General features: G+C 31.6%; 6 protein-coding genes across 9 annotated transcripts; 5 read left to right on the plus strand and 1 right to left on the minus strand.

Moving 5' to 3' along the window:
• Positions 1–5566: 5566 nt before the first annotated feature.
• On the minus strand, positions 5567–7909 carry LOC120189514 (transcription factor MYB15-like). Its single transcript, XM_039192785.1, has 3 exons — positions 7683–7909; positions 7431–7560; positions 5567–6221 (listed from the first exon to the last, which is right to left on the minus strand). Exons 1-3 carry the CDS (start codon positions 7813–7815, stop codon positions 5720–5722), a joined length of 765 nt encoding a protein of 254 aa, XP_039048716.1. The 5' UTR covers positions 7816–7909; the 3' UTR covers positions 5567–5719.
• Positions 7910–16307: 8398 nt separating this feature from the next.
• Positions 16308–18118, plus strand: LOC120189582 (legumin B-like). Its single transcript, XM_039192826.1, has 4 exons — positions 16308–16623; positions 16706–16953; positions 17061–17645; positions 17738–18118. Exons 1-4 carry the CDS (start codon positions 16308–16310, stop codon positions 18116–18118), a joined length of 1530 nt encoding a protein of 509 aa, XP_039048757.1.
• A 1758-nt stretch (positions 18119–19876) lies between these two features.
• Positions 19877–23846, plus strand: LOC120189535 (vesicle transport protein USE1-like). Its single transcript, XM_039192798.1, has 8 exons — positions 19877–20036; positions 21601–21693; positions 21893–21960; positions 22174–22246; positions 22506–22618; positions 22715–22819; positions 23004–23103; positions 23609–23846. The coding sequence occupies exons 2-8, from the start codon at positions 21610–21612 to the stop codon at positions 23783–23785; spliced, it is 720 nt and encodes a 239-aa protein (XP_039048729.1). The 5' UTR covers positions 19877–20036; positions 21601–21609; the 3' UTR covers positions 23786–23846.
• Positions 23847–32270: 8424 nt separating this feature from the next.
• Positions 32271–33203, plus strand: LOC120189536 (protein LIGHT-DEPENDENT SHORT HYPOCOTYLS 4-like). The gene has a single exon (XM_039192799.1). It carries the CDS (start codon positions 32410–32412, stop codon positions 33010–33012), a length of 603 nt encoding a protein of 200 aa, XP_039048730.1. The 5' UTR covers positions 32271–32409; the 3' UTR covers positions 33013–33203.
• Positions 33204–37978: 4775 nt separating this feature from the next.
• Positions 37979–42342, plus strand: LOC120189534 (probable methyltransferase PMT3). Of its 2 annotated transcripts, XM_039192795.1 has the most exons (8): positions 37979–38217; positions 39038–39511; positions 39632–39796; positions 39887–40069; positions 40289–40883; positions 41134–41246; positions 41368–41588; positions 41835–42153. In XM_039192795.1, the coding sequence occupies exons 2-8, from the start codon at positions 39248–39250 to the stop codon at positions 42151–42153; spliced, it is 1860 nt and encodes a 619-aa protein (XP_039048726.1). In that variant the 5' UTR covers positions 37979–38217; positions 39038–39247. The 2 variants fall into 2 exon arrangements, with proteins under 2 accessions (XP_039048726.1, XP_039048727.1); XM_039192796.1 differs by lacking the exon at positions 37979–38217 and having other exon boundaries at positions 39248–39511; positions 41835–42342.
• An 8943-nt stretch (positions 42343–51285) lies between these two features.
• LOC120189438 (serine/threonine-protein kinase tricornered-like) lies at positions 51286–56311 on the plus strand. 3 transcript variants are annotated; one of them, XM_039192723.1, is made up of 14 exons: positions 51286–51476; positions 52280–52667; positions 52970–53144; positions 53528–53611; positions 53697–53938; positions 54034–54253; positions 54479–54558; positions 54643–54727; positions 54881–55012; positions 55102–55215; positions 55300–55347; positions 55521–55605; positions 55817–55873; positions 55967–56311. In XM_039192723.1, exons 2-14 carry the CDS (start codon positions 52447–52449, stop codon positions 56065–56067), a joined length of 1644 nt encoding a protein of 547 aa, XP_039048654.1. In that variant the 5' UTR covers positions 51286–51476; positions 52280–52446; the 3' UTR covers positions 56068–56311. The 3 variants fall into 3 exon arrangements, with proteins under 3 accessions (XP_039048654.1, XP_039048655.1, XP_039048656.1); XM_039192724.1 differs by having other exon boundaries at positions 52407–52667; XM_039192725.1 differs by lacking the exon at positions 55521–55605 and having other exon boundaries at positions 55967–56058.
• The last annotated feature ends 15778 nt before the right edge of the window (positions 56312–72089 follow it).

Raw genomic sequence — 72089 nt, forward strand, 5'->3', positions numbered from 1 at the left:
AAGGAGGGATTGATCTTTTTCATTCCAGTAACAAAGTAAACGATATTTTTTTAATAAAAAAAAAGTTGCAGAAATCAGTTTAAACATGCAATTTTGAGCTAACAATTCAACAACTAACTATTTATATATCTGATAAACATACATAAACCACCATAGGCATGCCAAAAATATATTGAATTGCATAGTTTCTTTGAAAAATTATAAGTGCTTATGTTGAAACATGTTTTCTAATTTTTAGAGAATTTCCTTGCTCTTGTTACTAATGAAATAAAATTGTTAGCAAAACTGGACAAGATTTAAATGCAAGTATTCTTTGAAAATTAAGTGTTTTTCAATTTTAATTTTCGATTAGAAAAGTCTGACAAAAATATAGACTTCAAAATGCTTTTTACTAACGTTCTTAAAAAAATCTACTTTTAGTTATTGACTAAAATTCTCATACAAAATAAAAATGGGTGAACTACACATTTAATACCTCAACTATCGTTTTTATTCTATTTTGGTTACTCATGTATTTTTTTAAATCATATTTAACTTTACGTTTTGGTTTCATTTTGGTCACTCTCTGTTAAAAAATTAATAGAACTAATAAAGTGACATTTTTAAAAAAATCAATGATGAGATAGCATTACCTTATGATGACACGTCAATATCACCATTATTTTTTTAATGATAGATGATCAAAATGAAACCAAAACGTAGCGTTATGTATTATTTTTAAACAAAAAATAGTTAGTTGACTAAAACGGAATAAAAGTAATAGTTGGGGTAATGAATGTATAATTTACCCAATAAAACTATATAGCATTAAATATTTTTAAATAAAAGATATTATATACATAAATAATTTGCTGTTCGTTCCCTAAATAAACACCAAAAAGGTGTTGTGCGTATAAAAAGCCTCGGAGAAGTTAAAACATCAAATTTTAGAATTAATTTACCAAACAATAATCTTTTTAATTAGGCATAATATTAAAATTATCTCAAACATTTATTAAAATGGTTATTTTGTCTCCTATTCTATTTTTTGAAGTATTTTGATATTCAACGTTTTATTTTAGGGTAAAAATGCTCATAACTTTTCATTTTAGGTTAAAAATATTCATATTTTTTAACGTTAATTGTGTGTTAACTAATGATTTTTATCCATATAAACAAATTATCTCAAAATAAAACGTTAGAGTTCAAATGATTAAAAAAATATGATTTTAGTGAATTTTAGGGTTATTTTTAACGTCATGACTTTTAATTATTAAATGGAATTGCATGGATGTCACTATACATGAGATGACAATGATGTTTTTTTTGCTATCAATTGGCGTAGAGATGATAAAATATATCATGTCAACAATAATTACAAAGCAATTTTGGTTGGAGCTGATTAGGGGCAAGTGGGCAGACCACCTTTCACCATAGAAATCTGAGAGGGGAATAGTATGTACATGAGCTTTTGCTGCTCGTTTGTTGAGTGATTTTTGGTGTAAGAAAAGGGTTGTATTGTGACATTTGTGGTGCAAAATCTAGACAATGCGAGGTACAAAGAAAGCACCAAAATTAAATAAATAAATTTTGGGTTTAAGGGTAGGTGTGATGATTTCAGATACCATTCACCGAGCAGTTGAAAGAAAGGAAGAAATATAATTGATTGTGCTTTCGTCTAGTTTTATGTTAAACAAAATTTAGATTTTATAAAATAGTTAAACAAATATTAAATTGTTTACTTTTTTTATTTAAGTATTTTCATCTAATAAGAACTTTGGTTTCAAGTTTAAACAAAAAAAAACCCATTGATTTAAGTTGAATAGCTAATATAACATGGTGTTTAATTTTTTTCCATTCCACAGGATATATGCATGTTATCATTTGTTAAAAAAATTCTAAATAAATATAATCTTATAATTAATCTAAACTATTTAAAAAATTAATTAACCTATCTTAATTTTCCTTTTTCGTTTTACACACTAGTTTCACAAGAAAACACCAAAGAAATCCGGTTTTCCATATTCCTCGGAAGGAACCAAAAAATCCTCAAATTTTACAGAAAAAAATCAAAACTAGAAATGCAAAGAAAGAAAGGGTTTTTAGCTTACAGAGAAGAAGCATAGAAGTGAATAAAAGTGGGGCAGGCCCGCTTGAGAAATTGAAGCTGGAAACGAATAGGACCCGAAGAACCCTTTAATCCACGACAGAGTTTCGCCGGAGAAGACGAAGAGGAGGTGGAGGGAGTTGACAAAGCTGATGGAATTTTGAAATTGGTCCTGGCTTTCGACCCCTTCGCCGCTGCATAATTAGCAGGGGCGGATGCACTAACCCGGGGCCAAATGCATCCCTATTATTTAAGAAAAAAAGTGAAATTTAATATAATATATTAAAGAAAAATGAAAGATTTTTTTGCACCACCATTATTTTTAATAAAAAAAATTAAAATTTTAGACACCATTTATAAATTTTTAGATCAGCCACTGATCATGAGCACAGAGCACATGCATCTTCTTCCGCCGACCAGCGTGTCTAGCCAGTGCCTGCACTGCCCAACACGGTCGTGTATCTCCGCTGACCACCTCCCTCACGATCTCATTATCACTCCCCTGTAACTTTTTTGCACTGAAACCGTACTACACTGCGAGAAATAATGAAGACAAAACTAAGACCTCATTTCTTTTCCCAGAACGTTCCATAGTTGATTAATTTGCTTACATATGATGCCTCCTTCTTGATAACAGATTCCCCGCGGCCAAGTCTTATGATAATATATCAATTAAAGACAAGAAGTCAGCTCCATAAGTAATCTTTAGACTTTAGCAATGCTATTTTAAAATAACATTCAATATTTAAGTCCAGCCTTCTATGGCAAAGTCTGTGAGCAATTGTAAGTATTTACAAACATATTTCATAAAGATTTTGCTGTTTTTTTTTTCCGCAGCGAAGATTTTTTTATTTATTAATCAAATGCCAAAGTCCTACTTATAAGCCTCGTTAAAAACCTTACCAGCCAAATTAGGAAGAAAAAAGTACTAAATAAATAGAAGATCCATATAGAATCAATTACATGAAACAAGCATAACCAGAAAATATCACCATCCAAAATGACATCCCACTGTTCGAGTAGCACAACCCCCCAATTTAAACTAGAGTTGTATGCGAGATTCAGGCAGCAAAGAACCAACCACAGAACTTGGTTGCTGCAACCCTTTTAAAACTCATGAATTAACTAGGCAGCCAAACATTTCGATTCGATAAAATCATCATTGTCTGCACCCCCATTTAATATATTCCCAGACACATCTCATTAATTGCATCATTCTCTAGCAACGGTTCTTTGCTTTTTTTCATACTCAGCGGAATTTCCCGCCTATCAACATCCGATGAAGATTCATATGAGCTTTCATTTTTTAGCAAGCTTCTGCCTTGTTAATTTGCTTATTTGTTCCTTCGATCTGATTGCACAAATAGTTCCCGTTTATTTCCTTAATTCTGATCATAAAGCAATCATTCCTCACTTCCTTTTCTAGCGTTTGATCTATATTTTCTATTTGATTCGTAAATACAAGGAGAGACACCTCACAATCCACAAATTGAGTTGCATTTTCTCCCAATGCGATTAACTCCCCCCAATGTTCAGCAAATTTTTTTTTAAAGTAGTATGGTTCCAACATTGTAATGGAATCCCAATGGCTTGAATCCAGGTTATTCTCTCTGTTGGATGAAAAGACTCTGACCATGGCTCAATTTCTGAAAAACTTTGAGATATGCCCAATTTTGCTCTTTCACAACCTCTAGCAAATCCAGATCTTTGGTTTCGATCAAGAATCTCCTTCCTCCCATGCTTTTGATACGAATATCCCCAAACCCCAAGCATGTCGTCGTTCTTCCTCCACGTGACCCTTAATCCTTATTGGATTTACCTAACGTTGATTGTTGGTGTCCCTCTGTTTTGTAACAGATATTGTTTTTAATCGAGTCCCACGGAGGGCATTTCATAATTCGGAGGTCTCCTATCAACCTGGTGTTGGGGATAGCCTACTATCTTACCTCCCCTTACCCCCATTACATATGGGAACAAGGGACAACATTTTTTTAAGTTGTAATATTTCTGACAGGTTCTTTCTTCTTACTGGAGTCCACCTGCACATTTGGTTGAAATTTTCTCCAATACGAGGATCGGCCATTGAACCTGGCATATGAAACCGCTAGTCTAAATCCCTATAATCTGAATCGGTTTAATCTCTCCATCGCTCTGTCTGCATCCCTTCTATTCGAAAATCTTACAAAGCCAAAATGATTGCCATATTTGTTTAGTTTGTATGCTATAAACGAATCCACAATGTCACCTTGTCTGCCAAAAGCTTGTCGAAAACCACTCCAATTAATGAAGATATGGTGGCAGATTGCTTACAAATAGAGTGATTATTCCTCTTCCGTTGAGCCGCCATCCCCACCTTTCTTTGTTGTTAATTTCAACTACCTGACTTAATTGTTCATATGATAACTGCAGACTATTCTGCTGGAAATTTGGCGAAATTATTTGGCATTTACTTTGTACTGGAAAGTTGGCGATTCCATTGCCTGGTTGCCGGAGACTATTGCGTAATGATGTTTGGTGCTAACTTTAGTCACGGATAATATTTTGTTGTTATATCGCTATAAGAAACTTAAATTTTATATCTAATTCATGGATAACCTGCTTTTGGTTATGGGTTTATAAGCAAATAGCCGAGGACTATATGCTCGATGCAGTCAAAGTTTAATATGTCAAAGTGCAAGTTGCTTCTGTAACCATTGCCACCCCCTTCGCTCCTCCATCAGATTCAACTAAAATAGATTTGATAACTTCACCAATCCTTTTTCCAGTTTTTTCAACAAAAATCTGTTAGTAAAAAGAATGTTTTATAATAAATGCATTAGTATGTTAGAAAGCTTGGAAATAATCAAGTAAAAAGACTGCTTTAAAATAAATGCACTAGTATGCTGCTCGATTCTTGATGCGGAACTTTGGGGAGTGTTTGAAGGGCTGCAAATGGTTTGGGGTTTGGGTGTAAGAAGCGTGATTGTTGAGATGGACAGCAAGGATTCATTGGCTATTTGCTTACAGGGACCGTCGATGCACGGCTCATCTCATCTCATCTGGGTCCACACATTAGGAAGCTCTACGAAAGGGAATGGAGAATTAAGTTCCAGTACATACCTCGTGAGGGTAATACATTGGCAGATGATATAACTAGGCTAGCATGGAGGCTACCATTTGGGTGGCAAGGATTCAAACAGCCACCAGCAGAACTGCGTGAAGGAATTGAGGCTGAGGGACGTGAGGTGCTGTCTATGTAGTTTACTTAAGTTATTAGTTCTTTTCATTAAAAAAAAATACATATATAGAGTCGGATCAAGATCAGATTTGAGTTAAGAGTTTATCAGGTCGGAATTGGGACAAACAACTAACTCGTCCCTCCCCATTATCATCCATATCAAACTACAAAAGAACTTTTAAAAATAATTACATAAATATTAAACCTCCATTGTAAAACAAAATTATGTATTACAATCATTCAATACATCCCTATACACTAACTCTTTCCAAGTCAATCTTTTCACTTTCCTCCTCTTATTTTCATGTCTGGTCCTCTACCACCAAAAGTCTTCCCACTTTGAATGAAATGAAAGAATAATCTTCCTCAAAAGACTTTGCTTTTTGACTTGGCTAGTCAATGAAGTGATTTTTTCTTTAGAATTGGACAATGAAATCTCCATCACCTCCAGCATTAATGAACACGTCGTACCAAAACTCCATTGAATCATCATCAAGACTTTGACGAGCATCCACGATATGATCGATCGGAAACGAAGGAATTTGAGGCTGGTATTCGTCGGAGACCGCTTCGAAGTTTAACGGCGGAATGCTCAAACTATCCGACCAGAAACTTTCGTCGATATCCGGGAAACATTCCGATGAATCCACCATGTTTGCAGCCTTGATGTTGTCAAATTCCCTATGATCACTGGTGTCTGTAATGGAGGAAGCTTCACTTGATGATGATGGGATTTCATCACTCGATTGGCATACGATTGACGGCTCTGATTGGATCTTGGGTTTGATCTTGGGGTTCTTTTTGATGTTGTCTGGTTTGGTCTGGTATTGCTTTAGTCTCCTCTTCAAGTGAGTGTGCCATACATTTTTTATATCATTGTCTGTCCTTCCTGATAATTTCGCTGCTATGGCTGACCACCTGAAAGTTTGGAAAACCAAAATTATATAATTCATTTTTATATTATTTTATCAACACATTGAATGTTATGTATATAAAATACCATTGAATAATATAGGTCAAAGTCTACAAATGGTCCAATTGTTGAGTATCGACTATTAAAACTTACAAAATGATCATGTGATTATAGAATATTATTTTGTTGAATTCTTCAACTATTAAAAGTTACAAAATAATCACTTAACTATTCATATGTCCAATATCGTTGTTTTCTCTTAAAAATTAATGGTCGTCTGAACTAGATGTTAGTTTGTTGACCGAGATATGATAAAATATGATCTTAGAATTGTTTGAGTTATATTTTTAGACGTTAACCTGTTGATGTCCAGCTAAGACGATCGTCAATTTTTTAAAGAAAAATGATGAATTTAAAGCATATGAATAATCGATGATCATTTAGTAACTTTCAATAATTAAGAGACTTAACAAAACAATATCTTATTGTTAGAAGATTATTTTATAACTTTTAATAGCCGAACTCTTAATAAAATAACATTTTATAGTTGACTATCATTTGTGTACTTTAATAATATATACAAACAATTAATAAAGAAAGGGATGTTTCACCCACTTGCAGTATATTTAGCACTCAAAACCAGCCCACAGAATGTGAAGAAAACAACTTGTCCCTCAAAATAGACCAAAAGGAAAAAAAGCTACAACAAGGACTTGCACCATTGTATTTCTCCCAAAATTTTAAAATACAAATAAACTATAGATTAATATTCATGGGTATATAAGTTTCTGCACAATTAATAAATTAAATGATGATACATCATCATAAACTTTTAAAAATATTTTTTTTTTCAAATTTATTCTTAATAATGTGTCATCATCTAATTCATTAATGATACATAAAATTAATTTAGTAAGTGAATCGAATATTTTCCCATAAAATAATCATACATCCAGACATAAGTAAGGTTTATTTCTTCCCCATTCCCTATCTTTAAACTTGTAAAAAATAATTCTAAGAATTTGACCCCTTTATTTGTCTGATTTGAAATTTAAAGTCCAAGTGATAGCAATTTAAATGATTTTCTGTTTAATCTGAGGGATTGAGTTAATGTAATTAGAAGAAAAAGGACTAAATTTCAAAAGCTTTAAAATCAGAGGGATTAGGGAAAATTAGACCCTAGAAAATAATAATGGTCATTTTTTAGTACATACCTATTCCCTAACATTTGATGCAGTCGGATGATGGTTTCCTCTTCTTCCAAAGTGAAGTTTCCCCTCTTAATATCAGGTCTTAAATAGTTTATCCAACGTAATCTGCAACTCTTCCCGCATCTTAAAAGACCTATAATACAAGTCCAACAACAACAAAAAATTATCAGATAAACCATGAAGAATGTGTTTTATCTTTTCAAAAAAGAAAAATTTTCCCAGGAAAACCAGTTGATGAACCATAGAAATATTTACCAGCTTGCTTTGGTAAGGCTCGCCAATTATCATGGCCATGCTTTTGGATATATGAGATCAAAATCTGGTCTTCTTCAGGAGTCCATGGACCCTTTTTCAACCCCATCTTGTCACAGCAAGGAGCTCTCACCATCTTTTTTGTTAGTTCAATGAACAAAAAAGATTTTACAATCTGTATAGTTTGAAGATCAATCCCTGCAACTTCAGATTTCTTCGGCCACTCTGGGTGGGATGTTTATATGCAGGAATTGATTGGAAAGGTAAGACTTTGGGAGCATCAATATTCAAACAACTAGAGCTGGGCAATTTCCAGGAAAAAGCATTTCTTTGACATGATGTATTTTCTCTCTCACACAGCAAAATTCCAAAAAGTGTGTGTATTATTATATTAGTAAAAGTTTGAACAATTGCTTGATAGATTTCTCAATTTGTCGTGTAATGGAAGAGCACAAGTGCATTAATCAGACAAATTTTTCAGGTATTTATCCAATTAAACATGGTTATTTCTTAATTAAATAAAGATTAGGCAAACATGAGGATATGACGTATTCTTTTTTAAAAAAAAAGGAAAATGAAGCAGCCAAAGTTAGAGTGGAGCTTTGAAAATGACATTCAATACTACACGTTAAGTATCCCAATTGTCAATTTTTTTTGTTTTGGTCACCAAATTATTTTTTTATTTTAAAATAATACATAACATTATGTTTTAGTTTCATTTTGGTCACATACCGTTAAAAAATTAAAAGAACTGATGATGTTATTTTATTTATTTTTTCAATGTTGATGTAACATTGCTTTATAGTGTCACATCAACATCATTATTAATTTTTTAATGGTATGTGGCCAAAATAAAAACAAAACATAATATTATGTATGATTTTAAAAAAAAAATTGACGACCAAAATGAAATAAAAGAGATAGTTAAGATACTAAATGCGTTGTTACCCTAATAATAATAATAATAATAATATAGCATTACTATGCACATGAACTGCTGGTTAATTAATTTATGAATCAAATTGGTCAAAATGAAACCATTTTAAACAGCAAAAACGACAAACCGTTTTTTTAAAACACACGTGGTTTGAATAGTGAGAATATATTGACTGGGTACGTAGTTCAGTTCTATGAAACATAAAAGTTTTAGATTTGAGAAAATTAAGAAAATAATTTCACATGAAAGATACTTTTACATTAAAAGAAAATGACATATTTGACAACTGAAATGTTTAAGATAACTTCAATGATCTTTTTATGAGTTCTTAGTTTAATAATAATAAGAATCCCATGAAAATCTCAATAGATTACGTTCGGACTATATCATGCGTGGGCTCCCTAGATAAATGATGTATCATAATCGTTAATTGGAAAATAGTTATCTAGATATATTAATTGTAATTATAACTATAACTTTCCTTTAAAAATTGAATAGAATTTTAGAAAACAAATTTTAAGATCTTACATTCAGCCTCTGTTATGAGTTATTTCTAGGCTTTATAGGCATCACATCATGTTCATGTATATATGCTTTCTTTTTCTTTTTCTTTTTTGGAACAATTTCTACGCGAAGGAGGAGATGAGAATTTTAGTACTAATAGGTATTGAACTGACAAGTCACAGGATAGGAAAAAGAAGAGGTGTTAACCGATAATTTTTAACTATTTATTCTAGAGATTATTAACATACGTATATGGTTCTAAATATGCTAAATGACCTTCTAACCATATACAAGCACTCTAAGCACATCTCATTCATCAAAGCATCATGATTCGATCAACAAATACTTGAAGAACACATGCAGTAGCATACAAAAGTACCATAAAAACATGTAGTATTACACGAATTCACCATAGAAATAGAGCCTCGTATCACTAAAACAAATGTAGTATAACAAATTGCACAAAATGGTAATATTCGCAGAATTCAGGAAATATTACACAAAATGGTTCATCACCCTAGTGAGGCACAGACACCTATTTCTGTAATACAATTTAATTAATCACGAAACGTGGCCTTATTCGATTGATAGTTGTTTATGTCCAAATCATTCAGATCCTTTCAAAAGTAAAAAATTATTATATGAGTTAGTAACAGAAGAATACGAATAAAAATCTAACAATTTAAGCTAAATTTTAGGTTCAATGGGCGAAAGTAAATGATCAATGTCAAAGTCAACAATAAATAGTTAACGATCAATATCAATGATCAGCAAACAATAAATTAGATATCGAGTCGGTTCATGCTTTATTTCATATACAAGTATAAGTAAACAAGGTTATGTAACACCTTTAACCTGTTCGAACCCAAACACAATTTAAGGATATCACGTTGTTTTTATATAACATTTCCTACTTGAAACTGGTGAAAATTTTGCTTTTTTCAAAACTTCCAAACTTAACAATTATTATTAAATTATTTAATTACATAAATTCATAATGAATTATTTATCCAATTTGCATTCAATTTCCTGTGGTGATTAGGCAGATCTACACTATTTCGTATCACAATTAACACTACCTACTCAAAATAATAATCCCATTAATCCTTATAATATAATTTATTACTGCTCATTCATAACCACCTAACCACTTACCATATTTTCTTCTTTCTTTATTACGATTTCTCATATTATATTACTCAACGATTTTAGCACAACTCTTATCATATACTTTTATATCATCATGTATATATATAACATATGTAATATTTATAATTAAATTTATTGAAACATCTACTTAATGGTTATTGTCTACCGTCACACAACCATCCACTGATAACAATTATTATCATACTTCCATATTAGGCACATACATTATTTTTTCACACATATATACACTTTCAGATTCAATCCATTTAATTTATATGTTTCAAATCACATAACAATATTATTTAACATGTACATTTTAGTACAAAATATCGTATAATTTATTTTTTCATCTATAAATCATTTAATGTTAAATCAATTTTTCTTTTACATAAAAAACTTTATTGTGATACAATAATTAAACTTGTATTGTCTTTTCTTCTACTACTGTTCCCTTTCTCTATACCGTATCTTTTCCTGTACCATTCCTTTATTGTACCATCTCTTTTACGATATTGTATCTTTTAGTTTCATTTTATAGCCCAATGTATTTTGATTGAGAATATTAGGTACATGAGTCTCGTCGAGTGTGTGCATTATATGCACTCAAAAGTGCCAAGTAGATATATATGTACAATATAAACATGTATCATATAATCACTCCACCTCATGTGCCTAAGACTCTTTATACATTAGACTTTATTCAAATCTTATATTATTTTTTCATATATTAATATTCATAGAAAAATCATCACATTCATATTAAATCCATATCATTCCTCATATTTAATCACTCTCACATTAATTCCAATCTAATACATTAACTTTAAATAATTACCATTTTATCACCAACATTCCCAAAACTTAAGAATTGAACTTCTAACTTATACAACTTCTCATATTAATCCAATTTCAATATTTCACCATTTAATTATAAATTTTCAACTTAGCACACTAACTATCTAACTTTTGCATATTAATCCTCAAATTCTCATGAAATGTAAAAAAAGGTTCTTAACAACTTTTACCAAATTACAATTTATTCTTCCAATCCCCTATAATAAACATTTCAATTTCATCCCCAAACTATGACCTTCATTTTAAATTGACCCCCAAACTTTTTAAAAATTCCAATTTCATTCCAAACTATACGCATATACTAATCACATCCCTTGCTAGTAAAATCGTTAGGCAAAGTTATATTATGATATACTTTAAGAAAAACTAATTCTAGGTTAAACTATGGTTGAAACTAATTACATATTTGGATGAGGGGATGAAACTGAAATATTCAAAAGTTTGGGGACCAATTTAAAAAGAGGGTCATAGTTTAGGGATAAAATTAGAATGTTCAAAAGTTTAAGGACTAGTTTAGAATGAGAGTCATAGTTTGAGTCTCAAATTAAATCTTCAAAAATTTAAGGACTAATCTAAAATGAGAATTATAAGTTATATAACTTCTGTATTGAAAAGTTCTACTCTACCTGAAAACACTAATTTATATATTATTTGTATTTAATAAAATGATATGCTCAAAATTATATTTGATAATAAATCATTTTTTATATTCATTTATTAATTTGTTTTTTAAGAAGTGAGGTTAGAGGTATCATATAATTACTCCATGACACATCGATTCGACGTGAGTTGAATAATGTTTAACTCGTGCTCGTTAAAAAATTTATTGATCGACTCGACTCATTGCTCATTAAACTTGAAAAATTTTTGCTTGACTCGTACTCGTTAAAGTAAACGCATTGTTCGTTAAGCTCACTATAATTTTTACCTTATTTTTAACTATATGTAAAATCTAATAAATTAATAATTTAATATATTTCTTATTATTTGTTAGAATATTAATAAAATATTAATAATTAATAATTTATCATACTTCTTATTATTTACTAGCATATTAATAATTATTAACTAGACTTTTTTTAATGAAATAATTTTAAAGGTAATTAATAAAAAAATTATAAAATAAATTAACCAATCGCTCACGATCTTATCGAGTCGAGTTGAAATTTATTCGAATCAACTCGTTAAGGACTTGAGTAGAACTCGAATTCGAACATATTAATAATTATTAACTATACTTTTTTTAATGAAATAATTTTTAAGGTAATTAATAAAAAATTATAAAATAAATTATCGAATTACTCACGGTCTTATCAAGTCGAGTTGAAATTTATTCGAATTAACTTGTTAAGATCTTGAGTCGAACTCGAATTCGAATCGAGTCAACTTGAGTTGAATTTGAATAATTCACGAGGCTCAACTCATTAAGCATCCCTACATCTATATATTGATGAAAAATAAAATAAATTATAAAAATCTAAAATAAAATATTTTTTGAATAAATTTATTCAGAATTTAATTAGTGTAAGTATAGATAACTTAATTTTAATATACAGACAGATATATTGATTGATAAAAAACTTGGGTTGTACATAATTTGTATTCCAACATTTCACGGGTGTACTAGCGTGCTATAGATCCAACTGGGTGATGATTTGTTGACTATCTATGATGGGAATTCAAGTTCACATTTGTAGACTAATATATGATTTCGAAAGCGGTCCAAGTCAACAAAAGAGGCACTCGGGTCAGGCAGGCAGATACGATTGGTGGCGTCATCCACAAATTCCAGTTATTCAAAATAAAAGTATAAACATTAAATACTAGTTTTGTTGTACAGTAGTTTAATTTAGCGTAAAGTCATTCGATTATAGGATATTATTTTATTGAATCATTTAATAATTAAAAGTTATAAAATAGTCTTTTAGTTATAAGGAGTTGTTTTGTACTTTTGTTAAGTTTATTGACTATTAAACGTTACAAATGATCACTCGACTATTGTTTAAGTTCAAAACTCGTCCTTTTAAATTAAAAATTTAACGGTTGTCTAAGCTGGACGTTAATATATTGACTTAGATATTATAGTCGTTTGAGATTATGAGAACATATTTTATCATAACGTTCAGCTCAGACTTCCTTAATTTTTTAACGAAAAATGATGAGTTTGAAACATAATGAATAGTTGAGCGACCATTTTGTAACTTTTAATAGTTGGGTACTAAACAAAGCAATTCTCTATAGTCAGGGGACTTTTTTGTAATTTTTAATAATCGGAGGACTCGACAAAATAATATCCTATAGTTATGGGATTATTTGTATACTTTACCCTTTAGTTTAAGATGATTTTAATTTAAAATGTTTTCATGTTTAACCTATAAATGTATATAAGTTTATACTATTTCGATTGGAAAAAAAAAATTATATTGCGAAATGTTTAGGACCTGTAATAAAAAATGTTACGTAGACGATGACGCGCTGGTGAAAATCAAACCCAGTTCTCCAAGAATGGTTGGGGCGTGCTTTTGCCACTGAGCCAAAGTCCATATTTGACTTTAGGGTTATAATTCATGTTATTTGTTTTATATTATAAATAATGCCAGAAAAAATGAAAATAAAATTGATAATGAAAGGACTTAAACCTAGGTATATTAGGAAATAAAAAAGCACCTAAGCCATTGAAGAAAATCTGACTATTGAATTATAATTGAATACACTTTACATATACATAAAAAAATATAGTTAATACAAGACTTAAAATAAAAATAAAATTAATATTTTAAAACTAAATTCAATATATTTTTTCTCCACTGCATACATGAATTTTCATGGCTCTATTTCTTGCTAAAACAGCGGATATAAGGGGACCAGCTAAGAAGGCATACAAGATGCTCAATCAAAATCCTATTTGTGTACCTCGTACTCAAGTTTGTTTCTAAGATTTTAGTGGTATGGGGTGAATATAAAAATTAGGTCCTTAATAACAAATATTACAAAAGAATGAATTAAAGAATAATTAAGTGAAAATGAAAAAAAAATAATTTAAAAATATCACTTTAGCATCACTGTTAGTTTTTTAACGGTAAATAACAAAAAAAACGTAATGTTAATTATGATTTTAGAAAAAATTAAATGACCAAAACAAAAATAAAATAGTGAGTGAATTACTAAATAAATAATTTATTATTTTTAAATATATATAAATTTATAATTTTTGTCCCTGAGCCTGGTGGAGTGCCCCTTTCGCCTGTGCTAGGGACGGGCCTGCTCGTACTACTCCTGCAATCCTATTTGTAAGACAGTGTGATGCCCTTCAAATTTGGGCTTCGTAAAATACAATGTTTAATTTATCTTATTCCAATCGTAACATTTGATAAGTTCATACGACAGAAAAAAGAATTCTACCAGAAATTAAATACAACCAATGAAAGAAAATAAAAACAATTCTCGAATTCTGTTGAGGTGGTAGTCGATGAATACCACGTTGCGGAGAGAATGAAATTATGTGTAAACCATTGAGGCCATCATCAACCATGCAAGCACACGTCAAGACATTTCCACATGCATGTAAACCAAAACACTCACCCCAACCCTTCGCCACGTCATTTGGTATGCTGACTTTGTGTTACTGCATGTTAATCCCTGCACATTAGTTTTATAACCTTGTATTTTGGTATTTATGTTTTTTTCATCCTTATCTCGTTTATACTTCATGTTATCTTATTTTTTTATTATATTTTTGTTTTCTTTATGTTTACTGTTAATAAGTAAAATTTATTTAGTTACTTCTAGAGACTATTAATTATATATATTTAATTTTTAAGACAATAACGTAAACGATCAGATATTAAAAAAGTATTGTGAGTGTTAATTCTTTTTTACACTTGATCGACTCCGAATCTATTTTGTTGGTAAGGAGACTGTAATTTGTTATTTTACTTCTATTGAAACAATGAAATTTGAAGTGATTCAATCCTACCCTAAATCTCTAATAAAGATTGATGTTGACTCTCTCAAATCACAAATTTAATATTCAATCAAAAACGGACCTTTCGAAGAGAATTAACTCTCTTAATTTTAAAGACATTTCGACAGCTCAATAAGCTTTAGTCTCCATTATGCTACCCTTTTCCGACACAAACTCACCTCCAATATAATTCGAATTAAAAATTATACTACCTCGATAAAGCCATCATCACAAAAGTATAGAGACGAATAATAAATCTCAATTTGAACCCTTCTTACCAAACTTACCAGGTTTATTATTATCTTTTGAGGTTTTAAATTTAAACATCACTTATGTAAAAGTACGAGTTTCAATGTTAAATAGTTGAGAGCCTTTAAATATATATTACATTTTATGCATCTTAGATTATTGAAAGAACATGGGGTGTTTCAGATTTAAATAAATCAAATCTTTTATATCCCCAGTAAGAAAAACAAATTAATTCTACGGCTTGACAAATACCAACCTGGTTGAAAAAGCTGTAGAGATATTATATGTTCAAAGATAACACTCAACTAAAGTTCAATAAAAATTATTTAAATCCAACTCCAAGGCCTTGTAACTAACTCAACCAAAGCCAGGTAAGCTCAACTAATCTAGTTGGCAATCCAACTAATCACATACGCTAATAGGTGCAAGGTAATATATGTTCAAATATAATTCCTCAGTGTTCTTGATGCTCCAACTCAATACCTCAAGGAATAACAACAATTCGCTTATAACCGAGGTCGTTTAGTTCGTGCAAAGGCCTAACATACTTGAGTCTATTTTAAAAGATAATTTTTTATATTAATATATCATATAAATCAAAATAATATGTATTATCACTGCATTAAAGTACTTGTTGGTTTTATCACTGCATTAAAACACTAGTTGGTTTGAGGTAAAATTGAATAGATTTACATATTTTCTTCTCCAGGTTCCGAAATCACGTCCAGATACACAACATTGAAATTTGTTGAGTTCATAGGGGTCCCATGAACACCACGTAGCATTAGCAAAAAAATAATAATAATAAACTGTTGCGGTAAAGACAAAATTACATGCAAAAAACACCAAACTCGGTTACATGAAACGATTAGCCACGTCTCAAACCCAAATCCACTTTTTACCACTATAAATACCACGTTGGAGTTGAACCCCATTCATCACTGAAACAACTATCTATTTCACTGCGCTAATGGCTTTACTCTCTTTTAGCATTTGCTTTCTTGTGTTCTTCCATGGCTGCTTTGCTCATATAGATATGGTCACTAACCACCAACAGCAGCAACAACGCCGCTTGAGTCGGCAATCTGAATGCCAACTCCAGAACTTGAATGCTCTTCAGCCTAAGCACCGGTTCAGGTCAGAGGCTGGTGAGACCGAGTTCTGGGACCAAAACGAGCAACAGTTCCAGTGTGCTGGTGTTGCCTTCCTCCGCCACAAAATCCAACGCCGAGGGCTTCTATTGCCTTCATTTACCAATGCTCCTATGCTTATGTATATCGTACAAGGTCTAATACCTATCCTATACTTTGCTTCTCTCTCTGCAACTGTGCTCATGTTGCTGACATTGTTGTTAATTTATGCTTACAGGGGAGGGTATTCAAGGCGCCGTCTTCCCAGGTTGTGCCGAGACATTCCAGTCACCGTCACAAGAACATAGACAACAAAGATCCTCCCCTGATCAGCACCAGAAGATCAGACGGTTCAAAGAAGGTGATGTTATTGCCTTGCCTGCTGGTATATCTAACTGGATTTACAACAACGGACAGTCTCAGCTTGTCTTGGTCGCACTTGTTGATGTTGCCAACAGTCACAACCAGCTCGACGTAAACTTCAGGGTGAGGATTGAGACAATGCTAGGGTGTTTACTATTTAATTTTAACTGAATCAATCATTAACTAATTATAAAAACTGTTCTCTTCTGTTTGATTTTTGGGTTGAATAGAAATTCTTCTTGGCTGGTAACCCACAAGAAGGACTGGTAAGAGGAGGCCAAAGGCAAGACCGAAGCCAATGGCAAAGCAAAAGCTACAGACGGCAGCACGAAGAGGAGCAGGAGGAGGAGGAGGAGGAACGCCGAGAGAGCGACGGAAACAATCTGCTGAGTGGCTTTGACAAGAATCTCCTGGCTGAAGTTTTTGAGATTGACACGAGGCTAGCAAGGAAGCTTCAGAATGAAAGGGACAACAGGGGAGCCATTGTAAGAGTGGAGCATGAAATCCAAACCCCAGAAACAGCCGAGGAAGAACAGAGGCAACAAGGAAGCGAAGAGGAGGAGGAGGCGAAGGAAGAAGAAGAGAGATCCGAAGAAGAAAGAGAAGAAAGAAGGCCAAGAAGGAGCAGAGGAGAAAGAGAGTCACGAAACGGTTTAGAAGAAACATTCTGCACAATGAGACTAAAACACAGGACCGATTCTTCATTTGCTGATATTTTCAACCCACGAGGTGGTCGCATCACCACCGTTAACGGCTTCAACCTTCCCATCCTCCAATGGCTCCAACTCAGCGCTGAGAGAGGAGTGCTTTACAATGTACTTTGCACACATTTAACTTACGATGAATTTGAGTGACCCCATAGAAGGCGAAGCACATGATAATGAGGTTTGTTTAATCATTTTTGCAGAATGCTCTCTATGCGCCTCACTGGAACATCAATGCCCACAGCATAGTTTACATCACCAGAGGCAATGGAAGGATCCAAATCGTTTCGGAAAATGGAGAGGCGATATTCGATGACCAGGTCCAGGAAGGTCAGGTGATAACCATTCCACAGAATCATGCAGTGCTGAAGAAAGCAGGCAGGCAAGGGTTTGAGTGGATAGCATTCAAGACAAACGCCAATGCCCAGATTAGCCAGCTTGCCGGTCGTGTCTCGGTCATGCGAGGGTTACCGGTGGACGTGTTGGCCAACTCGTTTGGTATATCTCGGGAGGAGGCCTCCAGGTTGAAGCAGAATAGGCAGGAGGTGTCGGTGTTTAGCCCAAGAAGAGGACCACAGCAGTGAAGGAACAAGCTAAGCTCACTGCAATTTCAACAAAAATAAAACCTGGAATCAACAAACTATGTACCAGAAAGAAGAGAAAAAAAAAGAATAAAAGAGAGGACTTAGCAGGAATGGGAGTGTAGTTTCTCTATCTTGCATGTATTTTATATATGTGCAGGAAAATGCAAATTTTGTAACCGAGCTAAGTTAAGTAATAATAAAAATAAGGTTTTAGTTTGTATATCAATAGTTGATCAATACTCAATTTACTTAATTCTAGGCATCAGAAACAAACCCAGTTTTGATACTATCAACCAAGATAAGTTCTATATACATTTTCGTCAAAAGACTATCATCACACTTTGACCCCAGAAATGCGAAAGTAATACCTAAAAAACATTAAGAATCCCCTGCAGGGAATACACATTGGTTATTCCCAAAGTACCTTGAAAATAACTTTCAAGGCCCATTAATTTTAAGAAAGTGATGTGTTCAAACTACAGATTTTGACATATTTATAAAAACACAAAAGTTCTATCACATGACCATCGATTCAAACACCTTTTCCCAACGAAGCATAGAGAAACCTCCACACGAGAAGTGCACCAGTCCGAAGATAGCTCTGTCCGATTTAATTTTTCCATATTAAAATACCTTTGAAGCATTAAGAATCTTCAGTAGGGAATGAGCACGAGCCTAGATGTAACTTCTTCTGATTTAGTTTTCTCAAATTAAGATATCTAAACGAAACATTAAGAACAATCTTTGAGGTATACAACTTCGTTTAATTTAAAATTTGTTCTCCTAATTATGATATAAGTCGAGATAATGGTGATTAAATAGTGGGCTTACACGTGTCTAAATGATAGACTCTCTATAACACGATTACCGTGGAGATATCTCCGCCCATTAGCCAGCATAAACGCTTTAAGAAGGAGAATATATTTCAACTAATAAAACATACAAACAACATATATAAATAATAAGCTGACTGCTCAAAAGAAAAGACGGGAAAAATAATCTTCCTGATACAAACAACATATATAAATAATAATATTCGTTAATTTATTTTATAATTTTTATTAATTACCTTCTTTTAAGCACAAACTCGACGACATAATGTAAACGAAGGGTCAATCTACAAAATACAACTCAAATGATTTTGGGATTAGATTTTATCATATCTCAGTTGAAAATTTAACGTCCAGGTTAGACAATCGTAATTTTTTAACAAAAAAAATGATGAGTTTGGAACATATGAATGGTCATGTGACCATTTTGAAACTTTTAATAGTTGAGTAACTAAATAGAATAATTCACTATAATCGAGAAACCATTTATGTATTTTATGACCTGATCAGAACGATACCCGACTTGAAGTCTATCCGAACCTAAATTAACCTGATATTTAATTGATTTGAATGCATACTATTTTAACATGAACTGATCTAAAATAAAATTAACTAGAGTAAATTTAGGAGTTTGAAGATTTAGGTCGGTTTCATTTTTGGATTTGATGGATAGGCCTAAACATAATTTAGTACTTACAATAACAATCATGCCTCTTTTTATAACAATTATATCACTCAATTATAACTAAAAAGTTGATGCTTGTCGCTCAATAACATACGGATCTATTTGTTGCAATCAATAAAGATAGTGATCTATTTATAATATTTTAAAATATAATGTTCCATTTATAATCTTTCTAATAACTGGGTGACTTGTATAATTTAACAAAAAAAAACTCCTTTTTGAATGATGTTATCAAGGAAAAATAAAATAGAATAAAAAATTTAGAGAAATCAGATCGAAAGAAGAAGGCCGCGTTACTCACCGGCGAGAGAGAGTGATCGAAAAGCCATAAGAAAAGTAGAGAACAAGGGGAGCTTCCGCTATCTCAATCCAAAACCAAGTCAAAATTCTTAACCTGCTGCAGGTATTTCTTGAACTTGGCTTTACTCCTCTTATGCTCTGATCAACCTGTCTTTGCTTACCTCGAAATCTTTGATAAAATTATGCAAAATGAAACCTCATTTTTGTGTGGTTTTTCTTGCTTATTTTCAATTCCCATTCCCATGTTTGTTTTTCTGTTTTCGGCACCAAACGCTTTTTGGGTTCTTTCTAATGTATGTGGGACGTAGTCTTTTTTGTTCTGGGAAGAACCCAGGATTGGGGAACGAACATTGCAGCTTTATTATGTTTCTATTTGGACCTATTGATTAATGTCTCAAACTCAAATATCTTTGTTTGGCGATCATTCTGTATTTGCACGACTAATTCCATTTCCTCAATGAACTTTGGGTAATGGGATTTGTGAAGGTTGATGTTTACCTGTTTGATTGCGACATTGTTTTTTGATGTTCATTCAATACATGTTGCTTAATTTGTTCTCTAATCGTTTCCTATACATATTTGAACATGATTCTGGTGATATAGCCCTCCAAGAGTGTTCCAAATATATGGCCAAACATTGAAATAAATAAAGATGACCTAGTAGTAGTTGGACAAATGCTGTATCTGATATACTTGCGCCCAAGTTTGAGTGGCACAACATTGAATTACTAAATTAAGTGTCATTATCAAACAAAAGTTTTATTTATAATAGGACAAACTCAAGTTAGATCCATTTAATCATTAGTGTACATCTGTGCCGTCTTTTGCTCAGCAAGTTTCAAACCCTGATGCAGTTAATGAATGGTCTTATAGTGTTCGGTCTTCGAATGCTTAGTGACCGGAGAGAACAATACAATGTCCATAGAAATTCTGTAAACCAGGCATTTCTGAATAGAGACTGCTAGCAAAAGTTAATTGAATTGTTTTCTGTAGTCCGATTTTAACTTCTTCCTTTTTGTCAATTTAATGTTATTTTCTTGTAAAATTTTACTTGCTCAAATAATTTCCCATTTCTGATGGTGAAGCCAGAGACGGGTATTGCCTCCCTTTGAGACCAACCAATAATGGATAGTAGCTATAAAATGCAGTGCTGGTTGTCAACCTAAAAATTGGAGGAACAATTACCATTTATGATGAACATTATTTCTTCATTTTGGTTGAACTACATCAATTGCACTTTGATATTGAGTTAACTGCAATTTACAATAAGCCGTTAGGGAATCAGTTGGTGCTTTTGATCTGAAAAATATGAGACTTACGCTATAATATATATAAGAGTGGGTGCATGAAAATAGAAAATAAACTTTGGTCTATTTTCCTGTATTTCTTGCCTCTTATTGGATTATAGTTTGTCATGGCCAAATCTGGTTCTTTGAACTAGGAAATATGTACAAACATGTCAAACTAAAATTTCAGATTAGAGACGATTTGGAAATGTGATCCATTGGTTAACTTGACTGTACGGGACTCATTGTTTCAAATCATCAGGTTAACAGGCTGGATATGTTGCTGATGTACACTGATGATTGATGAATAAATTGTTCATTGATTGTTTCTCTGATAATTAGTTTTTTATATCAATTATTTGAAATTTGGTTACAAAGCAGGGCATAGATATGGGAAAGAGTAAAACAGAAGTGAATTTTCAAAGGTTGCTTGCAGCTGCACCCCAACAAAAAAATCATTCTAAACTCGTACATGTATGTCTTCTCATGTTTCAACTCTATCGTTAATTATATAGCATTTGATGCCAATTTTGCTTCCATGTCTTTCATTGCTCTCTGACTGGTTTTCTTCCCCGGAGTTATTTTTTCAATATCCCTTCTATCTATATATATAGTTTTTTCCTTTTGAATCCAGGAATGATGTAAAGAATTCAACTCTTTTTTTCATTTGCAGTATGTTGCTACTTTGAGAGAACTTTTAGAACAGTTAGCTGAAGAGAGAACGCCAGAAGGTTTACCTAGGTTGATTCTTTCTTCTCTTTTATGCTTTACTTTGATTCAGTTGCTACTTGGATGTAACTTTTAATTTGTTACAGAACACAATGATATAAACAAAAAGATTTTTTTGGCTAATTGATTCCTCTTTACTTCTCTCACACAACAGATTTAATTGTTTTCTTTCCATGACAGCTTAAAGCTTGTTAACTTTTCAATTTTAATTTGTTTTCTTCCTAGACTTTCAAGTGCTGTGGTCAATGATTATTCGAAAAAGATCGAGGATATTGCTTCAGAATTAAGTACCCCACTGGTGTGTTTCTATGTTCTTTAAGGTTTATCTTATCATGATTTAAGAAATACCTGGATTTGTAAGAAGGAAATAAAAAAAATAATAGCATGGGGCTTTCAATTATATAGGCAGTAAAGCTTTTCCTTCCATGGTCATGTCAGTTTGTATAACTTATGCTTGTCTTCGTGTGCGTGGGTGTTTCATGTGCGTCCTCTGACTCGTGATTCTTATTCATAGAGGATGTAATTGTCAATCATTATTTTATATGGTTAATTTGTAGCCTGAAATTAAGGTATCCGAGGAGCCTGTCACTGGAAGTTCTTTTAAGCAGAGTCCTAAATCAGATACAGAAAGCCACATGCCTTCCTCTCCAGGATTAAGAAGGAGAGTTGTGTAAGTGAATCTTTAGTACTGAGGATAACTGTAGTTCATATTAGCTCTTGAATTTTATCATAAATATGGTTGTGATTGCTTTGATCCGTTGATCAGGCCTATCTCAAACATCAAAGAGAGAACTCATGACACCACCGAGGCTGATACATCCGCCCCTATCAAACTTGATGCTGCAGCAGAAGCGCACATACAGAAGCACAAGTATCATTTTTTATTGCTATTACATAATTGATACTTAAGAGTTAAAATTATGCTTTGTCCTTGACACAAGATCCCCTCTGCTGGAAACCTGAATGATGATAAGCTTGAAATTGAATACATCCCATGTTAATTTGGGTTTGTTTTGCTGTTTATGGCTGTTAATTTATATTCTCCTCCAAAACAGAAAGCTTCAAGAGGATTTAACCGATGAGATGGTTGGACTGGCACAGCAACTTAAAGAGCGTAGTCTCATTATGAGCAGGTCCTTGGAGAACACTGAAAAGGTGAAGTTCACTTGTATATTTTTAATTTTTATTCCATGATTTCCAATTGATTTTGTACTCTTGATAAGGCATACCATTTGTCAAATTTTATGATGAGCTTAGAGTCAAATTTCTCCTCAGAAGGTGTTATGAGGGTCCTCTTTACTGGATTCATGTCTGGATTTGGTCACATTGTATTGATTTCTAATGGGTGGGATTATCTTGATTCAGATTTATAACAAAATAGGTCTTTCTAAGGAATAACTAGCATGGTGACTAGGTATAAAAGGTATGGCTTGACATAGTGATGCGATGTTTTTCGTATTTAACTCCTCCATTGGAACTTTGTATCTAAGCATCTATAGACTATTTGATCAAGTCTCGAGTTCTAAACCCGAGGTTGTTTTTCTGATGCACTGCCTGGCATATATATGTATTTTACGAGTTAGAAAGATAGAATCATCTTGCTTTTAATGTTTGTTTACCACTGTGTCTTGTATTATAGACTAATTATGGTGTAGTGCAGATACTCGATTCCACCGAAACAGCTATTGAGCAGAGTCTTGCTACGACTGGACATACTAATGTCCGTGCAATGAAGATATATTCTGAAACCTCTAAGACTACATGTTTCCAATGGCTGCTGATGTTAGCCATGACATGTGTTTTCATCATGGTTGTACTTCTGATTCGTGTAACATAAAATAGTTCTTGAAAATGATAACCCACCACAGAAAAACCATGAGGTAAATGCTTTTCATGTTCTAACAAATGTGTTGCATGTAGGTTTTACTGGCTATATATATTTGTAGAATTGAGGATGAGTACTGGCGATTATAACGTTTTGTAGTCTGTTGATGATGATAATTAACATTCAATTCTTTTCCGATATCACTGTACTCGATAACGCCATCGGCAATCATAAGTGACCAGTAAATTAACTTTCATTTGTCTTTTCAGTGCATGTGGGAGTGAGTTCTGCATAAATGTGAATCGCCTTGAAAATGCAGTATCCCGTGTCACTCAGACTCAATTCGGGCTTATAATAATTTGCTAACCTCCTAATGAAACAATGCGGTAAAATACACACATGGTAATTGCTTATTTTGTTTTAGGGTGAAGTATAATCGTTTTAGGTTTTAAAGATATAATAGGCCGTTCACAGAAGATAATTTGTTTATTTTGTATTAGAAATACCAATATTATATATAAATATATGTAACAACCGATAAAAGTTGTCCTCAAATACTTGAAATACCTTAATCTGAAATTTAGAGTTACCAATTGATTGCCACCTAAGCCCAAATGTTATATTTGATCATTAGGATGTTTATATGGGTTAAACTATGGCATTTTCTATTGCCATTGTTATATTTAAGATTTAATCTTAATCTTTTATTTTGATGTAATTTGATGTTTTATTCTTATAATTAAACACCATTAATTCTTTCAGCCAAGATGATTTCCTAAATAGACTTCCCTTCATGATGAGTAAAGTACACAAGAGGTTGTTAAAAAAAGTACACAAGAGGTCATTAAATTATGCTCAGATAATTATTTTGATCACTAAACTTTTAAAATTTATAAAATAATCATTAAATTTATTGAATGATTACAAAATACTTATTAAATTTATCGATTTTTTAAACTTATTTTAACATCGCAATAATCATTTTGTAATTTTTAAAAATTTAGCGACTTAAATAATTATTTGAATATAGTTTAATGATCTTTGATAATATATATATATTATGCATACATTTATACTATCATCTCTTACATTATATATACATACGAGGTTCATACATAGCAAGATTTATATCAAAACAAATTTAAAGAAACGAAGACACGATGTATGTCTGAGGACTCATATTTTTTTTATATCTTTTTGTAGAGTATCAATATCCAAATAAAAGATATCGATACTATACCTTATCAAGCTTGCCAAAAAAGTTTTAGTAATTATATTTGGTATCTATACTTAAACATGGATATCGATATCTATATCAAATATCAGTACGAGAGTATTGATACTTGAATGATTTAATGAATTTTCTAAAAACATCAACCCTTGAAAGATATCAATATGTGGAGAGGGATTAAGGGTATCAATACTCAAGCTAATATCAATATGTATGAATGAGTATTAGTACTTATTTTTATTTTCCAAGCATCGAGCCTTCAATGGATATCAATATAATATAGATTAGTACATATACCCAACTCTGAGTTTAGATACTATAGTTACAAGTATCTATACTCATACATGTAATTGCCTAATTTGCTGTATAGTTTTTCCCTGACTTTATAAAATCACTTTTCTGCCCATGTAAAGATGAATTGGTTGCATATACCTTGTGTGTGTTGTAATATTTTTATGACTACGAATACTTGGAATGCCAATATGTTGTGTAAAGAAGTATATTTGATTAATAGGGACTAGAAATTAGATATTCATATCGATATATCATGTTCATGTCATTTTATCATATCATACCACGTTTTCATTAATTTTTTCGTATCACATTTGTATTCTATAATCGTATCCTAATCTAAAATCATTATGCTTGAAGCATAATAATCTACGTTTAACATAGTTTAATGCTTCACTAGTACTTATAAATTAGATATATGGGGAGCACGACAAGGACTCATTTTAGCAAAATCACCAGGCACAACAAAGTTAATCATGAAAATGGATGAAAAATAGACGGTCGATATCCTTAGCGATGAGAAAACGGAAGAACACCCAAGCGACGTATTGATAGACGATTGCAAGGAACTTCTAAGAGAAGGATGAGTTTATGAAGTTAGACATAGCTGACGTGAAGGAAAGAATTACCCAGATAGATTGGCAAATATGGCTATTGACCAAGCGGAGGACTTCACCTTTTTATCGATCCCGCCAGAGGCGTTAATACCGCTTACAAGGGCCGACGCTAGAGGAGATGGCACGTTGAGATTGTAGAGTACTGCTAATTCCTGCTATTGACCAAATAATATATTGGGTCACCTCCTTAATGTCTATTTGCCCAAAAAGACAAGGGCAAGAAGTACTTTACGCCTTATATTCATGTCTTTACTCATCAAATTTCCTGGGAAAGGCTACACCCAATTGGAATTTCGACTCAACATTAAGTGACTATTACTTACCATTTACGATTTCAATTAATGAAAGCTGATAATATAATAAATTATATCATGTCACTTCATTTATAACACCCCAAACATGGTCACTATATAATGGACCTTATATAATGGACCTAAAGTGTCACTTCGAGTCGTCGAAATAACTGTTAAATTCAAAATCTTTTTTTTTTAAATGTAAACTCGATACCTATCATAAAATATCAGAAGTATTATGAAATGTTTATACAAATTAGAGCCATGTGATAATTTGATATAGATAAAAACAACATAATAACAATAGATTTTACATACTATACACAAATTAAGATTCTATGAATATATATACCCACTAAAGAAATTGATTTGTACTTTGGAATAAAGATACTAAATATTTTGTAGTGACGATATTCTTCGAACAAATTCAAACTACTGACATATAAACCAAAATATATGAACACTGAGTTAACAAAGTTCAGTGGTATACGTCTACTTCATTATACTACTTGTAGTTCATAAACATAAACATACTCGATAGTATAGGCAAATAAGCATAACTCTAAACATGTAATGTCATCCAAGGTAACATGCTACTCAACACCAACTATTATTCACGTAATAGAATTCTTACATACTGGTATAACCTAGCCCCAGTTATAAAATCAATATACATAATGACCACAATAGCACATAATGAACACATATGAACAATAATATTAACACCCGGTATTACATAGTAGTTAAGTAGTCAAAATAAAGTATCTTAATATTACATAACTTCAGTAATGATTCACACTAGTAAATTCTGGCTGGTTGATCTCCCATAGTATCGGACATGATGGAAGGAAATATAATCAAATCAAATTCAGATTTATAAAATAATGATAATTCAAATAATAAATATCTAAATATTATTATTTACATCAAACTATAAATTCACCTGTGTATAGAAGTTGAAATACCAAAAATTATAATATCTAAATCCAAAATAATAGCATTAGAATTTGTACTATATATTCTCGGGAGAGTCCAAAATACAACTTGTTAATATAAGACTAAAAAATGACACAATCGATTATAACAAAAATATTATAAAAACATATTTTTTAGGTTGGAAATAGTAACAGTTTAGGTTGAAAACTAAAATGTTATATTCTTCATAAATGCTTCGATTACAACAAAAAAAGTTATAAATTGTGTTACTTTTTCGATTATAAATCTTAAACCCACCGCAATATAATTTTTTTAATTACAAATAAAAATATTATAAATTGTATAACTTTTAAAATTAGATATGATAATATTTTAAATTAAAAATTACCTCAAATTAATCTCACTCGAATTTCCGAAAACTAATTTGGTATGCTAAGTAGATGAATGTTTATAATTAATTTGTATGGCTCCCCACATCAACTGTTAGGCATTTTACAAGACACTGTTACTTTATAGACTTATGCTTTCAGGTTGATGCAAATTGAATGTTATTGCCCAATTGGAGTCAGTGAAGGGCATTGTAGTCATTTACAAAAGGTGCTGTCAATCAGTGGAAACCAAGAAGAAGAAAAAGGCGAAGAAACAAAATCATGTTATTCCCTCATGTTTTTAACCCTTTACCTTTATAATGTCTCCATCTATCATCTTTCTCTCTATATATTTTTAGATCTTATTATATATCATGTTGATATGTTTTTTTAATGGAAAATTCTAAGGGACAACAATTTAACTTAAAATTAAGGATCGATATGGATGGACACAATCGAAAATATTATAAAAATATAATATTTTCGATTGATTGCATCCTAAAATATTAATTTTTTTAACATTACAATCAATCGAATTAGATTGTCGTAGAATAAAATTATCTATTTTTTTCATGAACATAAATTATTGAACATATTAGATTTTATATATGTTGATAATATCATGGTTACCTCACAAAACCGGGCTAGCAATGAACCGACTGAAAACCGGTAAAATCGGGGTGAACCGGCTGAAAACCGACAAAACCAATTTGAACAACCGATTCACTTTTTTTCTTTTAAAAAAAAAATTAAACCAAACGACGTCGTTTGTTCAACGAGCCAAGTCAAATTCGAGTATTGTTGAGCTCGACTCGAACTCGAAAACTTTAAAAGTAAGCTCAACTCGACTCAAAAACTCACGAGCTAAAAATTATCAAGTTCAACTCGAACTCGAAATATAATATTAAAACTTGAACTTGAAAAGGCTCGAACTCAAAAAAAATTAGAAGTTCGATTGAAGCCTAAAATTTGAGCTCAATTGAAGCAAAAGAATAATTCGCTCTGTGCTCACCAAAAGGCTCCATAATTTTGAATGTCAATTTACCTCTATTATTTATAGAAGTAAGTTGGGATGCTCTTCTATGTTTCTTAGCATGTGGGATTGTTTTGTTCTAATATTTTTACTCTTTAAATTTTTGGGATGCTCTTCTATGTTTCTTAGCCATGTGAGATTGTTTTTAAAAAAAAAATTAAACCAAATGACATCATTTGTTATGATTTTTTTAAGCCCCAATTTTATTTTTTTATTATAATTATATAAATATATTTATTATTTAATATGTTTTACCTTAAATATTATGTTGTAGTTTATTTAAATCATTTTGTTTCACTTGATTTTATGGTTTTTAATTTATATATGTTATGACTTGTGATATTTTTATACCTTTTAATATTGTAAACTTAAAAAAAGTGTTACATATATATTAATATTGCTTTGAATATTATGTAAAATTTTAAAAAATATTATTTTATATAAAATCCGGTTGAACCAGTGAACCAGTACCTTCACCGGTTCAATGTCCGGTCTAGTTTTAAAAACATTGGATAATATTGAAGCCACTAATTTTATTAAAAATAAAAAAATCCAAATTATGATAAAAATTTACAATCACAAATGTAAACTAAAACATATAATAAGAACATTTTCTTATAATCATTAACACAAGAAACCAGTCACTTAAGATCACACAATGACCATACAAGGAAGAGGTTAAAACCCTAACTAAATAAACTCGAATAAAAAGTAGATACAAACATATCTGACAGCATCAACAAATTAACCACAAAAAATGATTAAACTATTGAAAAAACATTGACAAATTCCAAATTAAAATCAAGCGACGTGAGAACTATTCACAAACATAAATTACGTATCCAAATTCAATATGATGGTCCAAAGCAGATAAGATCAATATGATAGCAAATGAACGACATCTTAATCAGTCATGGCGATGTCAACTCTAGTCCTTAGAAAAATCATAAACGAAAATTATGATCAAACGACCGAAAAAGTGTTAAAAGACAGATAAAACATGCCATAAAATAGAAAAAAAAGTATCATAAAGATAGAGTTATTAAAAAATTTAAAAATGAAAAATATACGACATAAAAAAATGAATATCAATAGTCAGCGATCAACACTAAAATTGATGTCACCATCAATTAAAAAGATAAAAGAAAAAAAGACTAACGATGTCACAAGAAAAAAAGATAAACTAGGGTTAAAGACCCAAGAGATTCGAATTTTCCCAATATTACAAAAAAAAGTTAAAAATATATATATATAATGACAACCTGAAACCAACTACCTTTTTATCGAATATTATGAAAAACAATATAAAAAATAACACTCATTTGAGATTTTTTTATCGGATTGACACCATTTTGTGTCGCGTAGGTGAAATGTGTGCTACGTAAAAAGCACTTATCAGAAAGTATTTTTGTAGGAAGCATCTTTTGATGACGTGGTAGAAGTCAATCAGAACTTCTAAAGATTGGGCAAAATGAAATAAAGAAAAAAAAAGGGTTAAAATATACAAAGAAAAAATATACGATTTTTTCCAGAAATAATAAATGTGCACAATGTGTATCTTCAACAAGTATTTACATGAGCAAGAGTCGGATCGAGTGACGATAATGACACTTGTGTATTAGTCTTGCCTTCAAACACTCAATTAATGCATGTTTAAAATGTTATATTTAAACACTTGGAAAAAAAATTTATATCCAAACGATGTGAAATTTGATAAACTCGTAGTTAAACATGTTAACTTTGAATTGTCCAAGACAAATCATGAACTTATCAAATCAAGTTTTAAATTTTATCAATTGTTGTCTTAAATACTTAGGACCCAAGTATTAAAATTGTATTTTACTGTCATATTAACATGAGTTTAATTAAATTTAGGACTTATATTTGACAGCTAAAAAGTTAGCATGTTTAACCACAAGCTTCTCAAATCTAACATTGTATAGATATAATTTTTTTCAAGTGTTCAAATATATCCTTTTAAATATGTATTAATTAAGTGATTGAAGATAAAAATGATATAGGTGTGTCACCATTAGTGCCGGCTCATATTTGTGTTCGTGCAAATATGTGTCCAGACACAAACTATGCACGGTTATTCTTTTTGGACAAAATCCATATAATACTTTTATATTTTTAACTAACATTTTTCTTTATTTTTATTTTAACTCGATCTATGTTCATATTATTGTCACGTAAGTAAAAGATGCTTTATGTAAAACGTTTTTAAAGATACATTCCACGCAACGCATATTTACTATGCATAACAACAAAAATCAGTTTAAAGAATAATTTAATATATATTATCTTTCAGAGTAATATTTGAATAAAAAATCCGAAACCCTAATCACATATTTATTATTATAGTGCGAGATTGACTATTCTTGTTTGTAGCTTGAATAACATATACTAGTAATATTTCTCCTTTTATGCAAGTGTTTAAACCTTTTAACCTTTCCACAATAAGACAAAAGTTATTTAGAGTTACTCATTTACCATTGCCAGTCTCAGTCTGAGCCCGTGATGGAACTGAGAGTTCACTTGCCCCATTTTTTTCTGCGAAATAAACTTACAGTTAAACATGACAAAACACTGCCCTAGCTTTAAAATGTTTTTTTTTTTTTTAAACAGCAAAACAATGTTGGGAAGAGGGAAAGCCCGCCATATTAGTACACATCATAAGCCTTTCAAGTTTTCTAGGATTGATCAAACAGATAAAAAGGAAAGGGACTGTCCAGGCCCCAGTTGGTGCTTAATTTCCCCTATATGCCTGACCAAACTATTCTTTTCTCCTCTCTGTTACTGTTTAGGTTTAATTTTGCTTTCAATCCCTCTACTCTTTCAACTTTTAAAAGTTATTTCCTTTGCTTTTAAATTTGAGTTTAATCATTGTGTTTAAATTTGATCGGATAATGGTTTACAAAGAATGGGCTTGTATGAGGTGTTGAAGAAATTATTCTTTCAACTGAGATATGTAGAAAGACGGTCAGACCACCTGACGTCTTTGAGAAGTTGTCTGAAAGACACAACATCTTCCCTAAGCTGCATGTAGTCTGAGCACCAACCTTAGCAGAGTACCAACCTAGAAAATGTTGTCACTCAAGTGTCTTTTCAAAGACATCAAGTGGTTCGATCGTTTTTTCTTAGGCACTATTCATTATATCGTAGTTGAGAAAATAATTTACCTTGTACTCCTTATGAGCCATTCTTTTTTCTCGTTGTATTATCTAAGGAATTTTTTTCTTGTATTTCTATTATTTAAAAATTAAATTCCAATACTATAAAAAAAATAATTTCTAATGCATAATATTATTAATTGATCTTATTGTATTTAATTTTTGTTGAAGTTGAACTCATTATGTGATCTTAGTAATAAAAGAGAATGTTGTTCTCCTTAGAAGATTTAGGTTTGAGCAGTTGCATTTTTAGATCATGTACATTGTCAATATGTTAAGAAAGATTATGAACAAATACTACTTTATAATCATCTCAAACTATTTAAAAAAATAATTGTTTGAAGTTAAATTTATAAAAAATAGTCTAAATTTTAAAAGTTCAAAGAACATAGCAAGATTAAAATTTCAAAGATATGAACAAGTATAAGGACCGGGAGAACAATTAATCCTAGCATTTATTATCCTCGTCAATCTTCTTCTTCAAACTCCTATATCAACAAAACCCATCTCTTAATGTCTCACCTTCAACTTCAAGTCATTCTCTGCTGAAAAATCACCACTTGTTTTCAAAGACTTTTTTTTATCTGTTTTCTTTCATTTCTATTGAAAACTTTGTGTTTGAATCTACTCTCTCTTTTGTTTTTCAGGTTTATCTAAATTCTGAAAACCATTTTCTGCTTTTCATATATCTTACATGGATTCTCTTCAGAATTTCGAAACCTCAAATTTCCCCGCAAGTCTTTCCATGTCCACCATCAACAACGCCGATACCAACAACACAAACCCCTCGCCGGCGGCGGCCGCCATCGTCTCCTTCTCATCCTCTCCCTCTTCTTCGTCCACTTCTCCTTCCACCCTCAGCCGCTACGAGAACCAAAAACGCCGTGACTGGGACACTTTCGGGCAATATCTCCGTAACCACCGCCCTCCTCTCTCCCTCTCACGCTGCAGCGGCGCCCACGTTCTGGAATTCCTCCGCTACCTTGACCAGTTCGGGAAAACCAAAATCCACACTCCACTCTGCCCTTTCTTTGGTCACCCTAACCCTCCAGCTCCATGCCCTTGCCCCCTCCGCCAAGCTTGGGGAAGCCTCGATGCTCTCATCGGACGCCTCAGAGCCGCCTTTGAGGAACACGGCGGCAGGCCTGAAGCAAACCCTTTTGGAGCTAGAGCTGTTAGGCTCTACCTACATGAGGTTCGTGATTCGCAGTCCAAAGCAAGAGGCATAAGTTACGAGAAGAAGAAAAGAAAGCGACCACCGCAAGTGCCTCAGCCACCTCCCTCTTCCACCTCTTAAATGGAAATCAAAACCAGTAAGTTCAAAATAAGTACGAAAACTGAAAACAGATGTGATCAGATCATCATCCAGCTGCATGGGGTTTTTTCTTCTTCCAATATTATTCTATCTTAATTACTTTAATATGCAATATGGGATCTTATTGTCTTAAAAACTATTGCTCTCTCCATTAATGGATATTACCCTACAAATTAAGATCTACGTGACTTAACATCTCAAATTGTCATTGATAAGTACATTTGATAAGCCATTTATGACAACTTAAGATTTTCAGATCAAAGTTGTCTTTTCTTGTAGCTTGCCCCTCCAAGATCATCCATGGGGAAACTGGCAAATCAATCTGCAGGCACCAAAAAGGGTGTGCAAAGAATCATGTGTCAGTTGTTTCAAAAGAAGCATTTCTGTTTTAGTATCATTTATGTTCTTTACTTCTTTCCTTCATTAGCTAATGTAACTGTAGTTTACATCTTTTAAAAATCTGGGAATGAGAAGATTTCATGTTTTCGACAGCTAAAATCCCATTAGTCTAACTGCAAGATTGATGCATGCAGGAAGTAGGTTGAGTAGTCTAAAGCTGTTTGCCTGATTCACATATATTGGCCAAATCCATCTCCCATTTCTCCAATCTGCCTCATCTGTTCCCCCAAGGGAAGATATTTATTTTTTATTTATTTTATTTATCAAGTGTAAATCCATTGTCACATGAACCCTAATAAATAGTGAAACTTGTTGCTTGACTTCTTTATTAAACCCAAACTTGATTAAATCATATTAACCCTAATCGTATTTTAGGTTGCATTGGGTTTATCATTATTACGGTAATAACATGTATTATTGCTGTCATCGTGAATATCGGAGTGATATAATAATGATTTCAGACTATATTATTATCGTTATATAATCGTTATTTCGATAATAAATTCCTATTTAAATCCATGCTAACTATTCTTCCATGGACTAATACAATTTGTCTATTTGGAAACGTGCTTGCTTTTGTTGTTAAGTTTCATGAATCCTTGATTGCCATTTTTCCCCTCTCTTTGTTGATTCTTCACTGGTGTTTGGCTTCCATGATAAATTCAGAAAAATTCTCGGCATTCAATTGTTGTCTATATTAATGATTATCTATTTTACGAGTGATTGCAAGATAATATATATGTGAAATTTTTTTAACCATTTAATAATAAACATTTTAATCTCTACGGACATCGTGATCAAATTCAAAGATATCAATGGATAATAATCCATCCTTTAACTTTTTAAGTTTTCTTGTATAAATATAAGTCGACTATTAAATTAGGAAAAAATAGATTATTTCATGATATATGCCAAAGGATTTTATATTATTTACTGACGGTTGGATTTACTATACCTATCAATATTACTAAGCTGAAACTTTATAAGAGACTATTTTTTTACTAGACCTGGACATCATTATATGATATATTTAAGATTCTGTTGGGACCAAATCTGACTGCATTTTGTATTTTGTGATGCATATTTATATAACATGTATAATAGTTAGGATAGAATATTGAGAGAAATTAATTATTTAAAATTAAAAAAATAATAACGACCATTAAATATTTAATTTTAAAAATTAATAATAAAACAAATTTTCATAAACGATGGCTGTTGTTTGTTCCTGAAATTAAATTTAGATGATTAAATCAATTTTTAAATATAAATAATTAAATGTATTGATTTATTTAGAATTGTAGTTAAATAACGAAGATAAATTTTATTATTATATAAATTTAAAAAACTGCTATGTCATTAATTTTATTAATCAATTAATGATCGATAATTTAATTAATTAAATTATGTAAAGCTTGTATTTTTAATGAATAATATTTATTTAATAATTAAAATATAATCGATATCATAATTTAGTGATTAAATAAATTGTTTTGTTTTCCGATGTTTATACTTGTGGAGCTGAATTTGGTTCTCTAACATGTAATTATGTAAACTACATTTATTTTAAAAATTTTGACGCTTTAACAAATTGAGTGTTTATTTATTTAGTTATTCTATTTTATTTTAGTTTCTTTATTTTGATAAGGTGAAGCAATATTTATTATGTTTAGGAAGAGTCCAAAATATAATTTGTCAATATAATGTTAAAAATGATATAATTTGACTATAACCGAAAATTTTATTAAGATTCTAATTATTTTAGGTTAGATAGGGTAATATAGATTGAAACCGAAAATATTACTTTTCTTTCACAATGATTTTAGTTGTAATCAAAATTATTTCAAAATATATAATTTTTTTAGGTAGTAAACTCTAAACCCTCGTAATGTAATTTTTTCGATCGTAACCGAAAATGTTACAAATTGTATAATTTTTTTAATTGAACAAAATAATATTTTAATATAAAAATAATATTAAGGTCAGTAGGTCACAAGGAGAGATGATCATGAGCACTGCTAAGCAATTACTTTTTGCAGTGGTACCCAATCGAGTGATGGGGAGCAATCAGTTTCGATAATATAATAAAAAGGGAAAGGTAAAGAAGTTGAAGGTATTTCATCTAAGGCACCAGAACTTCAATATTATGACAAGGTAACAATTGAGTCATACCAAAGCAGAATTATACACATAGTGATGCCTCAACATCAAAGCATAGCGCTACTATAAAAAAATCAAAGTTATTCATGTCAGATAGACCACCTCCATCATTTCCACAAAGGTTTGCTAAACAGAGGCAAGATCAATAGTTTAATAAGTTCTTAGATGTTTTAAAGAAATTGCAAACTAACATACCTTTGGTTGAAGCATTATAACAGATGTTGAATTACACAAAGTTCATGAAGGATATCTTATTAAAAAGAACGAGGTTGAGCGAATTTGAGAATGTCGCATTGACTGAAGGATGCACAAGAATGATGCAAAATAAATTACCCCATAAGTTGAAAGATCCGAGGAGCTTTACCATGGTTTGCATAATTGGGAATCAACAAGTGGAGAAGGCTTTTTTTTTTAAGGACGGGTATAAATTTGATGTCAATCAAGGTATTTAGACAACTTGGCATTGGAGAAGCACGATCGAACACTACCACACTTCATTTGCCCAACTGATCATTTGTTTACCCTAAAGGTAAAATTGAAAATGTGTTGGTAGAGGTAGAAAATTTCCTTTTCCCTACAACCTTTAGCATTCTTGACTACGAAGTAGATAAGGAAGTTTCCATTATTTTGGGCAGACATTTCCTTTCAACATGGAGAACATTAATAGATGTTCATGAAGGGGAATTAATCATGCATGTTAATGATCAACATGTCACTTCTAATGTTTTCAAAGCATTGTACAACTTATATGATAGTGAAGAATGTAACATGTCGGAATCAATTCTGAAAACGTCAATAGCGGAGTATTGCTACTGAACTGAGAGTTGCCAAAGCAATACAGACATGCTTGCTGCTCATGGAAGCTCTGAAGAAGTTTTGTCTTTATCAGGATCTGTTGCACAATAAGCATGGCCAAAGCAACAACCAAATCATTGGAGCTATCTGAATGACTTTACATACCATTAAAGCCATCTCTGGAAGAACTACCACATTTAGAGCTTAAACCGCTACCAAATCATTTGAAGTATGCTTATTTAAGAGTTGGAGACACATTGTTTGTTATCATTTTTGCAAACTTATGTGCACAATAAGAGTAGAAATTGCTGGAGGTCTTAAAGCAATGTAGGGAGGCTATTGGGTGTACGATTGTCGATATCAAAGGAATTAACCTTGCATTTTACAAGCATAAAATCTTGTTTGAATTTTATTACAGTAATTTAATAGAGAAACATCGTCGTTTGAATCCTGTAATGAAGGAATTTGTTAAGAAAGAAGTCATTAAATGACTTGATGCTAGAATGATTTACCCAATTTCCAATAGTTAGTGTGTGAGACCAATTCATTCCATGCCTAAAAAGGGAGGGATTCCGTGATTAAAAATTAACCCAATGAACTATTCTCTACTCAAACAAGAAAAGATCATTTCCTTCTTCCTGTTATTGATCAAATGTTGGATCGATTAATTGGGAATGAGTACTATGTTTTTTGGATGTGTATTCGGTTATAATTAAATTGTCATAGATCCAAAAACCTAACGAAAAATTACTTTCACATGTCTTTATAGTTCATTTGTCCCTTGTTGGATACCTTTTGAAATGTGTAATGCTCAACAACGTTCCAACAATACACGATGGTCATTGTTCATGACATTATTGAGGTAATATTGGAGGTTTTATAAATGAAATTTTATTTAATCTTGAAAAAATATTGTAGTGTTGTGAAGAAATTATTCTTTTTCTTAATTGGGAGAAGTGTTATTTTACGGTACAAGAATGAATTGTGTTATGACACAAAGTTTTTTCCAAAGACATTAAATTCAATCGTGTCAAGGTTGAGGTATTTAAAAGTTCCCCCATGAATCAATGTAAAAGGCACTGGAAATTTCCTTAGACACGCATTGTTATTTCAGTGGGTTTATCAATCAAGACTAAAATACATTACTTATTTGATCGTACATTTGTATTATTTAAAAAGTATTTTTTTTAAATAATTTGAGATGATTATAAGTTAGTTTATATTTATAATTTTTTTAATTATTGATAATGTATACATAACTTACAGATATAATTGTTCGAACTCAAAATATCTAAAATATTAATACTCTTCTTAATTACTTAAACTACTTGATGAGTATATTTAATTTTTTTAATAAAATTATTTAAAAAGATTAAATAAAAAATTATCGCAAATAACCATGTCATTTTATTTTATTAGGTTAGTTTCCACGAACAGTCGAACTGTCGAAGCCGAGTTTTATGATTTCCAAACACGACAGCCGACACCCGTAACCATATTTTATTTTCATTTTCAAGGAGGAAAAAAAATTCATTTTTGCATCAACTTCTAATCCAATCTTGAAACGATAAATCTAGATTCTTCAAGCAACGATAACGTAACTCTCCCTCTCAGTTCATACATGCCTACAGCATCTATTAATCCTTCCCCTCCTCCCTTAAAATAGCAAACCACGAAAAAACAGCAGGAAAAAAAGATTCTTTGAGATCTAAATTCCCTCTCCCCTCTTTTCCTTGCTCTGCTTCTGGCTCTACATTTAGGGGTATAACCAACAGTATCTTTTTCTTAGATCTCATTTAGAATTGCTCGTTTCGTTTCATTGATTGAATCCCAGTAAGGCTTGTTCCTTCTAAGCTTTTTTATTTTGAATATGTATGGTTTTCCACTGAAATTTTGTTATCGTTTCTTTTATGGAGATCTGATTTACGGGTTTTGCTTGTTTTTGCGGTATTGGTTCAATCTCATTTTCTTATCTTTGCCGCGAAAATGTTAGTCTTTTCGTTTCCTTTGGAATCAAAGTTTCATTCTTGGTGGTTTAATTTGGTATAGCTTTGAATTTCTTAACGTAAAGCTGAAATTTGGATTTGGGTTGAGCTTTTAACGTGATCTGTTTATCTATACATTCCAGTTACGAAGTAGCTGTCGTTTTCATGTTTCCCATTGTTTCAATTCAGTTAAAAAAAAGCATTGGTTTCTTGCTTTTAGTGCTTTTTTCATGGATCAATCCTTTTCATTGCTTGGCTGTCAATCAACTGGTTACAAGTGTCGGCAGTTGGCTTCATTAGCGTAATCGTTTCCCTTTGTTTTTTTTCTTCTTATCCTACCTTTTAATCATGTAATATATTTTTTATCATGGGGTTTTTTTAAAACTATTAATATGGGTCTGAATTGTTAATCAAGTTTAATGCTTGCTTTTGAAATATCTTGTTGAACCTTCTGCAGTACCCTGTTTTGGGCCAATAGTAAATAATTGATGCTCTTTCCCCAGAGCAATTAGGCATCCTTATTAGACTTGTTGAGGCTTGAAGATGGCATAAGTTGAGGCTTTTTAGACTTAGTGATTTAACAAGTAGATTCACTTGCATATGTTATTGATGATTTGAAGTAATAATAATATGATCGTTTAAACTTGACTTTTCTTGTCTGTTTACAGGATTGATACGTTATCCTCGGTGTTTCTTTTCGCGAAGTCGAAGTAGTTTGTGTTGTTCATTCTACTGAATAGACTCTGATGCTAGCAACAAAACAGGTTTACTTTGAATATAAAATTTGAGCTGAGATAGACTAGGATAAGGAGATCTGTGCTGTGACAATATAGAGCACAACTGAAAACAGTTGTGAAGAGTTGTATTACTAAAGAAGGATGAGGGGAAGATCTGATGCAGGCCAAAAGAAGAGATTAACCGCCGCTCTATGTGTTGTGGCAATCTTTCTTTGTTTTCTGTATGTATATTATGGATCTTCAAGCCGTGGTGCTGCAGCTCTAGAATACGGCAGCATATCTTTGAGAAAACTTGGATCATCTTATTTGGTTAGAGATGATGAAACTGATGGCAAGCAATATGAATCTTCAACAAAATTTGGGATGGACGAAGGAGAAGAAGCTGTTGTGCCAAAAACTTTCCCTGTAAGTTTTCAATTGTCGAATCATTTCTATGCAACTTTACCATTCAGTTTGTAATTCCCATGCACTTCATCCCTTGCTTAGTTGCCTTGTCTTGTAATATATCTCTTTATGACTTTGAAGGTTTGTGATGATCGTCATTCAGAATTAATTCCCTGCTTAGACAGGCATCTGATATACCAAATGAGATTAAAACTGGACTTATCTGTGATGGAACACTACGAACGCCACTGCCCTCCTCCTGAAAGGAGATACAATTGCTTGATTCCTCCTCCTCCAGGATACAAGGTACAGTCAGAAAGCTGACAATCAGATTTTCGCTGCCATATACTGTTATACCGATGGTAACAATCATGTTATGTTCATGTGAAACTACAGATCCCAATTAAGTGGCCTCAAAGCAGAGATGAAGTATGGAAGGCAAATATTCCCCATACACACCTTGCACATGAGAAGTCTGACCAGAACTGGATGGTTGTAAAAGGTGAAAAGATTGTGTTTCCTGGGGGAGGAACCCATTTTCACTATGGAGCCGACAAGTATATTGCTTCGATTGCAAATGTAAGATCGCCAATGTCTACTGATTTTGGCTTGAAAGAAATCTTTTGACACGATAAATAATCTTGAACATCTACTAAAGAAATGGTCATATGTGTCTATGTATGAGTTTTCTTCATCATGTTTTCACTCCTTTTACTGTTCGGAATGGATTCTTAGAATGATTGAACTTCTCAAACCTCTGTAGAAACAATAACACTTCTATGTTTTTTGAATTGGCAGATGCTCAACTTTTCGCACGACAATTTAAATAATGAAGGAAGAATACGAACTGTTCTCGATGTTGGTTGTGGTGTCGCAAGTTTTGGAGCGTATCTTCTTTCTTCTGATATTATAGCAATTTCATTAGCACCCAATGATGTGCATCAAAACCAAATCCAATTTGCCCTTGAAAGAGGAATTCCCGCATATCTTGGTGTTCTAGGGACTAAAAGACTCCCTTACCCAAGCAGATCATTTGAACTTGCTCACTGTTCTCGCTGTAGGATTGATTGGCTTCAAAGGGACGGGATTCTTCTTCTTGAGCTAGACCGGTTACTTAGACCCGGAGGCTATTTTGCCTATTCATCCCCAGAAGCTTATGCTCAAGACGAAGAGGATCTTCGCATATGGAGAGAGATGAGTGCCCTTGTGGGACGTATGTGTTGGAGAATAGCTGCAAAGAGGAACCAAACTGTCATTTGGCAAAAACCTTTAACAAATGATTGTTATATGGAAAGAGAACATGGTACAAAACCACCTCTCTGCCGCTCTGATGATGATCCAGATGCTGTATGGGGTGTGCCAATGGAAGCTTGTATCACTCCTTATTCTGACCGTGAGTATCTTTTCCCCCTCTTTTAGTTGATATTAAATAAATTTTGGTCTTCTGCTTCCATTTTTTTTAACTAGTGCATTCATTCTGCACGTGTATTCTTCTTTAATCTTTCAATTCATAGAATATAAAATTGTTTCTCGTCGTCTATATTTTGTATTAAAAATTAGAAAGATCCTTTTAGTTTTTTTTGCTTTGAAAGGTTAAACCTTTAAATTTTATGTTAACTTAAACTTCTGTTTGTCTCTATCAGATGTGCAAAAGGCCAAGGGGAGTGGATTGGCTACTTGGCCAGCCAGATTGACGTCTCCTCCTCCCAGACTTGCTGATTTTGGTTATTCAAGTGAAACATTCAAAAAAGACACGGTATTGAACGCGGCATTGCTTCATCTGTGCCTTTATTTGTGAAAATTTTCTTGTGCTTGAATTTTAATTTATGCAGCAATGACATAGATGTAGTCACTAATATAGCTTTGCAATTGTGCAGGAAATTTGGCGTCATCGGGTTGAAAGCTATTGGGATCTCTTGAGTCCAAAGATTGAGGTTGACACTCTGAGAAATTTGATGGACATGAAAGCAAACTTAGGATCATTTGCAGCTGCTCTTAAAAGTAAGAATGTTTGGGTGATGAATGTTGTCCCGGAGGATGGACCAAACACACTTAAAGTGATATATGACAGAGGCCTGATAGGCACTACTCATAACTGGTATGCACAAATTAACTTAGAAATCTGCAAATGTGAATTTTCGTTAATTTTTTTTTCTTCGATTTGCATTTTTCGTCTCCCATTCCTTTTTTTCCTACTATACTACCATCATTCTCGTTAGCACAAGTTAGGGACAGAGAGAAACGATTATTAGTGGAAGGAGTACAATATGTCTGATGAAAGGCAAACTTCAACATATCCTCGAACCTCATGATTTCGTGTTTATTTGTTTGGTCATTTTGGCAGGTGTGAAGCCTTTTCCACGTATCCTCGAACCTACGATTTACTCCATGCTTGGACTGTCTTTTCTGATATTGAGAAGAAAGGCTGCAGTGGTGAGGATTTATTACTCGAAATGGATCGTATCCTCCGTCCCAGTGGTTTTGTAATCATCCGGGACAAACAACCGACGATAGATTTCGTAAAGAAGTATTTATCGGCTCTGCACTGGGAAGCAGTGGCAACAGCTGATGCGGGTGGCGATTCAGACAGTAAAAGGGATGTTGTGTTTATCGTCCAAAAGAAATTGTGGCTGACAAGTGAAAGCCTTGGGAATTCCGAATAGAATTATTTCAACCTTTACAGTTATGCAGCACCAAAGAGATTAAGGTAAACAAATACTAAAATGCTGAAAACAGTTTGATTTTGTAGCATTAAACAATGATTCACATTATTATTCTTTTACCCTTTTTTTTCATTTTTTTGTTATGAATTTACTTGGCAAGTCATAAACTGGTCATGGTGACTATTATTCAATTTTTGTTTCTGTATTTTGGTGCTGTTCAAAGTTACTCCGTGTCTAATAATTACCATTTACACGTAATATGTACAAGTAAACTACACAAATTGCACTAATGTTTGAGTAAATTTTCGTTTTCTCTATTGAAGTTTAAAAGTAATAAATTGGTTACTAACGTTATTGATTTATAACAAATCGATACCGTTAACAACTGTTATTGTAGGTGACGAAAAGTTAATGTGACGTTAAATGTTGACTTGACATTGTTTGACCACCATTTTGACCTATATATCTCTCCCATCTTCACTCTCCCTTTTCACACTTTTTTTTTAACTCATCATAAATCATCATTTTTAATCTTCCCTTTTCAATCTCCACACTTTGAACGTGCACAGGCAACATTGCTCCCATAGCAAAAACAAAAAAATCATGCTCCAGTTGAGGGACGAACATTTCATCATCCCACTGCTCTGTTTTTTGCTACGACATATAAAACTGAGAGTTGACTAACCATATAAAACTGGAACTGCTTCGAAGCTTGAGAAACATAAGAAGAGAGTGGATTTCCAAAATTTAAGAAAGTAACTTGGGGTGAGAATCTTTTTCACTAAATGCCTTTTAAGTAATGGTTCGCTTCCAAAGCTATTGTCTTAACAGGTGAATTCATTTTCAGTTGCATTCTTTTCCTTTGGCAGAACATACCAAAACAATTTGCCAAAAGATATTTCAAGCAAAGTGGGGAAATCACTCTGAGAGTTTCAAATGGGAAGACTTGGACTATGAACTACAAAAGAAATGTAACAAAACCCAAACTTCTTAGAAACAAGTAGAGAGAATTCATGCTGGAAAATGACTTGAAAGTTGGAGACATCAGTGTCTTTGAACTAATCATGAAAAATGAAAAATTGTTGGAAGTTACCACTCTTTCAGTTTATGATATTGCAAGTAGGTTTTAATCCTTATAAGAGTGCTTCATAAATTGATCCCTAAATTTAACAAGGAAATACGAGATGGGAACCTCTGTTTTTGTTATGACAAATTTTTGCTTAGCATCAGCGGACTGTTTGCTGAAGCTTTCAATCTTCTTCTTGTTGATAGCTGTATCAAATTTTGCCCTTGAAGAACCATCTTGGCCACTGTTCTTCACCTTAACTAATTTGACTTCGGTCTGTGGCCATTTTTGCTCCCAAATTTCAATTTAGAGAGGAGAAACAAAAATGATAAAGCTAGAGAGCTGTGGGATGAGTAATGGTAGGCCGGAGTGACTTTTTTGTTGTTCCTCTAGACTAACGTATGTATTAAGCGTGAAGATTGAAGAGGAAAGTCTAAAAATAATGGGTGTTGAGGAGTTAAAAGAAGTGTAGAGAGGGAAAGTGGAGATGGAAGATAAAGATAGTTTAAAATGGTGGTAAAAAGATGTCAAGTCAGCTATTAACGTGCCACGTCAATTTTTTTCACTTATATTAACGATTGTTAATAATAAATGACCAATTTGTGATACATTGATAACGTTAGTGATCAATTTATTATTTTAAAAATTTTAGTAAAAAATAAAAATTTACTCAAATATTAATGTTCATTTATGTAATTTACCCTATATATAATGTTGAAGTGCATAATCAATGTCCAACATCAAAGTCGTCCATTATCCTTAACAAAAAATCATATCCGTCACAAAATAAATCAGGAAAAAAAATATCATATCCATCAAAATTTTAGTTTTTCACCCAAAGTCGAGTAATCACGTCCTTTTTCAATCAAATTTAAAGACAATGTAGACATATATTAAATTATGTAAATCGGATAATTTTTCAAGTTAAAATGTAAAAAAGATATCATTAGTGATAAATTTTATTCAATTGAAAAATTCATGTAACATTTTTTGTTGTAATTGAATTATTATTAAATATGTAACTTTTTAGAGTGAATCAGATGACATTTTTGATTGGAACAAAAAATATTGCATTGTCTATAATAAATTATGTAAATCATGTAACTTTTTAATTAAAACGTAAAAAGATATCATTTGTCGTAAGTTTTATTCAATTAAGAAATTATATAATATTATAAGTTGTAATTGAAATTTTATTAAATGTGTAATTTTTTAGAGTAAACATGATAACATTTTTTTGGCCGAAACCAAAATTTTATATTGTCCATAATAAATTCTATAAATCAGATAACTTTTTAGATAAAAACGTAAAAAGATACCATCAATAATAAATTGTATTCAATCAAAAATTCATGTAACATTATAGGCTATAACTGAAATTATTATCAAATATGATAACATTATAACATTTTAAGTTGATAATAAAAAACTTATCTTTCTCGAGTTTTGATTTTTCTTTATTTATCATCCAATGATCATTATTCCATCTTTTTACCAAAACTCTCATCTAACGACTTAAATTCAACCGCCTTTTTCAACCTTATTTTTAGGGGTTTTATTTTACACTTTCCCCACACCACACCATACATATGTAGGTTCAACTTTCTTATTGGTTTACAGGTATACATGGGTGAAAAGGAGACCTCTTTCTGTCTTTCATCAAAGGCCTAAACATTAAAGATGAATGGACAATTTGTTGAATTCGAGGCAATAAACGTGTTGACCGATGAAGGGGGCAAACTATAGGGTTTTATGATGTACAAATAAAGTAATTTAGTGGGACATCCTGAAAATTAATCTCTCACAAAAGTTGACATCCTCTGTTGTTTTCAGAAAAAAAATTAAACATATTAAATGATGGTAAATAAATTTTATTTTTATAGAGATTCTATGATCGAGTAGTTGTTTTATGGTATGTGTACGTTATCAATTGATTGAGAAAATTTAAACATATATTATATTGTAATTATCTTAGACTTTTTAAATAAATAAACAAACAATACTCATTTTTTCGAGGTCTGAACTCAAATTAACATTCTTTGATATTAAAAATAATATTTTATATTAGTTTTATATGTTTTATAATTGAATTCAAATATTAAATAATATTATGGGTCAAATTATTAAAATTAAAAAAAGTCAAAATTAATCACTAAAACATGTCGAGATGTAAATACACAAATCTTTTGCCCTTTAGAAATTTTGAAATGATGTCTATCCAAATGCATTAAAAACATATGGTCCCCAATATTTATGCCCTATTTCTAAGGAAAGAACCCCACGTCATTCTCAATTGCACCATCAAGTTGCCATTGCCATTTCCCCTATTGCTTTTCTCTAATCTTATCCTAAGTGTGTTTAGTAATTTATTTTTGGGAAAGCATAGTATTAAACTATTAATTACCATTCATTAAGTAAAGATAATTATTTATACCAATTGTGTGCTTTTTATAGAGAAGAATGATGAAGACTTCAATATAAATAAACCCCGTTTACCTTTTACTTAAACCTAACATGGTGTCCTAAACTATAAAAACTTAAGTTTAGTGACGATTTAAAAAAACATATAATTGAGTGATCAGAACAGAACTGTATGAATAATTAAATGATTAAATTTGTAATTTACTCATTATTTTAAACACAATTAACGATTTGAAGCACGTCGACTATCTATCGTCAGGCACCAATCCAAATATAAATTCTTCAGCGTTTCTAAATTAAGCAGTTAATGAAGCAGTCAATGATCTCCCTCTCAAACGGCTGAATTCCATTTCAAACCCATATTTCTTAATTTTATTCTTTAACAAAAAAGAAAATTATTTACCAACAACGAATCGGTCTAATGTGACGAGTCACTAGGTGGTCCCTTAAGCAAGGTCAATGGTTCGAATCCTGACGTTTTCGAGTGGAGTATACTGGGTTGGAGGGTCGCCCTCGACTATGTAATATCTGATCTGAATTAATCGATCAATAGATCATATACCAGTAATTAATTTAAAAAAAGAAAATTATTTAATGGTATATTCATTGATTCTGATGTAATTTTTTTAATTGAAACCTAATTACCTAACCAATGATCATCTTCTACACTACACTACGGATAAAGGTAAAGAAAAATATGCTCACGTGAATAAAAGTAGTCAATTTTAATCGTATCATGATGATGAATTCTTATGGAAATAGAGACAGGAAGGAGAAGACATGTTTTAACTATAAGAGGTACTCGTGTTTTTATGGTGTTAAAGTTCCTGTTAATATTTTGATCTCTTTTAAAAATCGTTCGATAAATTTAAATTTTAAGAATATTGATTGTCTTCTCTAAATAAAATTTATCTTTGTTAATATTTTTGAACAATCAAATTTTATAAGTTTTAAAAAGATTTTGAGAAAATATTATTTGATAAAAGACGATGATATAAGTTAATCAATATTTAAAATAGCCATATCAAGTGGTGACAATTTTCGATAGTGGCTAAAAATATATGAAAATCTAATTTTAATAAAAAAGATGATGAGAGAAAGAAATTTATTATTTAATTTCTATGTCAGCACACGTTAACACCGAATTCCCATGCTATCTGGGTGTTAATGAGTTAACAACAGGACCATATAATTACATGTAAAACTGAGGCGATTTTTCCAATAAATCACCCTTTCAAACTTTATTTTCCTATCAGACACCCTTTCATATTTATTTCTCAATTTAATACCCTTTACAGAAAGGTACGGTCCATGCACCACGTCTTACGCCACGTGTTGAAAGGCGCGGTATTGCGCTTTAAAATTTGGTGTTAGTTTTGTAAAGTTTTTTAAAACGGAGCTAAATATGTAATTAATTTCTGTTAGGGTAATTTTTGTGTAAAAACGTCAATTTTTTTATTTTTGTGTGTTAAAAAAAATTCTGAATTAAAATATTTAAATATTCTTTTACAAATTATTTTATAACTCGACAAAATTTGATTTTTGCATGAAATTACACAATACGTATAATCTAGTGTAGTAAAACTTTGAGTATGAGAAATTTAAAATATGAAAATTTTATAAAAGTTTTATAACTAGTATTTCTTTTAAAATTATGATGATGATAAGAAATAATTTATAATTTATAAATTTATAAATGTCATATATTTTTGAAAAATTTATTGACTTTTAAAATTAATTGTTTAAAAATATAAAAAATATTAAAATAAACTTTTAATTACAATTGAGGATTAAATGAACTATTATTCATTAATTATTATTTTTTAACAACAATTAATAATATTTATTCATTTTTAATAAAATTCGAATTTAATATTTATTTAATATTTTTTAAAATTAATATTAGTGATATTTTAGTGATATTTTTTAGTTTTACATTTTTTATTGAATTTTGTTACAAGTTTAGAGAGTAACACGAGAAAGGAAAATGTAACACCCTCAACCCCGTACCCGACCCGGATACGAGTTCGAAATGTCACATTGACTTTTCAAAACAATATCCTTACCAAATAACAAAACATTTGGACTTATATTAAGAAAATACGATCATATACTTGTTGAATTTTGTTTCATTATAACAAATTTAAAGAAAAACGTTTTTATGAATAGTATTATATCGTATTAATAGTAATATACTGTATAAAATTTAAGCTTTCTTCAGTATAAATTACCATTTACATATATACGTTTAAAATATTACAAAACTCAATCATATGATTTTACAAAATCGATTAGAGCATATCGGATTCAAATCTTTATTTACATGCCAATCTCAATCAATATTACAAAATACAATCTATTCAAATCTTTTATGATCTAATCTTTGGAAAGGAGAAACTAACCTATTTTGCATAACTTTTATCAATCTTCCTCTTCTCGGAACCAATGTGTGAAACAATCACACGCTAAGTCGTTGACTTAGTGAGGCATATAAAACATAATAACTATAATGCATCTCATATACATATGAACATATAATCTAATTATTCTATCATGTCACAAATAATTCAATGTAAATGATAATAGCATGATAACATGTAACAATGCAAACACTTTTGATACCTTTTGTAAGCCCATGTACATTACTGTGAACTTTAAGGTATGCGAGTACATTGATGTTGTGCACTATGCTGTCACCACAACTCGTATGAGGTCCCATTAGGGGCATGTGAAATTTGTCCCGAATGACCTCTGTATATGTCTCGAAGGACCGCGTATACCCTCTACTCTTGGCATGCCAACTATACCTATAGCTCTCATGTCATATAACATGAGCATTATTCTTATGTTTCATATGTTCATGTACTCATGTAATTTCTCTTGTAATCACATGTGTCTTTTCTTCTATCACATACCACATGTATGTGTGTAAACATCTATCTCATATAATATAGCATGTATCACGTATTGCATATTCATATGTCACATAATTAATATCACTTTGCATGTAATCATATAGATCATATTATATATAGCCTATATCATTTCTCATGTTTTTATGTAAGCACATATGTCATGTCTTGCTTACTTATGTTTATATATATATATCACACAACACATAAAATAACATGTTAAATATATTACATATACATGTAATCATGTAAATCATGTCACATACAATAACATTTTAGGAATCACTTCTTATCATAGTAACTCCGTCATTGGCTCATCGTAAGCCAATGTTTATTCAACAACATAAGTACAAATTAAATTGTACTCACCTTTATTTCCTTGCCTTTCCTTCGATCAATCTTACTTGTCACTTGTTCTGAAACTCGTTTAAGCTCAATATCTACATTTCCTTATAACTTGATATTAATAACTTAGGCTAATTTAATAAACCAAACTTCAACTTTTCCTTTAGGAGTGTATTGATGCACTATGGGTGCATCGGTACCCAAAATAGCTTCGAAATTTTCATGCATCGATGCCTGTCGGTGTGTATCGATGCACCTTTAAATTGGTCTTAGTGCATCGGTACCCATTCATAGTGTACCGATGCACCTGTCAATAATAAACTGCTTTCACCCGAAAATTCCACAACTTTTCATTAAATTTCCTCATACAAAGCTCATTTCATACCATTAAACTCAACTACTATTACTTAAACCAACTTATATCCATATAAACCATCTTTATCTTCCATATCTCATCATGATTCTTAAAATTAAGAATCTTACTAAACTTTCAACTTTGTTATAAATCCTCTCTAACTTCATAAATTTCTTATTCTTGTGAAGGATAAGTCAAATTTAATCTCAAAGTCCCTTTATTAACTCTTTTTTCATAAATTCTTTTAGAAACCCATTATCTTTAATCCTTCATAACATATTTATCTTTTGATTTTAAGATAACCTAAGCTTTCCTTAAGCTTAAGTATCACCTAAGGATCAAAACACATACTTTAAATTAACAAATAATCAGCTAACAAGGAAACTTACCTTTGCATTCCTTGGTTTATGGCGGAGAAGAAGAAAGCAAGAAGAAAAAGAGAGTTTTTCTATCTCACTCTCCCCGCTACGTGTTTATCTCCTATTAAAGGGAAAAATATCTTTCATGTCAAATGATCATTTTACCCTTTAATTCATTTAATAATTACTAACAATAATTCATAAACTATTTCCAGATAAGTCATTGAATTATTCAACTATTTCACTTTAATCACCAAATTCTAAAATTTTACAATTTAGTCACTAACCTGTAGTTTAGGATGTTACAGAAAATCTTTATATTTTCATGTATGTATTTATATTTTTCTTTTAGAAACATTTTACCATAATTTTTCTTAATTAATTTGAATAATGGCATAATAAATGATTAATTTAAATTATAACTCATATATTTAAAAATCAATAAAAATATAATAAAAAAAGAATTAAAAGTGAATAAAATTTAATAAAAAGTAATGTAAAGCTAAAGAATCAATTATTTTAATATTTTTTATATTTTTAAACAATTAATAATTTTTTAAAAAATATATGAAATTTATAATTTTTTAAATTATAAAATATTTCTTATCATCATCATCATTTTGTAAAAGAAATGATAGTTATAAAACTTTTATAAAATTATTTATGTTTTAAATTACTTACCTTCAAAGTTTTCATATACTAGATTATACATATTATGTAATTTCATGCAAAAATAAAAATTTATCGATTTATAAAATATTTTACAAAATAATATTTAAAGATTTTAATGTAGAATTTTTTTTCACCTACAATAAATAAATAAAGTTAACGTTTTTAAACAAAAATCACTTTAACAGAAATTAATTATATACTAGGCACAATTTTAAAAATATTTAAAAATTAGCACCCGGTTTTTATATGTGTCGCCACATCAGCGTAATGTCGGTGCATGAGCATCGCCTTTCTGTAAAGGGTGTTAAATCGAGAAATAAAGATGGAAGAGTGTATGACAGGGAAATAAATAGAGAAAGAGTGATTTATTGGAAAATCGCCTAAAACTGATTTTATATACTTAGACACATATTTTTTTTGGACTAATTTTAAATTTTTATGGTTATGGTTATTATTATATTATCATGTAATTATTTATATGTTCCAAACTCATATTTCCCCGTTAATAAATTGATGATTGTATGAGTTTGACATTAACATGTTAAATGAGATATTATAAAATCATATTTTAATAATGTTTATTGGTATCGCTGTTGCTTTCAAGCACTGACTTAACATTATAATCTTTTATACACTGACTTGATAATATGATGTAAACAAAAAATCGATCCATAAAATGCAACCCAAACGGACATGAGATCATATTTTATCATATCTCAGTTAACATGTTAATGTACAACTCAAATAATTATCAATTTTTTTACGAAAAATGATTTGAAATACATAAATAGACGAATAATCATTTTATAACTTTTAATAATCAAATTAATCAATATATCGTTCTATAATTAAAGAACAACTTTGTAACTTTTAATAGTCGAAAGAATCAACAAAACATCACTCTATATTCGAAAGATTATTTGTGTACTTTATCGTATAAAATATAATTTTATATTTAAATCATAAATATAAAAACAGTTCATATCGGGGAAAGCCAAAGCTTCCAACTTTTCAAAGGCCTAAATTCCATTAATGATACTTCAATTTCTTTCATCTTAGCCTCAATTTTCTCCTCTATTCGCTTCTTCTTTTAGGGTTTTCCCACCGTGCTGCCATTTATCTTTTCTCTTTCTTTCTCTAATCGAAACCTTCTGAAATCCATCCGCTTCAGTTTCTCTTCTGCCATTTTAATGGTTCGTTTCAGTTTAATTATTTCAATTCCAATTTTATTCGTTTATCAAAGATAAGTCTTTTTATTTGTTTTCTGGATCGGGTTTTTAGTTTCAGCTTCGATTTGACCATTTCTTGCGAGTGATTTTTTAGTGAAGGTTTAGGTATTCAGTGTTTTAAATCTTCCACTGTTTAGTCTTGGATTTTAAGTGTTCTGTTTTGTTGGTGAGAAAATGAAGCAAAACACTTCTTTTAATTGTTAAACATCCTTTCCTCTTTCCCTGATAATATCTCACTTGAATTTCTTAAAATTTTTGACATATCGGTTACTTTAAATTGGTTAAAAAATCGCTTTTTTTTTTTGCAAGGATCACAGCACCATTTCGTTTTTCTACTGAATTGATGACTTTAAATTGTTCACTTTGAATCAATGGAACACTGCTTTGGGTTTTCAACTTGTTTCTAATTTACCTTGTTGGTAGTTTAGAATTGGGTTTTGAGTTGAGGTTTAGTTTGATGTTTAGCTGCTTGAAAATGTCGGGAAAATCAGGTTGGTTGGTAAGAATTGTGCAAATGGCTAATGGGAGCATGTTGCAGCTAATATAGCTACCATTTTAATTGAATGTTTGTCTCAAGTGTGTCATTAGATTTCATATGATTTGGGTATTCTTTCCAATTATCTGGTTTTTGTTTGCTTGTGTTGTATCCTTCGACATCTGATAACAACCTAAAATCGGGTTTTGAAACTTGCTCCTTTTTCTTGTTTCTGAACTGTTAGCCTGGTTCTAAGGTGATTTAGTCTTATTTCCATTCCTTCTCATTGCAGAATGTGTTTATTGGATGCTTTGGTAAACAGTGATGCGCTTAAAGTCAGCAAGATTCTTTTCTTTTGAAATAACATAGTCGATGGCAGGTTTATTATTGTGTGATACTGAGCTGTGATGAACATTTAGGTCTGTGGGTTCAGAAGGGTTGTTTTTATCGAGTAAACAAATGGAAACAGTAGGGTGTTGGTTCAACAAGTTGAAGTCGAAAGATAAGATATGGTCTTCAAAAAAGAAAGAAGCTGCAGGTAATGCAAAAGAGGGGTCTAAACCACCAACAGGTGAAGAGTTACCATCGGATGTCACCAAACAGCGTGTAGAAGCTGCGAAGCAGTACATTGAGAACCATTACAAGAAGCAGATGAAAAGCTTGCAGGAAAGAAAGGAGCGGTATGATTTAAATTCTTATCTCTACTAGGAAATTTATCCATGTATTAGTTACTGTCATGCCACATAAGTATGATGTTGCAGGCGTTGTAACTCTGCTCTATATAATGGACTGATATTTGGCAGTAGAGATGCTCCATATCTGGTTTTGGTTCAAAATTTATTGCTGCCAATTGCATTGTATATCTTCTGCAAAAAATAACATGACAAAATGATCTGTGATTGGAGGAATTCTGGGAAAGTTATGGTTGTTTCCTTATGGAGAATAGGGATGATGGTTTTTGAGTAATTGTGATTTTCTGCAGACGTGATATTCTAGAAAAGAAGTTGGCTGATGCTGAAGTCTCTGAAGAAGAACAAAACAACTTACTGAAGTATTTTGAGAAGAAGGAAACAGAATACATGCGTCTTCAGAGGCATAAAATGGGTGCTGATGATTTTGAGCCATTGACCATGATTGGAAAGGGTGCATTTGGAGAGGTAATTATATCTTTTCACTTTGTGCATCATAACATAGGTGTTTCTTTTTCTGGATTTGCTTTAATCTACTTGGAAATTTTTTTTAAATATTTTAATTGTTTTCCCTGCTATCCGAACTTGTTTTCTTGGGACAATGCTTTAACGAAACTTCTAGAAGGACAGGCTTCTTCTACATGTTATACTGCTTATTTGCATTATTTGTTAGTACTTAGTAGTCACCGACACTTCTTAATATTTTGGCTATAGTTTCACCTCACCTTTATTCTTAATTTATTTTCAACTCCTGAACATCTATATCTCTTTTTTATTAGTTTATTTTCACATTCCCCATCAAAAGAAGGAATTTTCCCACAAATTCGATGCTCACTCTTTTCTCATTACAGGTTAGAATCTGTAGGGAGAAGGCAACTGGTCATGTTTATGCTGTGAAGAAGCTTAAGAAGTCAGAGATGCTTCGTAGAGGCCAGGTGTACAATTTAAGCCTTTATGTAATTTCCTTAATATTTTTTAAGCCATTATGTTAACCTGTTAATTTGCATTTCTAACGATCAGGTTGAACATGTAAAAGCTGAGAGAAATCTACTTGCAGAGGTTGACAGTAACTGCATTGTCAAACTTTATTGTTCCTTCCAAGACGAAGAGTATCTGTATCTCATTATGGAATATTTACCTGGGGGAGATATGATGACTTTACTGATGCGGAAGGATATACTAACTGAAGATGAAGCCAGATTTTATGTTGGAGAAACTGTCCTGGCAATTGAATCAATCCACAAACATAATTATATTCATAGGTGAGTTGACATGAAGTTAAACCCTCATCACTTTATCTAATGGTCTTCTTGAGTTTGCACTAAAGGGTGAACCCATTCTATGTCACATGTTGCAGAGACATCAAACCTGACAACCTGCTACTCGATAGAAATGGCCATATGAAATTATCGGATTTTGGATTATGTAAACCTTTGGATTGCAGTAATCTCCAGGAAAAGGATTTTTCTACAGCAATCAATCTCAGTGGGGCTCTTCAAAGTGATGGGCGGCCTTCTGCACCAAAACGCACACAACAAGAGCGGTTGCAACATTGGCAGAGGAACAGAAGGATGCTTGTAAGTGCTTGATTCTCCTTTGTTTTCCATAATTCAGGGCTTTGTTTGATTCTCTGTGTTTACAAGGCTTGGATATTATAGCTGTGAGTTGCCTTTGATATTGTAGAAAGGCCAGAAGCTTGCCTTTTCCCCCCACTAATTTCATGAATCGAAAACTTTTTTCCCCTCTTTTCATTGAAATGTCATACGAGCGTTGCTTTAACATTACATAATATAATATTTCAGGCTTATTCTACGGTCGGTACACCTGACTATATCGCTCCAGAGGTTTTGCTGAAGAAAGGATATGGAATGGAATGCGATTGGTTTGTAAATTAACATGAATTCTTCTTTGCAATATATTTATATTTTTGAGTGATGGTTATAATGATATTTTTTATGCTTTTTAGGTGGTCTCTTGGTGCTATCATGTATGAAATGCTTGTTGGATATCCGCCCTTTTATTCGGATGAGCCAATGTCAACCTGTCGAAAGGTGTGTTTTTTCTATTATCTACTTGTGTTCATTTGTTATGTTCTTTTATAACTTCTATATATTGCAACTCTTCATTGTGCTTCTTATGCTCTTTGTTAGAGATGATTAAACATTGTCCAATTCGGTGCTTAAAATGCCCTCTACATTTTCCAGATCGTAAATTGGAGAACCCACTTAAAATTTCCAGAAGAAGCAAAACTATCCCCAGAAGCAAAAGATCTTATCAGTAAACTTCTATGCAATGTTGAACAGAGGGTTGGCACAAAAGGCGCACATGAAATTAAGGTGTTGTGTGATGTGTCCTGTTCTAGATTCATTGATTTTGTTTTGTAAGAGTGCAAATTTCAAAATTAACTGGCTGTATCTGTTTGCAGAATCACCCTTGGTTTAAGGGTGTTGAATGGGACAAATTATATCAAATGAAAGCTGCATTTATTCCTGAAGTCAATGATGAGTTGGATACACAAAATTTTGAGAAGTTCGAAGAGGTATATTAGTGTTACAGTGGCTATAAATATGCAATTCTCTATTTTAGACGTATTCTTATCATTTTGTTCTCTTTCATGCACCAGGTTGACAACCAAATTCCATCTGCAGCAAAATCAGGTCCATGGAGAAAGGTTAGTGGAATTTTATGTACTTTCAGTTAAAATGTTTAGAACCAAGAACGAGTAATTAGTATCGTACAAAATTTTAATATGAACTGTAAATTCCCTCTTCTGCCATTCTCTAAGACTGACTGTTCCTTAACCAAGTTTGCTAGAAATTATTCGAATTTTCCCCTTTGACGCAGATGCTGTCATCCAAAGATGTAAACTTCGTTGGTTACACATACAAGAACGTCGAAATTGTAAATGATAATCAGTTACCTGGAATCGGTATTTTGCTTCCTCTCTCGGTTTAACTTTTTCGTCCTTAGTTACTGCTTCTCCCATGCATGTAAGCTTATCTATTAATTCTCGAATACTATTTATGTCTTTGTGAAGATCAATGAGTCTTGTTTTTCTCAGTCAATCCCCATTCTCCTTGTCTGGTTTTTTACGAGTTTTTGCGTATGACATATTTTTATTTATTCTATCTCTTGTGCAGTTGAATTGAAGAAGAGGAGCTCGAAACCGAAGAGACCATCCATCAAATCCCTTTTTGGTAAGATATTATAGCTATTATTGGGTTAAGTTTGGGAGAAATTGAGTGGTCTTTTTGAATCGATAGCATATCAATCAGGCTAACATTTTGCAGAGGATGAGTCGGCCACAGCTGCCGGTCAACCTGTTCAAGGGAGCTTCTTAAACCTCTTGCCACCGCAAATAGAAGCCCCTGAGAATGTTTCGAGAAAATGAATTCCTCGATATCTGTGCAATTGGTGGATGCAGAGATGGAAAGAAAATGAAATGGCGTTTGTTTTGCAGTCTTAACATTTCAGATTTTCAATGGGAAGTGGTTTGGGATTTGAATAGATTGGCTGTATGAATCAGGTATAGGAGATTTGTTCCATGTACGATAATATCTGGAAAAAGTAAATATTCTTTCATATTTGTTTGTGTAATTACTATTTTTATTTATTTTCTTTGTCTTGTCATCTCAATAGCCCAAATTTTCTTAACCAAAACAAAAGATGTACGAAGAAATTAAAATAATTTTTTTTAACCTTGTGGTCGTGGGATCGAGTCCCACGGAGGTCATTTCATAATTCGGAGGTCTCTACGGAAGTTGTTCTCAATATGGTGTTGGGGGTATCTTACTATCATACCTCTCTCTTATCCTATATATATGAGGAAAAAGGGTCAGCTAAAAAATTACTGTAAATCTAATTTAGTTTTACATTCATTCATAACCTTTTTTTATTTCTATTTTTATAGTGTAATTGTCTTGTTCAATGTCTTATTCACTTAGATTAATGTATGCACATTACGCGTGTATGTGTATATTCAAATAGATTCACTATTTAGAAGCTAAAAACACATCCATCAAAGTCCAGCACCATTTTTTCGGCCTTGAGAAGGTTATCTGTCCTAGGGCTTCTCCCAATCTGAACGTTAGGTGTGTCCTTCAAAATACCAAAAAACATTGTACCTGATAAATTTCTTCTAAACTACCTAGTTCTTACGTATAAAACCCTTCTAAACCAGCTTCTAGTAACTGGTTTCCATCAACGGTCTTCACATGGAAAGCTACTTTTGTAATCCAGGCCTGTTCAACAAACAAAATCAAGGTTAAATCTGTTGGTAAATAGTTTGTACATTGAAAGCAAGTAAATGATAATTCTAGTAAAACAAAAGGTTGATACTAAAATGTTGCGGTTACAACTTCCAATTTCCATTCCTTCACCACCTTCATTCGCCGTCGTCACCTTGTCTCTCTCCTCGAAAAGCTTGCATGCCAATGTCCTCTTTCATTTCTTTTCTTTTCTCATTGACCCCAAATAACTAAACGTCATGGTTTCGTTGTCAATGCTTTGGGAATTCACCATTGCTTTGTTGCCAAGCTACCTCGATTTTCAGTTCCCACTGTAGCCTCGAGATCACTTACTTTACTCCCCATTGCCTTGCATTCCTCATATTTTTCTCCCACTTTAGACGATAAGTTTTCAACCCCATATTTTTCTTTCAAAAACTCTTCAAAGTTCAAAGATCTTCACTACAACATTTACCTCTGAACAGTTTCTGGACGTGAAATCTCCGCTGATTTTCAATTCCCACTGTAGCCTCGAGATCACTTACTTTACTCCCCATTGCCTTGCATTCCTCATATTTTTCTCCCACTTTAGACGATAAGTTTTCAACCCCATATTTTTCTTTCAAAAACTCTTCAAAGTTCAAAGTTCTTCACTACAACATTTACCTGAACAGTTTCTGGACGTGAAATCTCCGCTGATTCTTCATCGGAAGTACCATTCGCCAATGATTCTTTGTTGTGAACCGAACTCCGAAGCACCGTCAACTTCATCAACAGCTTGTAAGCAATCAACAAGGACTTCTGTCTCTAAAACTGCATTCGGATTTTCTCTAATTTCCGTAATGGTTGTAGTTTCAAACACGATCTTATACGCTTCAAGTTCTTCCAAGCATGGTAAGCCATCACTTTCATCGTAGACTATTAGGGACTTTAATATCGTAAATAATGCAAGAACCAAAAGGGAAGTGGTGACAAGAGCGACGAAAGAAAAGAGAAAATCTTGAAGAGATAAGGAGAGAATAAGAAAAAGTAAGAGAAACAGAGAGGATTAGAAAGAATGTAAGAACATAAGAACATGAAGTTTGAAACAAAAAGGTTTGAATTATGGGTTTTCTTTTTGGCAACAGTTGTTGAAACAAAAAAAAACTAGCGAGCAAAAACATAGAGATACCCCGCGAAGGGATGAAAACTGGGGGTTAAAGAAGAAGAAAAGACAATGAGTATTTGTACAAGTAGTTGATATTCATTAATTTGAGTTTCTAAGATCAAGTTTAAATTTTACCACCGTCTCTCTTGGAGTACAATCTGTAAATTTCTATGTAAATCCCAATTGGATCTTAGGTAATGTCCTAAACTTTATTTTATTAGAAGAAAAAATGATGCGGATTTTTATTTTATTTTGTAATTGTCAACTCAAACTTATATTAATGAGTTAATGAAAGTTAACGACTGACACTACAACAAAACATGTTTTTAGCGGTGTTTTTTAGTCATATAGCGTCGTTTTTCAGCTCCGCTAAAAACCCTTCTGGCGCATAAATAAACGCCGCAAATGTTTGTGGCGTTTGTGAACATCAAACGCCGCTAAAGGTTATGCTTTTTAGTTGCGTTTATGTTACAAACGCTGCAATATGTTAGATCGTTTAGCGACATTTGTAAAAACAAGTGCCCCTAATAGTAATGATATATAGTGGCATTCTCACCCAAATGTTGTTAATAGTAATATATATATTGGCCTTTTTTACCCAAATGTCGTTAATAGTCATGATTTGTAGCATCCCAAAATTTAGGGTCAGTGATTAAATTGTAAATTTTGAAAATTATGTGCTTGATTTCGAAATAAGTTAAAAGTTCATGGATTTAATAGTAAAGTTGGAAAGTAACAAGGGTATTATGGTCTTTTCTAAGAGAAATTTTTATTCTCTCTTTTTAAAGAATATAAAAACGTGAGAAATGAGGAAATCTATCCAGAGTCTTCTTCTCCAGCTTCTTTTTCTCCCCGTAAGCTTCAGTTAAAGGTGAGTTTAATTTCAGCTGTTTAATTCTTGGATTTATAAGTTGATTTTGATTCTTTGAGTATCATATAAGCTTAAGGAAAGCTTATATAAGCTTTAAACATCAAGAATAGAGAATTAAAAAGGAAATTATATGAAGGGTGTCGAAATGAACTTTTGTTATAGAAATGTTTTTGAAGTTCTAAAGATGGATTTGACTTGTCAAGGGTCTAAATAAAAGTTAGAAGTAATAGAATTTAATTTGGAACATGTTGAAAATTTAGTGTAATTCTTGAATTACATATGGAGAATAGGATTTTGATGTTAAAGAGGTGATTAATGAATAAAAATGAGTTTGAATATGAGTATGTAAGTTAAGAATAAGAAAGAGGATGATATATGAAGTTATTAAGCTGAAAATAGTAGATTTTCGGGCATAAAAATGAATTATGGGCTATGTTCATCGATGCACATTCAATGTGTACCGATGTATCAAGGGTATTTCTAGAAATTGTTCAGTGTGTATCGATGCACAAGAAGTGCATCGATGCACCAATTAAAAATGGATACATCGAATGTAGTTAGTGCATCGATGCACCCCCTTAAAATGAAAACATCGAAGGTGATTTGTGTATCGATGCATGGGTAGTGCATCGATGCACATGTTAAAGAATGCATCGATGCACTGTAGAATGCATCGATGCACTGTAGAATGTATCAATGCACTTCAAGGGGAAATTGAAATAGACATTTCTTTTGGTCTAAGAAATGATAGATTAAAGTATATCAATGGGTACTGATATGTATCAATGTATGATTATGTAGATATCGAACATGAACAAGTTCCAGAACGATTATCGAGTTAAGATTCGATCGAAAGAGAGGAAATCATAAAAGTGGATTGGAACTTAGTGAGGCCAAGGTGAGTGCATCTTATTTTTATAAGATTATATGGAAATTAGACTTGTGATAAGTCTATTTCCTATAGTAATAGCTCATTAAGTCTTGATTATAAGTATGTTAACAATATGAAGTGTATGTATGTTTGATTATATGAATTGATATGTTTTTGTATGTGCTATGTGGTTTATGTAAAAACACTATTAAGTGTTAATGAGAGAATATAAAATAAGTTATGAAATTATAGGAATATAGAAGATAAGTCAAGAGATGTATGAAAATGGAAATAGATGTTTATGAAGAGTTATAGGAGAACAAATATAAGTCATATGATAATGAAATATAAGACTATGTGAATACATGGTTATGAGATAAAATATGTAATAATAGGAAAATATGATGAAAGTGAGTTCATGAGAAGTGATATGAACTAGGTAAACATGGGTAACAGTATATGCATAATGGAAACATGAGTTAGACAAGTACATAGTGATATGATCCACTATGAGAATTAGTATAATAGAGCTTTTTGATTTATTGAGAGTTAAGGGAACTAAATAAGATTGAATTATAGAATGAAATGGTAATAGTATATCAATTAGGAAACTTGAATATAAAGGGGCGATACAAATATGTAAGATAAGTTATATGCTAAATATCTATGGAGCTATATGAAAAGATTATAATGAATATATGAAATTGAATTAAGTAAATAGATTAAATTAATACATAAATAAAAATACTATTAAATGATATACGTTTAGAAATACGACATAATTTATATAATCTAAGGGAATACAAAGAAATGGAGAATAAGGTAGATGATATGATATAAGTTATTATATACATATATGATATATGTTATCAAGTAATATGAAAGGACTCTGAAAATTTATATAAGCTATGTGAAAGTGTTCTATGTATTTCTATGTGTTATATGAAGTATATATGATCATATATGAACAATATATGATATGTATGTTTACATGAATACCTGAGAAATGATCTAAGTTGTATGATATGATATACGTGATTATATGCACTTTGGATATATGTTATATAACATGGATCTATGTGATTACGTGAGAAAGTATATAAGCTATGTGACATGTAAATATGAATCATATGAAAATGTTCTACGCGTAAGTGAACTATGTGTATATATGAATATGTGAAATGACATAAATGACAATGCCCATGTTATGTGTCTTGAGAGCTAGAGGTATAATTGGCATGCCAAGAGTCGAGGGTCTACGCGGTCATTCGGGACATATATGTATTCCTTGGAACATGTGTGATGTCTTTTGAGACACATACTTGATCCTTTGCATATGTATATGATTCTTAAGGAATTTTCTACGTGGTCCTTAGGGATATTTTATATGGCACTTTGGTGTAATTCTACACGGCACATCGGTGCAATTCTACGTGGCACTTCGATGCATTTATACGAGTTGTGGTGATAACATTAGTGCACAACCTCTATAGACTCACATATCCAGAGTTCTCACATGTACATGGGCTAATAAAGAAATAACAACAAACATATAGTACATGTGACTTGTATGCTTTTGTGTTATGAATGATATTATATGATTTATATGATGATATATGGATTGTATGATTAAATGAGTCAAATGTTGGTTAAAATGCTAGGTATAAGAGGATATGTATTAAGTGATATAAACGATAATAATATTGATAACGAAATAAGGCTAATAATGGAAATGATGGGTGATGAGTATATGTGTGTGTATATGTTCTTACATGTAATGATATATTGCATAGAGGTTATAGGGATTTGTTACATGAATAAGGGTATGAGTGATAGCAGTAATTGGTCATGCATGATTACAAGCTATAGTTTATATTATATGCTTATTTTCCTCACTAAGTCATAGACTTAGCATGTGATTGTTTCACACGTAGTTACAGAAGTGGGAAGAGTAAAGAGCAAAGTGGAGCAAGGCAGGTCAATTACTTTGTAACATCCGCAATACCGGGTTAGTGACCAAATTGTAAAGTTTCAGAATTTGGTGACTAAAGTAGAAGAATGAAATAGTTCAATGATTATTGGATATATATGATGAAGGTTATTTAGTAATTATTAAAGGAAATAAAGGGCAAAAGGGTTAATTGACCAAAAAAAGAATTAAAAATGGGATTGGTAAGGATAAATACATGTGGAAATGGAAAGAATTCTCCAGAGTTCGCTTCTCCTTTCTTCTTCTTATTCACGTGGAAGCCAAGAGCAAAGGTAAGTTTGATTTAGCTGTTGATTTCTTGAAAGTTTTAAGTTGGATTTGAGTCTTTGGGGGTTATATAAGCTTAAGGAAAGCTTATATAAGTTTAAAACACCAAATAGAGAATTAGAAAGGAATTTTTATTAAGGGTTTATAAATGAACTTTTATTATAAAAAGGTTTTCTGAAGTTCCAAGGATGAATTTGACTTGTCAAGGGTTTAATTAAGAAGTTAGAAGCAATAGAATTGATTTTGGAACATGTTGAAAATTTAGTGTAATTCTTTAATTACATATGGAGAATATATTTTGATGTTAAAGAGGTGATTAATGAATAGAAATGAGTTTGAATATGTGTATGTGAGTTGAGAACATGATAGGGGATGAAAGATGAAGCATTTGAGTTGATTTGAGTAGATTTTCGGGATTAAAATTGAATTTTGCGCTATGTGCATCGATGCACATTCAAGGTGCACCGATGCATCAAGGGTAAATCTCTAGAAATTGTTCAGTGTGTATCGATGCACAGGAAGTGCATCGATGCACCCATTAAAATGGAAACATCGAATGGGATTTATGCACGGATGCATAGATAGTGCATCGATGCACCTGTCTTGGGATGCATCGATACATGGGGTAGTGCATCGATGCATGCCTCTATTAAAAGTTGAAAATAGCTTTCTTTTTATCCTTTGGAGTGATAGTTTAGAATATATCAATTGGATACTAATATGTATCAATGTATGATTATGTAGATATCGAACATGAACAAGTTCCGGAACGATTATCAAGTTAAGATTCGATCGAAAGAAAAGAAATCATAAAAGTGGATCGAACTTAGTGAGGCTAAGGTGAGTGCATATGCATTAGTATATGATGTGTGGGGGAAAAGACTCGCGATGAGTCTACTCCCAATATTTGATTACATGATTTTATGAATGTTAATATGGTGATATGATTATTATTTATGCATGAATATAATCATAGGTGTTACATATGATCTTATGTGCAACGAGTATAAGTAATGGTATAATGATAAAGTACCAATTATATGAATTAGATTTAAGTGAATAAATGAAAAGTAAGATAAACTAAGTAGGGTTTATATAAATGATAACATAAGATATTAAGTGAATGAACATATGAGAAACTGAACTTTATGACTGCATGAGAAATGATATAAGCTATATGACATGGTCTATATGATTACATGAATACGCAGTATGTGATACATGTGATATGATATGAAATATATGGTTACACATACATGTGGTATGTGATAGAAGAGAAAGAACAAGTGATATGAAATGTTATAGATGATAATACCCATGTTATGTGATATGAGAGCTAGGGGTATAGTTGGCATGCCAAGAGTCGAGGGTTTACCTATGTTTTACGGAATATATGGACAGTTTTACCTATGTCTTTCGAGACATATGAATAGTATACCTATGTTCTAAGGAACATATGGACAGTTTACCTAGGTTCTTTGGACCTATGGACAGTTGCCGAGGTTCTTTATGACCTCTGGATAGTTACCGGGGTCTTTGTGACCTCTGGATAGGTCCTTCGGGACATTTATATGAGCTGTGGTGACAGTATATGGTGTACAACCTCAATAGACTCACATATCTACAGTTCTCACAGGTGCACTTGGGCTAATAAGAGATAACATTGAATGTAATATATGTGATGTATGTATGTGTTTTGTGATATGAATTATATGATATGATATATGTGTGTTAGTGATTATTGTATATGATATAAGATATATGATATGAACTTAATTGATCATATAAACAAGAGAATAGAAATATGAAAGGTGATAATATGATAATGATAGGAAAGAAGATAATTATATGTATGTGTGGATTATATATATATATATATATATAAATATATGAAAGGTGTATAGTAGGAATTATTATATGTATATGTGGGTGTGATGCTTGTATGTGATATGTTAGTAGAAATTGTTCAAGCATGATTACAAGTTAGAGTTTTATTATATGTTTTATGCCTCACTAAGTCAACGACTTAGCGTGTGATTGTTTCACACGTAGGTTACAGAAGTAAGAAGAGTAAAGAGCTAAGAGGAGCAAGACAGGTCATCATTTTCCTTACAAAGTTTCAGATCAGAAAATAGATGATTTAAATGTGTTTGGTTAATCTGAATATAGTTGGCATGTACTAATTGAGTGAGTTGTATAGGCTTTAATCGATTTTTGGTTATTTTGGTCAATTTATGTAAATAAACAACTGTTATTTTAATGAAAGTTTTAAATTTTCTTTGAATTTTATCAAGAGTCAAAGTTTGAAAAGTCAATGTAACACCTCAGACTCGTATTCAGGTCAGATACGGGTTGAGGGTGTTACATACTTCTTATCGAAGATCAGATCAGAAAAGATATCTTGAATTAGATGTATTCTGTACATTGAAAATAGTTGGCATGTAATTAATATTTTGAATTGTATATGCTCTGATCGGTTTTGCAAAAACATTTAAGCTCTGAATAGTTCTGGAAATCTTTTGAATAATTTACATGTATAAAAGTTTTAAATTACTCACTATTTTATATAGGTAAATGTTTTGAAAAGTTAATGTGACACCTCGGACTCGGATCCGGGTCGGGTACGGGTTGGGGTGTTACATTTAATGGTATCAGAGCTAAGGTTTAGTCGATTCTAGGCTTAAACCGAAGTCAACTGAGGTTTAAAAATGTGTACATGCCAAGTAAAGTGAAAATTTCTGATCTGATAGTGTAAGGAGTATGATGTATTACTAATAGAATAAGATTTGTATGATATAGTAGAAAATGATTATAGAAATTGTCGAAGTAAATCGATAACTGACAAATCTGATGGTGATAGCAATTCACCTGCCCTGGCCAGGCAGGATGAAGAGCGGAAACCTCATAAAGTGTCTTATAAGATTAAAGGTTGATTTCAGAAAGTTGAAATCATATCTTAATAATGATAGAAAGTTTTTCACTATTTTGAATCGGAAAAGTGATATGGAGTAGTTTTATTATTTCATGTATAAGATAGAATATGGTGAACAAGTGTTACCATAAGAGTGTTAAAAGATCAAATGATGCAGTGAGAATTGGTAGAAGAGTTCAACAATAAGTGTATCAGTGACAATCGTATAAGATATAGAAAGCCAGAGTTTATGAGTTGAAATAAAGAATAGTGTTGTACATAAGCCAAAGTGTGGACATGATAAGATATTGTATTTTAGAAGGAAAAAGTTAGCGTTAGCTAACAAGAATATGTGATGGGAATGTACTGGAAATATAAGATTATAATATATTTTCAGGATATGATAACCAAATATGAAATGGACATGGATACAGTTGTATATTTGAGTAAAGCTACAGATTGATAAGAAGAGTTTAAGAATAGGTATATCGATGACCAGTTTATAAGACAAAGGAAGTCAGAATGTTTAGTTTGAGCAACGAAATTACATGATGTATGAGAATAGAGGTGAAATTGATAAGCTAAATAAATTAATTTTGAGATAATTCCGACTGGAAAGGATGTATATGATTGGTTGACTAGGGCTTGTGCCCTAGATTGAATAGATGTTATTGACTAGTTGTCAGAGTAAAGGTGATAGAGTAATAAGATTGGAGGAAAAGATAAAGTTGAGTTAATTGATTATGAAGTGAATCTGAATATAGTTGTGTATTCTGATCAGATAGCTATGATGTAGAAAACGAGATAAGTATTTGTATGGAACCTTAAGGAAGAAAAATACAAGTATAAGAAATGATAAAGAATGAAGTTCTATATAGGTAAATGGGTTATCAAAGTTATGATGATGCAATGAAGATTGGTACATAGAGACGAGTATAGATGATAAGACAAAAGTGTGTGAACATGAAAGGAAAGATATAATTTGGGTATAAGGAATAAATAAAGGAATAATAGAATAAAGAAATGAAAGGGATGAGTTAAAGGATCATATATGATAAAAGTTATATGGAATTGTAGATGATAATTTTGATATAGAAGTAAGAAAAGTGTGCAAGGTGATGTGAAAATATTATTTAAAGTGTATGTTGAATCATATTTAAAGAAGATTTAAGGTCGTGTTATTGGTTAAATGATGATGGAAAAAAGAGTTTGGTTATGGTTATAAGGTAATTAGAGATGGATGTTACTGTCTACGTGATTAGTGACATTATATGAAATTTTAGAAATAGTCGAAAAAATGCATAATGGAAGGAGAGAAAAGACAGAAATGGATTAAAGTTAATAGTTATTGTTTATATGATAAGTGACAGTAGATGAATGTATAAAGGAAAAAGACAATTGAAGAAATAAAGGAATGAAAGATTAAGTAAAGGAGATAGCATGAGAACATTAGAAGATATGTTCTTATTGATATGTTCAGTGAAAATTTGAGGACGAATTTTCTTTAAAGGAGGGGAGATTTATAGCATCCCAAAATTCAGGGTCAGTGACTAAATTACAAATTTTGAAAACTATGTGTTTGATTTCAAAATAAGTTAAAAGTTCATGGATTTAATAGTAAAGCTGGAAAGTAACAAGGGTATTATGGTCTTTTCTAAGAGAAGATTTTTATTCTCTCTTTTTAAAGAATATAAAAACGTGGGAAATGAGGAAATATATCCAGAGTTTTGTTCTCCAGCTTCTTCTTCTCCCCGTAAGCCTTAGTTAAAGGTGAGTTTAATTTCAGCTGTTTAATTCTTGGATTTATAAGTTGATTTTGATTCTTTGAGTATTATATAAGCTTAAGGAAAACTTATATAAGCTTTAAACATCAAGAATAGAGAATTAAAAAGGAAATTATATGAAGGGTGTAGAAATGAACTTTTGTTATAGAAAGGTTTTTGAAGTTCTAAAGATAGATTTGACTTGTCAAGAGTCTAATTAAGAAGTTAGAAGCAATATAATTGAATTTGGAACATGTTGAAAATTTAGTGTAACTCTTGAATTACATATGGAGAATATGATTTTGATGTTAAAGAGGTGATTAATGAATAGAAATAAGTTTGAATATGAGTATGTAAGTTAAGAATAAGAAAGAGGATGATATATGAAGTTATTAAGCTGAAAAGAGTGGATTTTCGGGCATAAAAATGAATTTTAGGCTCTGTGCATCGATGCACATTCAATGTGTACCGATGCATCAAGGGTATTTCCAGAAATTGTTCAGTGTGTATCGATGCACAGGAAGTGCATCGATGCACCAATTAAAAATGGAAACATCGAATGCAGTAGTGCATCGATGCATAAGGAGTGCATCGATGCACCCCCTTAAAATGAAAACATCGAAGGTGATTTGTGTATCGATGCATGTGTAGTGCATCGATGCACATGTTAAAGAATGCATCGATGCACTGTATAATGTATCGATACACTTCAAGGGGAAATTGAAATAGACATTTCTTTTGGTCTAAGAAATGATAGATTAGAGTATATCAATGGGATACTGATATGTATCAATATAGGATTATGTAGATATCAAACATGAACAAGTTCCATAACGATTATCGAGTTAAGATTCGATCGAAAGAGATGAAATCATAAAATGGATTAGAACTTAGTGAGGCCAAGGTGAGTGCATCTTATTTGTATAAGATTATATGGAAATTGGACTTGTGATAAGTCTATTTCCTATAGTAATAGCTCATTAAGTCTTGATTATAAGTATGTTAACAATATGAAGTGTATGTATGTTTGATTATATGAATTGATATATTTTTGTATGTGCTATGTGGTTTATGTAAAAACACTATTAAGTGTTAATGAGAGAATATAAAATAAGTTATGAAATTATAGGAATATAGAAGATAAGTCAAGAGATGTATGGAAATGGAAATAGATGTTTATGAAGAGTCATAGGAGAACAAATATAAGTCATATGATAATGAAATATAAGAATATGTGAATACATGATTATGAGATAAAATATGTAATAATAGGAAAATATGATGAACGTGAGTTCATGAGAAGTGATAGGAATTAGGTAAACATGGGTAACAATATATGCATAATGGAAACATGAGTTGGACAAGTACATGGTGGTATGGTCCATTATGAGAATTAGTATAATAGAGCTTTTTGATTTAATGAGAGTTAAGGGAACTAAATAAGATTTAATTATAGAATGAAATGGGAATAGTATATCAATTAGGAAACTTGAATATTAAGGGACGATACGAATATGTAAGATACTAAATATCTATGGAGCTATATGAAAAGATTATAATGAATATATGAAATTGAATTAAGTAAATAGATTAAATTAATACATAAATAAAAATACTATTAAATGATATATGTTTAGAAATACGACATAATTTATATAATCTAAGGGAATACAAAGAAACGGAGTATAAGGTAGATGATATGATATAAGTTATTATATACATATATGATATATGTTATCAAGTAATATGAAAGGACTCTGAAAATTTATATAAGCTATGAAAGTGTTCTTTGTGTTTCTATGTGTTATATGAAGTATATATGATCATATGTGAACAAGATATGATATGTATGTTTACATGAATACCTGAGAAATGATCTAAGCTGTATGATATGATATACGTGATTATATGCACTTTGGATATATGTTATATAACATGGATCTATGTGACTACGTGAGAAAGTATATAAGCTATGTGACATGTAAATGTGAATCATATGAAAATTTTCTACGCGTAAGTGAACTATGTGTATATATGAATATGTGAAATGACATAAATGAAATGCCCATGTTATGTGCCTTGAGAGCTAGAGGTATAGTTGGCATGCCAAGAGTCGAGGGTCTACGAGGTCCTTCGGGACATATATGTATTCATTGGAACATGTGTGATGTCTTTTGAGACACATACTTGATCCTTTGTATATGTATATGATTCTTAAGGAATTTTTACATTGTCCTTAGGGACATTTTATATGGCACTTTGGTGCAATTCTACACGGCACTTCGGTGCAATTCTACGTGGCACTTCGGTGCATTTATACGAGCTGTGGTGACAATATTAGTGCACAACCTCTATAGACTCACATATTCATAGTTCTCACATGTGTACATGGGCTAATAAAGAAATAACAACAAACATATAGTATATGTGACTTGTATGTTTTTGTGCTATGAATGCTATTATATGATTTATATGATGATATGTGGATTGTATGATTAAATGAGTCAAATGTTGGTTAAAAGGCTAGGTATAAGAGGATATGTATTAAGTGATATAAACGATAATAATATTGATAACGAAATAAGGCTAATGATGGAAATGATGAGTGATGAGTATATGTGTGTGTATATGTTCTTACATGTAATGATATATTGCATAGAGGTTATAGGGATTTGTTACATGAATAAGGGTATGAGTGATAACAGTAATTGGTCATACATGATTACAAGCTATAGTTTATATTATAAGCTTATTTGCCTCACTAAGTCATAGACTTAGCGTGTGATTGTTTCACACGTAGGTTACATAAGTGAGAAGAGTAAAGAGCAAAGTGGAACAAGACAGGTCAGTTACTTCTTACCGAAGATCAGATCAGAAATAGTTGTCATGTAATTAATGTTTTGAATTGTATATGCTCTGATCGGTTTTGCAAAAACATTTAAGCTCTGAATAGTTCTGGAAATCTTTTGAATAAGTTACATGTATAAAAGTTTTAAATTACTCACTATTTTATACAAGTAAATGTTTTGAAAAGTGAATGTGACACCTCGGACTCGGATCCGGGTTGGGTACGGGTTGGGGGTGTTACATGACTTGTCGTGACGTTTTTATTCACAAAATGCCGTTAAGGTATGCTCTAACCAAATGTTAAGTAATAATGTTATCTATACATTATCCAAAGATGTGTGTTTTAAAAATTTCTACGAAAACATTTAAGAAGAAAAGAGAAATAGATGTAATCAGAGTTAAATAAAGTAGAAATAAACATGTATCAGTTTGAAATTTACAAATTCAAATGTTCTTTTATAAAGCTCAGGCCTCTCATCAGCATCTCTACGCCGGCCATCAGGACCAAGGTTGCAAAGTCACGAGGAGTATCATCAGTAAACCTTGACATAGTATAACATAATTAGTGATGTTTTCCTATTCCTTCATTACATAAACACAATCAGAGAGCAGAAATATACAAGCTCAATATGTGTTAATGGCATTTATCCAACATGGAATAAAGATTTCTATATATATGACCAGAACGTAAATGGTACTTATGTGCAAAAAAAAATTAAATGCAAAATTGATAAAATCCAACATAATAAGAATATAAGAACATATCACCATATAATCTAAAGAACCTATAGATGGCAACTAAGATACTGAGAGAGTATTATTACATTTCAAAAATAAAGTTTAGTTCAAGAGCTTCCTAACTAAAGCTTTCAAATAATAATCACATTGTTTGATTCCCTAAAGTGCATGATTATTGCGGCGTTTATTACAAAAACGTCGCTAATGTGCATGATTATTGCAATGTTTATAAAAAAACATCGTTATGGTGCATAACTATTGGGGCGTTTACTGTAAAAAAAAATGCCACTAAAGTTCATTTATTACAAAAAAAATCACTAAAGTGCATGACTATTGTTGCATTTATTACAAAAACACCACTAAAGTGCATGACTATTACGACGTTTATAAAAAACGCCACTAAAGTGCATGATTATTGCAGCGTTTATAAAAAACGCCGCTAAAGTGTATGACTATTGCGGTGTTTATTACAAAAGCGCCGATTGATTTGCCTTTGTGGTTGTAAATTCATTATTTATTCAATATGTTTTTAATAGTTTTATATAATTATAAAGTAGTATATGTTCATTATTTTAGTACCCTGCCATTAAAAACTTAACGGTGATGTTGGCATGACACCATAAGATAATACCATGTCATAAATAAACAGAACAATTTTTAAATGTTTAGATTAATACTAAATAATATTTATTTAAAGGTAGTGCATACTGCCACGATATGAATTATGACCAACTTTGGGATTTAACCAAATTAGAAGCAAAGGATCAAGTTAAAGCTTAGTGAGGCTTACGTTTTGACTTGTATGTAATTTTAAAATGAGTTCAATGCATGCATAACATTATTCATGGATGTTTTTTACATCCTTAGGTAGGGCTTACGACAAGTCTACCTTTTTTATATTGACATAATATTTTTGTCATTTATCATATATTTGACATATTATAAATATGTAAAAGGTTGAATATAAAACGTATTGATCACTGGTTATTATGTATGATGATTATTGTGAATGTTATTTCGGGTATGAACTACCCAATATTAAATTATAATAATATACTTTGCCATGGATAGATCAAATAAAATAAATTGTATGACCAAGTATGTCATCGAGGGACATGGTATAGTTGGCATGCCATAGAGTATAGCAGCTGCAGGTTTATATTAACACTAGTGTGTAAGGACACTAAGTGTAAGTGAAGGGAATGACCTTATGTGTCATATTCGGTTTAGCACTAGAGTGTAAGCCTAGTGTAGATGGTGGGCACAACCTTATGTGGCATATCTTGATTAACACTAGAGCATAAGCTTAGTGCAAGTTTAGCACTACGGATCAAGTTATTTGACTCGAATACCCAGGGTCCTCAGGGTTTAAATTGGGCTATGGTTTATTGATTAATAAATGGTAAACAAACAAATAAACTTACGAGCTTGTGGAATGAATGGCAATTATATTGGTAATAAACTTGAAATTCGATTATATCATGTTAATATATGGTAAGTGATCATATTGCATTGAATATGGTTATTCATTTAAATTTATCTATTGCATTGCTTTAAATATTCATACGATTGACTCACTAAGTGTATACTTAGCGTGTGATGATTTTCATGCATAGGACAAAAAGGAGAAAAAGGAGTAAGGAGCTGAGCTTGTCACCAGTCACCAAGGAAATATTTACATGTAACAATGATGACATCCTATTGTGTTCTAAAAGTCTTAGCTGGCATGTATAAGAGAATGAAATGTCTGCAATTTCTTAACATAGTTAGTGTTAAATATGA

The sequence above is a fragment of the Hibiscus syriacus genome, unplaced genomic scaffold (assembly GCF_006381635.1).
Source record: "Hibiscus syriacus cultivar Baekdansim isolate YM2019G1 unplaced genomic scaffold, ASM638163v2 tig00116958_pilon, whole genome shotgun sequence".
Taxonomy (NCBI): Eukaryota; Viridiplantae; Streptophyta; class Magnoliopsida; order Malvales; family Malvaceae; genus Hibiscus; species Hibiscus syriacus.

What these genes read in the sequence shown, in the direction of transcription:
- LOC120189514 (XM_039192785.1), bottom strand. Translation starts at nt 7,815, where the DNA reads ATGGTGAGAGCTCCTTGCTGTGACAAGATGGGGTTGAAAAAGGGTCCA. An exon ending in AGCCTTACCAAAGCAAGCTG is followed by an intron (nt 7,561 to 7,682) that starts GTAAATATTTCT and finishes CTTGTATTATAG; the next exon opens with GTCTTTTAAGATGCGGGAAG. An exon ending in CATCAAATGTTAGGGAATAG is followed by an intron (nt 6,222 to 7,430) that starts GTATGTACTAAA and finishes CCAAACTTTCAG; the next exon opens with GTGGTCAGCCATAGCAGCGA.
- LOC120189582 (XM_039192826.1), top strand. Translation starts at nt 16,308, where the DNA reads ATGGCTTTACTCTCTTTTAGCATTTGCTTTCTTGTGTTCTTCCATGGC. An exon ending in AGCTCGACGTAAACTTCAGG is followed by an intron (nt 16,954 to 17,060) that starts GTGAGGATTGAG and finishes TGGGTTGAATAG; the next exon opens with AAATTCTTCTTGGCTGGTAA. An exon ending in AGAGAGGAGTGCTTTACAAT is followed by an intron (nt 17,646 to 17,737) that starts GTACTTTGCACA and finishes TCATTTTTGCAG; the next exon opens with AATGCTCTCTATGCGCCTCA.
- LOC120189535 (XM_039192798.1), top strand. Translation starts at nt 21,610, where the DNA reads ATGGGAAAGAGTAAAACAGAAGTGAATTTTCAAAGGTTGCTTGCAGCT. An exon ending in ACGCCAGAAGGTTTACCTAG is followed by an intron (nt 21,961 to 22,173) that starts GTTGATTCTTTC and finishes TTTTCTTCCTAG; the next exon opens with ACTTTCAAGTGCTGTGGTCA. An exon ending in CAGAATTAAGTACCCCACTG is followed by an intron (nt 22,247 to 22,505) that starts GTGTGTTTCTAT and finishes GTTAATTTGTAG; the next exon opens with CCTGAAATTAAGGTATCCGA.
- LOC120189536 (XM_039192799.1), top strand. Translation starts at nt 32,410, where the DNA reads ATGGATTCTCTTCAGAATTTCGAAACCTCAAATTTCCCCGCAAGTCTT.
- LOC120189534 (XM_039192795.1), top strand. Translation starts at nt 39,248, where the DNA reads ATGAGGGGAAGATCTGATGCAGGCCAAAAGAAGAGATTAACCGCCGCT. An exon ending in CTCCTCCTCCAGGATACAAG is followed by an intron (nt 39,797 to 39,886) that starts GTACAGTCAGAA and finishes GTGAAACTACAG; the next exon opens with ATCCCAATTAAGTGGCCTCA. An exon ending in ATATTGCTTCGATTGCAAAT is followed by an intron (nt 40,070 to 40,288) that starts GTAAGATCGCCA and finishes TTGAATTGGCAG; the next exon opens with ATGCTCAACTTTTCGCACGA.
- LOC120189438 (XM_039192723.1), top strand. Translation starts at nt 52,447, where the DNA reads ATGGAAACAGTAGGGTGTTGGTTCAACAAGTTGAAGTCGAAAGATAAG. An exon ending in TTGCAGGAAAGAAAGGAGCG is followed by an intron (nt 52,668 to 52,969) that starts GTATGATTTAAA and finishes GATTTTCTGCAG; the next exon opens with ACGTGATATTCTAGAAAAGA. An exon ending in ATCCATCAAATCCCTTTTTG is followed by an intron (nt 55,874 to 55,966) that starts GTAAGATATTAT and finishes AACATTTTGCAG; the next exon opens with AGGATGAGTCGGCCACAGCT.